This window comes from Limanda limanda, chromosome 18, assembly GCF_963576545.1.
Source record: "Limanda limanda chromosome 18, fLimLim1.1, whole genome shotgun sequence".
Classification (NCBI taxonomy): Eukaryota; Metazoa; Chordata; class Actinopteri; order Pleuronectiformes; family Pleuronectidae; genus Limanda; species Limanda limanda.
This window is the reverse complement of record NC_083653.1, coordinates 12,013,949-12,085,030: the sequence shown is the minus strand read 5'-3', so window position 1 is coordinate 12,085,030 and position 71,082 is coordinate 12,013,949. Positions and strand designations below refer to the sequence as shown.

At 41.7% G+C, this 71,082-nt stretch overlaps 5 protein-coding genes and 1 long non-coding RNA gene across 9 annotated transcripts in view; 4 read left to right on the top strand and 2 right to left on the bottom strand.

Annotated features, from left to right (window-relative positions):
• The window catches only part of ppp1r14c (protein phosphatase 1, regulatory (inhibitor) subunit 14C), an 18,125-nt gene extending 16,742 nt beyond the window's left edge, over nt 1–1,383 (top strand). Inside the window, exon 4 of the mRNA XM_061091905.1 lies at nt 1,127–1,383. Coding sequence (XP_060947888.1) covers nt 1,127–1,201 — 75 coding nt within the window. The 3' untranslated portion in view covers nt 1,202–1,383. The remainder of the gene's footprint in view (nt 1–1,126) is intronic.
• A 9,399-nt stretch (nt 1,384–10,782) lies between these two features.
• Nucleotides 10,783–37,546, top strand: map7b (microtubule-associated protein 7b). 4 transcript variants are annotated; one of them, XM_061091754.1, is made up of 19 exons: nt 10,783–10,859; nt 24,763–24,927; nt 25,058–25,135; nt 25,723–25,886; nt 26,996–27,113; nt 28,026–28,136; nt 28,772–28,867; nt 30,173–30,292; nt 31,630–31,778; nt 32,764–32,903; nt 33,129–33,379; nt 33,485–33,635; nt 33,721–33,889; nt 33,980–34,084; nt 34,174–34,224; nt 34,318–34,351; nt 34,513–34,624; nt 34,825–35,006; nt 35,772–37,546. In XM_061091754.1, exons 1-19 carry the CDS (start codon nt 10,814–10,816, stop codon nt 35,780–35,782), a joined length of 2,253 nt encoding a protein of 750 aa, XP_060947737.1. In that variant the 5' UTR covers nt 10,783–10,813; the 3' UTR covers nt 35,783–37,546. The 4 variants fall into 4 exon arrangements, with proteins under 4 accessions (XP_060947737.1, XP_060947736.1, XP_060947739.1 ...); XM_061091753.1 differs by having other exon boundaries at nt 32,761–32,903; XM_061091755.1 differs by lacking the exon at nt 10,783–10,859 and adding an exon at nt 18,096–18,160 and having other exon boundaries at nt 32,761–32,903.
• Nucleotides 37,547–37,637: 91 nt separating this feature from the next.
• On the bottom strand, nt 37,638–40,199 carry armc1l (armadillo repeat containing 1, like). The gene is made up of 7 exons (XM_061091620.1): nt 40,150–40,199; nt 39,670–39,842; nt 39,224–39,315; nt 38,908–39,091; nt 38,709–38,825; nt 38,338–38,412; nt 37,638–38,223 (listed from the first exon to the last, which is right to left on the bottom strand). The coding sequence occupies exons 2-7, from the start codon at nt 39,820–39,822 to the stop codon at nt 38,029–38,031; spliced, it is 816 nt and encodes a 271-aa protein (XP_060947603.1). The 5' UTR covers nt 39,823–39,842; nt 40,150–40,199; the 3' UTR covers nt 37,638–38,028.
• Nucleotides 40,200–40,347: 148 nt separating this feature from the next.
• mtfr2 (mitochondrial fission regulator 2) lies at nt 40,348–46,489 on the top strand. The gene is made up of 8 exons (XM_061091771.1): nt 40,348–40,481; nt 42,066–42,248; nt 42,383–42,487; nt 42,666–42,790; nt 43,260–43,468; nt 43,566–43,836; nt 44,390–44,573; nt 45,977–46,489. Exons 2-8 carry the CDS (start codon nt 42,177–42,179, stop codon nt 46,028–46,030), a joined length of 1,020 nt encoding a protein of 339 aa, XP_060947754.1. The 5' UTR covers nt 40,348–40,481; nt 42,066–42,176; the 3' UTR covers nt 46,031–46,489.
• A 7,190-nt stretch (nt 46,490–53,679) lies between these two features.
• Nucleotides 53,680–55,843, bottom strand: LOC133024711 (uncharacterized). Its single transcript, XR_009683128.1, has 5 exons — nt 55,674–55,843; nt 54,884–54,979; nt 54,712–54,758; nt 54,537–54,626; nt 53,680–54,283 (listed from the first exon to the last, which is right to left on the bottom strand). It is a non-coding gene; the product is annotated as an uncharacterized LOC133024711 (long non-coding RNA).
• A 13,174-nt stretch (nt 55,844–69,017) lies between these two features.
• Nucleotides 69,018–71,082, top strand: part of LOC133024601 (cAMP-specific 3',5'-cyclic phosphodiesterase 7B-like) — a 10,751-nt gene continuing 8,686 nt past the window's right edge. The window contains exon 1 of the mRNA XM_061091751.1: nt 69,018–69,348. Coding sequence (XP_060947734.1) covers nt 69,018–69,348 — 331 coding nt within the window. The remainder of the gene's footprint in view (nt 69,349–71,082) is intronic.

Below are 71,082 nucleotides of genomic sequence, written 5' to 3'. Positions count from 1 at the left end.
TGTGTGTGTTTGTGTGTGTGTGTCATTAGGTCAGCCTGTTACAGCTATTACAAGGTCAATGTGATATTCAAAGCAACAGTAGTGGACAGCCGCTGATATGTGTCACACACACACACACTGTAATCCCGTGAGTATGGAGCAGCAAAGATGCCATTTTGAACACGCTCCCACAAAAACTCCATCAGCAGCAAAAGAGAAAAAGTGAAAGATAATGGAGGGAAAAGGTGAAGGTGACAAAATGAGAGAGGGATGGGGGGAGGGATGGAAGAAAGAAGCACAGCACATTAGGTGATGAAGAGATAGAAGGCTGTACAAAGAGAAGGGAAGAGAGGGGTATATGACAAGACAGCTGGAGGGAGAAAAGCAGACCAGAGGAAGAGGAGGAGGAGGAGGAGAGGTACACGCGGAGGGGGAGGCATTAGTAATTAGGTCATGAGCAGTGTCACCCCTGATGTAATGACAGAGATTATATTCCAGCATATTCTCCACCACAGTCACACTATCATGGATTTAGACCCAAGATAAGAAATGTCTTGGCCCCACTTCCTCAATTTTATCTCCTAATCCAGTATTTATGTATTTCTCGTTTAGAAGACAACACCATCATGGGTTGAGTTTTTTTCTCAGTGTTCATTCCCCCTCCTTTCAGTATTACCTCTGGCTGTTTTTACATGGATGCAGCAAAACGTGGATATTTGTGAATCAGCTTCAACATCCAGGGCTCCTTCTCTCTCATAATTCCCTGTGGCACTTGCAATTCCAAAAAGTCTAGTTCGGTCGGATCCGAATGAATGAGAGGCTGACAGTCGAATTTTGTATAAATGTATCAGATGTCTGATTTTGAAAAGAATAGTTTAACATTTTAGGAAATACACTTTCCTCAACGGTTATTTAACTGCGAATAAGATGAGGGGAGCTCCCAGGAATGAGTTTTATAGGTTGGGAAGTCTGCCATTTTCCCATTTAACACCCTGAACGGATGCCAAGAGTGTTTCCCCTTTAAAAATAAATTCACATTAATTTTCTGGACTGTGACGGCCTGCGTTATTCTAATTTGTCCCGCCAATTTTGTTTGCGTGCGTGTGCAGCTGTCTATCTCACTCATCCTTCCCTTTCGTCCCTGCAGGTTTTTGTCCGTGAGTTGCTGGGCAGGATAAGGGGAATGAGAAAACTCAGCGCTCCCACAAAGAAGGGCCTATAATCGCCGCCGTGTCGGCCATCAATCAGACGTCAACTACATCATCTCAGCACCACCTGCTTACCCGCACTCCACATGGACTGTCATCACACGAAAAATAAGTTGTCAAAACATTAGCCAATGCAATCATGCACCATAAAATCCATGCATATAGCACCACAAGGTTTATTATAATATTTGACTGTTGAAAGGTACGTTAGCCAAACCGAGGCGACATAGTGTAATCGCATACATAGAGCCGCAGGAAAATGTAAAACCCCGCAACGTGCCAGAACTGCAACTGTGCTTTACCATGAATACCACCTGATATGACCTTACATGTCAGAGCCATGTTAAAACCGCTGCTGTGATTCCAACAGCCATACAGACTTAAGACACCGATAAATCTCAAAAAGGGAGGTGGTTAAAAAAAAAGAAGTTTGTACTGACGTAGGTGTTAAATTAGCTGTAGCACTATGTAAACCCAGTGCTTAATGATTTTGTCTTTTTTACTGAGGTGTTTTGCTGTTACTTCTTTTTTTCAAAAAGTACTGTATGTTGTTCACAAGATTCATATGTGGTCTTCAGTTAGTTTTTTTTTGTCCTTCTTTAAAGTCAACCTCTTTATCCTTCCTCTGTCAGTTCTTGCAAATGTAAGGGAGCTCTGCAGTTTTATTTTAGGCACAAGGCGTGAATACATCAATTCTGTCAGTTTATATTCTGGTAAAGAGTGGCGACAATTGAGCGGAGAGTTTTGCTTTCTACACACTGTTTCTCATGCACTTTCCACCACAGCAAGGCATGATGGGTGTTGCAGTTCTCTCTGCAACACCTATATGATTGGCAGTCTTTCACTTATCACGTTACGCGGTGTTGCTCATTGCTTATCCCTCATCGGAATACATATCAGTTGATTGTATAGGTTTAAGCACAAAGCCCAAACACCAATTGTCATAGCCGGTTTCACTTAACTCTACTAACTAGCCTCTCTAATGGTTGTCGATGTTGCCTTTAAGGACATTCAGGATCAGTTCACCTTTTACTAAGCACTGAACCTTAACTACTGACCACCTAAACGATAAATTTGGTGGAATCAGAACTTGAAGACAACTTGAAACTTTTGACACTTAAACCTGTCGGGTCCTGAAAGGGAAGGTGGTTGTTACATCCTAAATGTTACAGGTCACGGAGGCGTTAGTGTGACACAGCATTTTCACAGAGACTGTTTGTCAAATTTGTTTGGATGTTTCAAAACTTTTCCCCCAAGTTGCAGAAAATGAGTTGTAATCGCTAAATCCCAGGTTTAAAAGTTACTCACTGTTTATTTGCTACTGAATTTCTGTGCACCAACCCACTTCTCAAAAAGCTGTAAGCTCTGGTACAATCATGACTCTGTTATGGGGTTGGGCCCAGTTTCATTTCAGGGCAGTCAATCGTGAACCAACTGGAATGGAGCAGAGCTAAACCTGCCATATGATATATATATATATATATATATATATACAGTATATACCCTCAGCTGCCAAAGACAAAAGCAGGGCAATGTTTGATTTTAACATAACACTTCCAAGCCACCCGTCTTGCATGCTAACAACAGAGAAAAACATTAATGAAGAGTATATATATTATAAACTTGTAATCAAGCAAAAAAATACTTTTTAGACTTAACTACCATATATGACTTTGTAGAACTTTGTGTGTTGAAACAACGTGACTGTCACGTTGGAGAGAATCCAGGAAATTTTAAAATGGTGCTGTTTTTGATGTTCTTCCCATGTTTCAGTTGTAATAAAAGGGGTTTTCACTGTCCGATTGATGCCAGAGAAATGTGTCTGAAATAAATATGTCTGTCTCTATGGATGGAGTGTATTCAGTCGAAAGTATAGCATCCTCTCTCTATTTCCTCTCCTCAGTCTGAGCTGGAATGGATCAGTGTCACCACACTAGCTATGGTGGATTTATTTATAAAAAGTCATGTGTTTTCTGGATCAGTGAATAGCAAGGAGCAGTCGAAGAGGAAGCCATTTCAGGCAGCTGATATGCATCCAGGATTCGTGTCAAAGTCCTCCATAGGATTTTTTCTGTCAAGAAAGGCTGATATTTTATAATTTATGGGATTTCATGTATTTTGGAAGTGTCCATACTAGAAAGCTTTACATTTGCATGTATTTTTAAAGTAGCATGTTGAAGGGAACATTTTGTTGGCCCAAAGGTTTTTATTTCATAAAATAAACATTTTCCTTTTTATACCTTTTATTATTATCATCACAATTATTATTCAGACTAAAATATTCAGTTTTTCTCTTTGTTTTTCTGTACATCCACAATGAGCGTCCTTGTTTTTGAAATGTAATGTGTTGTGTGGTTTGTTTTTGCTGATAATAAAAATGCAGAACGACTCTGTACTGTTTCAACGTATATCCCCTGTGTATTTTGTTTTAAATTTTTAATGGATAAAGGATGAAGTCCTCTGTGTTTAATTAGAGGAAGACATTTTGAGAAAATGGGCTTGTTTGCTTTATTGCCAAGAGTTATATGAGAAGAGCCTTAATACGCTTGATTAGGGCGTGTAAATGCATTTTGGCCAAATTAAGCTAAGCTAAGAGCGAATGGTAGCCCAGCATAACGACTGGATGAAGAGGTTAGCCTTGTCTGTAGCACAACATGAAATGTAAACAGTTCCAGTTTTCATGCTAAGCTAACGCTAAGCTGTTTGCTTGCTGTAACCATATATTCCCAGCACATACCTGAGTTTGGTGCTGATCCTCTCGTCTAATTCTCAGCAAGAAGAAAATAAGTGTATTTTTCCTGTCAAAACCATTTCTCTAAACAAGGCAGAGAAGTGTTTATATTAATTCAAACAAATGCATGTGTGTGGCTGAATGTGTTTCATTATTCAAACGTGTTGGGATTTGTGTGTGTGTGTGTGTGAGAGAGAGTAGTCCTTGGTGTGCATGTGCTCTCACGTTCCTGGGATTCTGCGTAAGGGGCACATTAGCCATGATGGTTGCAAGTGTGTTCCCTCTCAGTACCACACTGTGTGGCAGCGGTTTAGTAGGACACTCCTGTTCACTGAGTGATTCTGTACAGAGCTCATCAGGGTATGACATTATTGCTCAACGTGCGCATGAGTAGCCTTCCTCTGCAGCATGTCTAGCCCCATATGGAACAACCTACTGCCCTACTGTCCACTGTTGCTAGGTAGAAAGTCTTCACTGATCTCTGAGGAAGATTCAACACGGTTGTTTAAGAGGCCATTGTGTGGGCTTTATAAGAAAGAATAGCCATAAAGAAATGTAAGTAATCCTCAATGCAAATTAAAGCTCACATATTTTTTATTTCTGAAGGCAAGCCATGTGGAAGAATATAGGCCAGTTTACAGAGGAGACAGACAGAGAGAGACACACACTCAGTGAATGCACCACTGGTTTCATTCCCGCAGAGAACCTGGTAATGAATGTCTTCTGATTCACTGACACACATACCCAAACAGCATTGTGGATTTCACTGCAGGAAACAGAATTGCACACACACACACACACACACACAAAGTGCTGCTGCTGCCTCGTGTTGGAAGGAATCGAAAAGCCAAAACGGTGCCAGTGCAACCGTGCAGCGTGACAAGGCTGCATGTGCCTTTAAATTCCATGACCCACTTTTCACAGCTGGGGCTGGCTGGCAGGGAGCGCTCGTGCACGCTGCCTTGAATAATTGGGACTGCAAGGTGAATGTGAGGAGAATGGTTGAGGATGGAAGCTGTAGCCCTCCCTCCCCAGCCAGCCAGTGGGCCGGGTTCAGTCAGCTGGCTGCACACCAGCAAGTCTCACACCAGCCCAGTCCCCGAGCTGCTGTCGGTCATGCCTTTTCAGAATATTCAAACTGATGGGAATGGAGGCAGCTGTCTGACAGAAGACAGGGAAGTGTATCAATATGACATTACATTCGATTGGAATGAGTGATAGTGATAGAGCCACTGGAAATGTTCAAGAAATACAATAGCAATACATCACATTTCCTTATGTGATACAGCCCGGCAGATCCTACTGTAAATTTAATGTCTTCCCATCCCCCCCTCTTCATTTTGCCTTTCCCTCTCTTGATCCTACAAGCTCTTCTCCACCCCCCCTACTCTTCATAACTCCCTCTGTGGTCCCCCCCCTTCTCCCTTGTCGGTGAGGAGATCCATCATGCCAGTACTTCAGAGAGCAGGGGGCTGGCAGCTTGAGAATATAAAAAGACAGGCAGGATTCTGTATATGACCAGGGTGGTAGAGATGAGAGATGAGGGTGATACCAACAGCATCCCCCCCCTCTAAGGTTCCCTTCAGCCTGAAGAGAGATCCCATCTTGTCTCCACTGCTGTGGAACCCCAGTGCAGCATCAGACAAATGCTGGGGCGACGTGTCACGGTGCTGTAGCCTGACCATCCATTCACATGACAGGCAATTCAGCCATACAGCATCACTTATTACCCAGAAAGAGAGGAAAAGAGGAATGGAGGAGATGTTTTTTTCCCCTGTCGTCTCCCTGACACAGAGCTGTTTACAAGAGAGCACAGAACCCCCTCCCCAGCATTTCCATCATAAACTTAATAACAGTGACTAGAAACTGATAAAGTGTAATACATGTAGAAGGGGCTGAAGAAGTTAGCCTTTTACTCCTAGCGAGATTATGAGTTTTGGAAACTCGCTGAATATTTTATTGGAACCTTAAGTGCAATCACATGCTTGGGAACAACCTTCTGTCTTCACTTTATAAATACTATATAATGTTCATGCATGTGTTCTGCTGGAATAGGTGTGAGTATGTAAAAGTGTGTGTGTGTGTGTGTGTGTGTGAGTGTGTGTGCGTGTGTGCGTGTGTGTGTGCAGCGCTAACCCACAAATGATCTCGTGGGAAATCTCTTTAATTTCGCTACACTGGGCCCATTCAATTTTTCAGCACTCCAGACATAAATGTTACAACTTTGCTCTTCAAGCATAAAAACATGTAGGCGTGTACATGATCACGCAGACTCTGCTGCCAACGTTGAGACCATTTCTACTACTACTACTATAACTCATATACAGCCACACAGAGATTTCACTATAAACGTGCTGCTGTCTGAGTCAGTTTTACTATAGTGATGGAGGAAATACTCAGATCCTTTACTTAAGTACAAATACAAACACCACAGTAAAAGAATGCTTCATACAGGTAATTTAAGTAAAGCACAGAGGTATCCATACTCAAGTAAGAATGTTCAGGAAACAATAAACAACCTGTGCTCCTTTGTGGGATTATTAAACACAGTAGATGTACATTAATATGAACATATGCTACATATTTTTAGATGTGATTAGTGGTCATTAGGGTCTGTATTGTTTTGTTTTGACATATTTTATGACAGACAGGTTTTAGACAACAATAGCAGGGATGTATGCAGAGCCTATATGTTGTGGATTTAATGGAGTACAGTCCCCCCCTAAGCTTGTTCCAACACAATACATGCCTGGATATCAGGCTGTAAACACTGCTGCTATAAACACTATGCGGACAATACCACTGGAACCACCCGGGGGGATTAATTGCAGGGATTTAGAATTAATAGCACTATTTACTTGAGTCACATAGCCATATGTCGGCTGGCCTGTTTATGTGTGAAGTCATTGTTTTTTAGCTTTGTTGTCTTTGCTGTGATTGGTCCTTTCTGTGCGTACCCAGGGGGCTGAGATTGGTCAGCTGTGAACGTTCTCATACCTAGATACAGCATGCAGCGGTGTGTGTGTGTGTGTGTGTGTGTGTGTGTGTGTGTGTGTGTGTGTGTGTGTGTGTGCTCAAGGCAGGGCAAGTCTATGCTGACAAAATGAGGTGGGGGATTCCTCCTGGGGGATCATTCTATCTACAGGGGGTGAGTACAGATCATTCTCCATTATACCATCTGCGTATAGTGAATTATGTAGAGATCGAGATAATTAAAGAGGCTATTAGCTGCGTGCTACCAAAACAACACAACCAGTGTCTCACATGTGTACAAACAACAACAGACATGTGTAACAGGAGATAAACAGGTTGCATGCAATATTAAAGACTCGATCAATCATTAATCAGACCAATAATTATCTCATTAAAACAAGACTTACATAGTGGATATTTTCTTACAACAAAACAGTGATTGGTTGGCCTCGCTTGTCAAATCGATGACACTTTTGCAGATGTGTCCTCTGTCTGCTCCTTAAAAGCAAGTTTCCATCACTGGAGAGATTATCACCACTCCACTGACATCTGTTTACTTTCACAAGTTGTAGATGCCGTTTGAAATATTGCGATTACAGATACAGACAGATAATGACCTTGAAGACATTTGAATACAAAAGGAAAGTTTGATTTTACATGACAGCCAAGGTTGTTTTTTTCATTTTGTTGCTCATTTTGTCTTGGATGATTATTCATGGATTTATAATAATACCAATAACAACAATAAATTGTATTTAAATAGCATTATCCTGGGGCCCATTTACAGAGATAGGAAAACAAAAAATTAATAAATACATGATTTTTCCCCGCATTGTTGATCCAGCTTGTTAAACCAGCCTGCTTAATCTAGAAACTCGTCTGACCTCCACCATGATGTTCGCCGGCCTCTGCTCTGGCTACAAATTAAACCAAATGAATCAGTGAGCACAAGCGGGTCTCTTGTCCTCAAAATCAATCCTTTCCTCGATCTGCTTACTCCTCTGCAGCCCACCCCCCTCTACACTCTCAGTTGATTATAGTCTTCCATGGGGAGCCGTGAGCGTTAATCAACAGAGGATCAGTATATGTGGAAATGGCTGACATCCATTCCCTTCCAATCTTCTACATTTTAGGTCAAGCAAAGAGTCTTTTTAGTGTTGTCCCTCACTAACTTGATGCCATGCAGTATATTTTCATGGTTAGCATTTATTGATGAGAGGGGAAAATCCTAAGATCTTATTCCCTTGGGAACCAATTACAGACAGTTTGGGGCAGCTTTCATCAAACATATGTGGATACACACAGACACACATGACCCTGAACCTCGCTCCCCCTGGCTTAACCACCACCTACTGACTTAACCCTGTGCTAACCTTCATGGCTAACATTCAAGGCTTCTGACACAAGCAGCAAAAGATAAACAAACACAGACATCGAGCACAAACAGACGTTAAAGAGGAGAAGTGGGGGGGCGGCATTGTCTGGAGGGGGTTTAGTCTGACAAAAAATCATTCCAGTGATGTCCAGGAGTGTGTGGGTGTGTGTCTGTCTTTCAGTATGTGAGTATTACCTACAGGCCAGTATCTCTTCCCTCCAATTCTCCCATCAGAGGAATTGCCAAACAGCTGGTTGCCATGGTGGCAGTTTCCTGTGAACCAATCACCAATCAGTAGACATTTTACTGGGGGTCTTTTGGGGTGGGTGCATGCCTGCACAGTCTGGGAAATAGAAACGATATGATTGGAGATTAGCAAACATTCAACCAGCAACAGTAAATCCTGTCTCAAATATCAATGGGTTAGTTGAAACAACGGTGACGTCTTTTATTTTTGTCTTGCGTCTCTGTCTTGCACGTAATCTCTCTGTTCACTCTGTATTCATCTGCGTATAGTGTTAAACTGAGACATTTGTATTGATTGAAACTATACATTTCCCAAAATTGCATAATACTTAAACAATCAGCTGTCCTGAAATAAGCTGAATCTTTTCATTAAAAATCGTATTGATGTATCATTGCAACATATTGAGAAAAGGCAAAAAGCCCCCATGAAGGTTGAATGGAGTTTTGATGAGTCAAATATTTTCAACGCAAGAAGATGGCTCCCTCTGCTGGTGCTATAACATAACAGCAATACAATCAACATGAACGACTTGAGACTTGTAAATTCAAAAACTTCTTGCAACTATTTATTTCTAGAATAACTTACTATCCAGAGAAAATCACGTCCCTCTAAATTTATACAGAAAAATACCCCCTACTTCTTAAACTTAATAAACTTGAGTGTTGTTATTATATTTCATGAAGGTAAAATTAATGAAATAATAAGAAATGAATACTGGCTGAATTCCCTTTCACTCCTTTAGTTCCAGGTTCCTGATGTTGTACAGTAAATATGATTGAATACAACAGAGCTATATGTAATGTTGTTGTTAGCACCTGTAGTCTGAGAAAAAGATTTGAACTGACATGAGCGACAGCCTGAAGATCTGTATCACGTGCTGCGGTGAAGCTTTCAATGGAAGGTGTGGTGAACACAAGCTATGACTCATCTCAAAACTAGTTTGGTCTGAGGCGTTATCTTTCTCCTTTAGATGTTATTTGCAGCCATCACGATACTGAAGTTGAAAATACAATAACGTCTGTTTTTAGGGCCCGAGCACTGACAGACGATGAGGGCCTATTGACATTTTAAGGATTAATATTATTATTCAGGCAAATTAATTGGATTTTTGAGGGCTTTAACATATTCAAATTCTTACCAAAATTTGCAGAAAATTAGAAAGTGGTGAAAATGTACGTACTCTGGATTTTTATTTATTCATACATTTTTTTGTTTTCAATTAAATTAATTTTTTAATTGTATTTTTCCTCCGTTTAAAATTAAATTAAATTAAATTAATCCTGCGCAGTAGTGGACTGCGCATCTCCTGCGCAGAAGCGAACTGCGCATCTCCTCTGTTTTTCTGAATAAAAAAAAAGTTCTGTTTTTCTGGAATGCTGTTTGGCGTATTAGGCCCACTACGTATAGCTTCGCTTAAAACGGTCATACTCTCCTTCTGTATAAATAACAGGAGGGAACTACAAAAAACTTATACCAGTAACTACATATCAACCTTCCATAATAAAGCCACTGGATAAAATAGCTTACGCTAACAAACAAAATATTTGAATTGTGGACAAAAATTAAGACTATCCTTTATCTATCTGTAGCATATCCCCCGAAAGATGGTCGATATATATATATTTATATTAACTGAATAATACCAACAACAACAATACATTGTATTTAGATAGCACGTTGGGCCCCTTTACAGAGGAAAAACAAATAAAAAAATGTATATATAAAAAGAGATAATAAAAACTATATTTAGTTTTTTTTTTCATTATCTTAATAATTAACTAAAACAAAGAAGGAAAGCTGACGTGTTGATGAGAGACAATTGTATTGAACTGAATGATTTCACCTTATAGTTGTAATTCCCAGTAGATGTCAGCACAATACCTTCTCACAGAGCTGAGACCACGTGATTTCACTTGAACACCTTGCCCTCATGTGAAGTTCATTAAAAAGACACGTATACAAGTAGTAAAAATATCATGACGTGAGCAAAAATGTACATCTTAAGGTTTAAAGAAAAGTTTCAAGTAAAGTTTGTAGTAGAATGAAGCTGGTGCATGGGGACAGATAAAGGCCTGTGTGCGTTTTGTGAGGGTAGAAACAAAAGGTATGCAAAGTTTATTCTGTGACTCTCACATGACGTGGGGTCATGTTAGCATGTTAGCTTGCAGGTTAGCCGGTGTCCTCGCCCCCACCTGCCCGGGGGAGGGTGCTCGGCTCCCGGCTGAGCTGCAGGGATCAGTCCGGCGGCGGCGGCAGGTCGCTCCGGTTCCTCTGATCCCTCTCAGCTGACGTCAGGAGAAATGGCGGACCTGGACGGCAGCGACGCATCTTCTCCCGACTCTCAAGGTGAGTTCTTCTTAAGGAAACTTTGTAAATGCTTTTTAAACAGCACCGAGCTCCGTTTAAACGATGGGGGCTTTTACCGGGACTCCGTGTTGGTTTGTGTCCGTGTTTGAACGGCGGAGTTACCGAGAAACTCCAGTCCCCGGAGCCGGTGTGTCGGTCACGGGAGTGGGATTAACTTTCCTCCGACTCACCCAACCGGTTCGTTCACGTCCATTAAACACGACCTGCGGTGTAAACCAAACATTTGGTGAGTTTAGCTTCGCTGTGGGTGACGGTGGAGGAGAACGAGCTCCTCAGACAAACACCTGTTGCTGACATTTTGAGCTTCTCCTGAAGTGACAGGTGAATGGAAGCAGAACGGGCTCAGGCTGACAGCAGCTAGTTTGGTTAATGGCTTTCCCTTTTTAATCTAATATGTCTGTGTTGTCCTCAACACCAGATGACCTGCGTCACAATCAGCACATTTACAGGGTAAATGACTAATAATGACAACTCATGTAGCTTCACTGACATTGTAAAATAAATGTTAAAGCGAAAGTAAAATGGAGTTTATTTATTTTAGCTTATGTCAGTATTTATCATATTCATCAAATATTAATTTTATTACTGTGACTATTTATTATATTTGTATGTGTGTTGATTATTTAAATACCGATCATTGTTATGGGACAAACCATCAAATAAATATTGCCAGAGGTGTTGGAAAAAATATCATAGAAATAAGAATAGTTCAGTATTTATTTTGCATAGATTGTAATTTGTAACTTCTTAAAATGGGCGCAACATTTATTTTGTACAATTCTCTGTTTTAAAATTTGAAGCATGTTTGCACGTTTCATCTGTGGCCACTCCTCAGTTAGCAGATGTTTTACATCGGCCGTAAACTGTTGATGCTCCCTTCACTTCTACAGCCTGCTTATTTCTGATGTAATGTGTTATGTATCATTTCCATGGTTAATTCTCAAAGCTTAATGGTGGGGGCTTATAAAACACTAAAATGTTGATCAGTGCTGTGGGTGTCCAGATGGCAAAGCCCAAAATAGTTTATTATGTGGTAAATAACCTCACACCCTTGTTGGTATCAGACGCTCTGTCGGAGAATTTAGAAAATTGCAGGTTGGGAAATATGTTTTTGCCAATTACCCTCACATAGTTTCCAGCGCAGTTTCAGTAAAATTGTCACATCAGGTTGCAGCTTCTCTCCAGGGTCACCATTTGTCTCTTTCTACCCCCCCCCCCCCTCCATTATCACCCTCCTTCAGTTTCCCCATGAAAGCCTTGATATCTAGTCTGTACGTCCAATATTTTCCACTGCTGCAAACTCTCAGCATCCATTTTCTATCACATTGTGATTTCAGGCTTCACAATCGTGTCGCTTGCTTCATATCGGTACAATTTACTTTCAGATGAATTATTTATCTCATGTTCCCATGCTGCAGTGAGCTCTACAAGATGCACAATCCACTCACTGCACAACAATCAGTCTGGCTTATGTGGTTTGATCAGCGTATCCTACAGTACATTCTGGGATCGTCCCTCAATGTGCCTGCGCAAAAATGCTTCTCCCACGAGGCAAAACAAGTTTTTATCTCCTTGCCCATCAGCTGACTAATGAATTCCACAACTGGTTTTCTACTAGCAAGTTGTCAGGTGCCAAGTCTATTGCACTTTGATTCTGTCTGACTCCTTTCAATCAGGATGTTTACCTTTTTTATTCTTCTTCAATTTTCCCTTATTTTATTGACAGACAGCTTTTACACATCTATTATTTCACCCTGCCGACATCTGGCCTACAGCCATTTCTTTTCTTCAGCGGAGACACCCTGGAGCTGTTCTCCGTACTGAGCCATCCAGTGCTCTGCTCCTTGTTGCAGCCGTCCTGTCGGTATTCACAGTTGCACTTGCCTTCCCTGCAGCCTTTGTTCACCTGCCACGATGATAATAGTACCCATCCTGGAGGGCTGTTTGGCTGCCCCTCACTCTAGTGGAGAGGTACATCTTTCTTGACTGTACTTGGCTGCTCTGGTGATGTGACTGTGTTAGGTGGACCCCTCTGTTGGGTTATCTTGTCCCCACAAGGTACTGGGACTGAACCCGGTAAAGACCACTATATTGCTCTGACGTTATGTCTTCTACCCATTTTTCAACTGCCCATCTCGTATTTATTTGTCACTTCCCACACACAGTTAACTATATGATACAAAGATGGGTTAATGATTAAAAGTGACCATTAGCCAGTTGGTTGTTATGCGGCCATTCAATCCATCCGGAATTGTATCATAAAAGCAGTCATTGAGAAAGTAATTCCAGGTAACTCGGGGCAGCTATTGATTCAGTGGTTTGTGGACTGAAGGCAAACTAATGCACTATAAAAGTGCTGTGGAAATGTGTTATTTAATTAACATGTAAATAATCACATATAGCCAAGACTGCTGTTTCAATTAGCTTCTCTGCTTATAGTATATATGAGAAAGCTATGTTATTTCTGTTTCATTTTATGTTAAGAAATAAGAAAACGAACCAATAAGAGTACAGTTTAGGTACTAGATCAATAAGCACTATCAGTGTGTTGAGTTGAAGTTATATTTGTCATATGTAAATGAACACAATGAAAAGTGTAGGACAAGACAGACAGGTCAGCTCAGCAATACGACCAATGTCACAGAAAATGTAAAAGAAAAATATTAGGAAATTGAAAAAAAAAAAATACATTTCAATAGGATAGAGCTCAATATAAGTCAAATCAAATGCAATGCTATATAAAGAGTGTGAGGATGCAAAAGGAGTAGTAGTATTGTTCAAATCTTAAAGATGCCAAATGAAATCCACACTAAATCCTGCAACTCAAATACTTTCATTGTTTCTGATGATCACTTGCTAGACCTGACAAAATCACGAATACAGCTGTTTACCTGTAGATTCAGATTTATTATTTCTAAACGTACCTGTGGTCACAATAGTTAATTCGTTCCCATTTATCTGTGTCTCACACACACATCCAATAGGTGTGAGAAGGGCGTGTAGCCCAACCTATCCGGTTAAAGTCTGAGTGTAGGATTACTCTGTCCTGCAGGGACAAAGATCAGATTGCTCTTTGGTGAATACGTGTGTTTTTAAAACACGTGCTCCCTGAGGAGAGGAGGCAGCAAATCTTGTCCTGAGCTTTATATATTAAATATCTCTGATAATTATTATTAGAAACTACTGCTTGTTTGCGAAAGTTCCTTTAAGGCCAGCTCCATGGTGTTCACCTGTCTTGTGTTTGAGCAAAGGTGCCCAACACTTGTTGTGTCTTTAATCATTTTGTCACTCTGATGTTTCGAGACGCAGCCTCTAAGACGCTTTCAGATTTTCAAGCTGTCATGCAGGTTGTTTAATCTCTGTGTGTATTTGCTTTGGTAGGTGTGAGATAAGCGGATGCAAGCACACGCCACTAGCAAAGGTTATTCAGGCTGGTGTTTACATTGTAATTTAACAGGCCTTCAATAATAAGGCCTCAAAAAAGTGTGATTACTTCATCCTTTTTATTTCTCCCTCCTTGCAATGGCGGCTACCTTGTTTATATGTCTTTACCAGGGTCTTTATCTTTAATATTAACTGTAATGTTTTGCACATACTTTAAATGAAAGTAAAACATAAGTCAGAGTACTATAGTAGCAAAGGGCTGCAACTGAAGAGTGATGATTTCCACGATGAATTAAATTGTAAATTATGTCTATGATAAATTGATAAATTATCTGTATGAAGTATAGACTGACATTAGATAAGATAAAACTTTATTGATCCCATGCCTGGGAAACACTTACAGCAGCAGATAGTCAAAATGACAAGAGTGAAAAGCATAAAATACAATAAAAACCCTTTACTTCAGGGGGAATACAACAGGTAGACAGAGGTACTTGAGTGAAGTGCAGTGGCACAGGAAGCTGTGTATTTCTGCATTGTTTATAAAGAAATATTGAAATAAACATATATGAATGCATCTATATCCTGATACAGGTATATAGTCAGACATTAAGACATCTTAAATCTTCTAGTTCGTCCAAGTGAACTGAAATTGCTGCTTCTGCTTCACGCGTGATATATTTGTGTCCCTCTGTCTTAGCAAAGACCAGTCAGACATACACTGGAGGTTTTTTATATTGTATACAGCTTTATATACAGCTGTGGTGGCTCTTTAAGAGAGGGATGGGGTGGGGACATATACCATGTGCTGCTCGATGAACACACCCCTTCTACAGATGATGCTCCAGTTGTGTGTGTGTGTGTGTGTCCTCTCATTAAAGCGTGTGTCCTCTGCTCTCTGGCTTCCACTCTCCCACTGCGTCACTGGCCCATGTGCTGCTGTTGTTAGGGAAACCTGTCACCGGTACCGGCTCAGCTTCCACTGCTGGATTCTCACTGAATATTTCAACAACCCTGCAGCCCTCTGTCTAAAGTCTATGTGTGCGTTTGTGCATTTACTGTACAGCCTGTGGATGTGTGAAGCAATTCTTCGGACAAGTTTGCGTTACAGAAAAGATCGAGCAAGAGAGCGTCGAGCAGGGATTAGAGGGCGGGGGGGCTGCAGCAGCAACAGTAGTGACAGCCGCAGCAGCAGCAGCAGCAGCAGCAGCAGCAGCATCTCCTGAGGAGTGAGGGAGTCAGGAAAGGTACAATCCTTCTAGCTCTCGGCCCGAGCCAGTCCTGTGGATTAAGTCTTCTTTTTTAAGCCAGACTACAGTAGCTCATCCTCAGACTCTGTCGCACTCTCTCTCTCTCAATCTTTCACTCTTTTCACCATGCCTGGCACTGCCATCGCAGGCACTGAGGATATGGCACAGTGAGCATCTCTGTTTGTCTCATTCACACTCCTTTCTTGAGCATCACACTATACTTAATTCTTTGTTCACCATCAGTTTTCGTCATCTACCACATTTTCCACATTTTCATCATCTATTTCTTCCATATCGCCTGCTTTTTGCTCCATCCTCCCCTGTCTCTCTTCCTCTCTGTCTCCTTCCTGCTGTCTCAGACAGGGCTGCAGTGTGCAGCCTGGAAATTTGCTGTTAGCGTCAGCTATTAGCTCGTGGCACTCTGCATCTTCACTGACAGGAAGGCTTTTAGGGGTGACCTCGTCCTCCACCATCCTCTGTGGTCCATCACTGACCTGCAGCCCCCCCTAACCCATCCACCCAACGAGTCCAGGGTGCTATGGGCAGGGGGCTGGGTGAGTTAGCCAGGGGCTCGAGGGTTAGCAACAGGGTGGGTGATGCCAGAGAGTAAAAGAAGAGGACAAGGAGGAGGTACAGGCGGGTGCTCGCAGGGCAAGTGGAAGCTGAGGAAGGGAAGCAGCCGCTCGGCCATCCCAGCACTTTTCACCATCACTGAGGAAGACGAGGGACAGAAGCGGAGAGATGCTTGCAGAAGGAAGAAAAAAGGTATGGAGAGGGAAACTGAAAGATGAATTTGTGAGGTTCGAGTAATTTGTGCTGTTGAATCTATCGGGCTGTGTGAGTGTGTGTTTTGTGTGTGTGTGTGTAAGTGTATTATCTGGGACAGAGAGGCTACTGGGATGCTTCTCTGGAGAGTCTTAGCAGTGGACAATTAAGCCTGATCTGTAATTGTAGAGCATGTGTGTGTTTGTTAACAGCTTTAGTGGATATGTTGAATAGTAAGGAAAGTATTGTATTACATGCTCAATCTGTGTGTGTGTGTGCCTTTTTTTCCGCTTGCTGTTTGTATATGTGTGTGTCTGGTTTGCAGTTGCAGAGGATGTTCAGCCATCCAAAGACAGGTGGCTGACAGGTCTGATGAGAAAGCTGTGTGTGCATGTGAGTGTGTACGTGCGTTCATGTGAAAAACTGCTGACAGGTCAAGATCAGGTCATCACAAGGGCAGCAGATGAGTGAAGGTGCAGTACGCTTCTCACGTGTGTGTGGTTTTAATGCATCAGTAAGGAGATCAGTCAGTCAACTGGAGAGCAAGTGTCTACAGTCACTGCTGGGATAAAAAAAGCACATTCACTTTTAACTCCTCTCTCATCGTCTTCGTTCTTTTGAATGGAACAACAGGAATCGTACTGCTTGTGATTAAGTTTCTCTGTTGTCATTTATCCATTTACTTTTCCTTAATTTATTTAAAACCTTGGAGCTGTGGCATATTTCCAAGGATACCTGGTTTCAGGAACCTGACTGGACAGAACTCTGCTGCTTTGAAAACAGAAAGAAAGAGTTTTTACTGAAGTTTTTTGTTATGTAATTTGTATTTGTCCGTATTCTCTAAATTTGGCCTCAAATCTATTTGGGAAGCAAACTCTAAACTTAGCACAATATTGTTTATCATATCAAAGGTTCATAAACAATTTTTTTCATTAACAGTACAACTTCTTAAAAATATCCCAAAGTTACAAATTTTCAATATAGGATGTCAGCAGTTTCTGTCATTTCAGGCCCTTTTTTGTAAAAACCTGTTCTCAGAAGTGAGTGAAGACACCAGACATTCACACAATGATCTGAACTGAAACTTTGAAGTGTTGTGTGCAGACGGATGTGTCATAAAGTTGCAGCGAACCATCTTGCACCTGTTATCTAAGCCTGTAGGGCTCTGCTGGCCGGAGCTTAGCGTTTAGCTTAGCATTAGCAGCGGCTAATCCTCTCAGGCTGCAGAGGAGGCAGGAGGAGACACACAGCTTGCTTGCCTGCTACCCACTGGCCCGGGCAGCACAGCAGTAATCGCTAACTCTGACCATTTAATCTGACTCCCAATGAATGCAGATAGACTGGGGGTGGGGAGCGTGCACACACGCACACGCACACACACACACACACACACACACACACTAGCATGAGGCGAGGGAGGGCCAGATTAAACAGTCACACTCTCCCTATGTCTCACTCTCTGTCTCTTTTACACACACACACACACACATATACACAAACACAGACACACACGCACACACACACACTGACAAAAGGATGGGGGTTGGATAGACCATAACCTGTCTCACACTAAACCGGCTCCCCATAACCGAAACCGACAACAACTGACCACTGCCTCCTATTCCCTTCGCTGCTTGCCCTTTTACTCTGGAAACAGTTGAGGTGGTCACTTTTTCGGTTTTGGTGGAATTTTGTCTTTTTGCTATTCCTTTCACCACCCACTCCTCACTGCACCATGGACTTTGGATTTGGTCTTATCTCGCGTTGTGTAGGATGTTGTCAGGAAGTAGGAACATTGATTCTCGGAGTGGGACACTAACCGGGGGTTCAGCAGGTCCCATCCTGGGATTGACTCTCTTGGAATCATGAACCAAACTCCAGGTAATGACTTGTGCTGAGACATGGTGGATCAACAGTGATTGAACAGAATGCCGGGTAGACAATGAACTCAGGTGTGCTCCCGTATGTAGGTATCAGGATAGTCTTGCTTTTGCTTTTGCTTTGTCCTCCAGTACACTGGATTGGAAATGACAGTTACCATGAGATTAAAATCCTGACTTTACAAGACCTACATTGTTAACCCAGTAGGGATTTGATCTTAAAGCCGTTGCTGTATTTTCAATCTGTCCTCAGACCAGAGCCAAAAATGAAAAACATATCTTCTTTCTATTGCTTTAGAGTTTGTCTCCTTCTTTGATTCAGATGAGCTCTTTGCTTTTTTGTTGACAGTTTTGGAAATGTGTGCAAACATGGCAAAAAGGTGCTCAGGGTCTTTGGAGGTAATTTTATATTTCATTATTAGGATCTATGTACACTATACCCCAAAATAAATTGGCATTGGTCTGTTTGCAAAGGCTCTTAAACTGTTGTCTAGTGCACATGAGCAAATATATTTGCTTCCATTCAAGGTTTGTTTGTTTAATGACCTCTACAACAGATGGGTCAGTCTGTGAGATGCAGACAAAACTGCACCAGGAATAAAACAAACACATTTAACGGTGGAAACCTCACAGTCACCGGGTGTATTCATAGGTGACAATCCTATGTAAATTATTTTGAATAAGTTCAGAAGGACACCTTGTGCATCTGCACTGATCAACGCTGAATGTATCATTTGTCATATCGCTGCTATATTGCCTGTGAAAACATGATATAGGAACAGATGAGAGGGCAAAAGAAGAAGAGATGATGTAGAAAAATGAAACAAGGCCAGTGACCCCTTTTTGTCTGCTGTGCTAGAACATTTGAAGGATTGTGTGAATTGTATGGAACTGTGGACATAAATACACGGGTACTTCTTTCCTGCTGCATGACGGTGATATGAATTTCAACTGGATTTAAGATCCCTGCAGGTTTCAGGGTTAGTGAAGTATCCTCCGATCTGCATTTGTTTTTTCTTTTATTCATTTCTCTGTTGCGTGACCCCATAGCTTAACCATTGCAGTCCAGATGTGCAACCAGCCTCATCTGAGTTGCAGGATGCTCTTTGATTGCCTATATGCAGAGTCATCTCCCAGTAACTGCTGTGTCTGGGATATGCAAAGCTAAAACAGGCTCTATGTTCATAGACTTGTTTTTAAGTGTAGTGCAGCATGTGAAGAACTAAGCTGGGATGGCTGTTGTGTTATTAATGAATTGTGATGTCTGGGAATTTTCATCTTTATTGTGATGTAGTATGTGCACAGGATTGAGTACACTATGTTTATGCAAATATCCTTGCAACTGCATTGCCTTTAAGTAGACCCATATTTATGCTGTTTGATTGTTTACGCTGACACACATAAGTTGGCATATCGTTGCACCGGTGTGTGGGATTTGTAACGGCGACCAGTGCTCTGGAATCAGAGGCAATACTTGTAACACAACAGTGTCGTCTGTGACACCATCACCATCATTCCCTTTAACACAAACATCGATCCGACTTTGTTACCATCTCCCTTGCTGGCGTCAAGATAGAACAACAATGTCTGTCCCATTCTGTGTTTGGGACTGTTACGTCTCTGAGTTGGGAAAGAGACGTAACAGTCCCACCTTGAATACGCTGTGTAATAAGCCAAGTCTTTTCTACTCTTCTGCACAATCTGCCCTTAAGATAAAGAAATAATGATTATGTAAAACTTTTCTAAAACAACTACATGCTAGTCACAGAACGCATGATACACACAAGGCATCAGACCTGACACGGCAGCATTTGACATCCTATAACTCACAAATAATGCTTTATCTCAGAGTTCAGCATGCGTCAAATATGGAAATATTTCGAAAAGTAAACATCTGGCTGTTATAAAGTGACAAATATGGGTAATGTGAATAGGGGTCACTTTTTATATTAGACTGCACCTACTGCACTGTACTTACACATAATACAAACACCTGTTTATTATAGTTTTCTCTCGATGTATCACATTACTGCTTCCAACTCCAAGTTCACTACAAGAATCTTTACAGACAGTTACTGTGGAAGTGGCTATTTAAAATGTTTTGATCAATCATTAAACATTTCACTGTTTTTTTTCTTCCTCTCCATCACTCATTACTTCTCTCCTTCTTGTTCTCCTCTGCTTCTTTGTGCTTTTGTGTCTGGATTTTTTTAAAGGAAGGAAAAAGTTTCTTCTTTGTGTGTTTTGAGTTTCTCTTTTCATTGAGGTGCTTGAGTTCAAGCAGTGGAATTAAATGAAGTGGTTCTGCTCTCAGCCGGTCGTCCCTGGCTTATTGTGTAGTTTCCCTCTCAGCCTGTCAGAGCGTCTTCTACATCACTTTTCAGAAGTTAAGTGGCATGAAATGAGCTCCCTATTTTGTCTTTTTAATTAATGTCCATTTGACTCTCATTCAGAGTTAATTTAATTTATACTGTTATAGTACTTGATTGAAAGCCCATTCACAAATTCCAACTTCAGATTTTTGGCTGCAGGACATTATCTGAATCCTCTATCATGAGCTAATCTTTTGTTTGAGAATGATTTCAGCTGAAGGAATAGACAGGCTAGACATTATTGTAACCTGGCCCAGCTGAACCATGCCTGTTTTAACAATAGCCATTATGAAACCTGTTCCAAGGCCGGTGCACCTGAGGCTGGATAGTTTTGTTAATACTTGATTAAACTCCTCTGTGGCTGTCCCACAGTCTGTGACATGCAATACCTCTGCAGCTATGACCTCACGTCTTTGTCCAGCGTGTCCTTTGTGACATCTGAATGTGTTTGGGTGGAGGCAGCACTGACAGTTTGGATTATTTTCTGTAAACTTCACAAACCACGAATTAAAATTATCGTTCCTTTCTCACAAAATCTCCATTAAGGAACAAGCTTCACATGCAACAATGAAGGCAATGAAATACATTGAAATCCAGGGATAAGCTAGGAAGTAGATCTTCAGTTATCAAATCATTTCTTTAAAAGTGTTTGGTCCATCATAGACTTTTATCTGTTCCGAGTGAATTCTGTTTTTTTAGATAGTATACACTGATACAATATACATCATCTGCCATATATTTTGTGGGTCCACTTCATGCCACCATAACACTTCTGACCTGGAAATACACAGACTCAATCAGACATGTGAAGGTTTCCTGTTCCACCAAGACAGCAGCATCAGATTCTTTAAGTCAGGTCAATTTGCAGGTTGGGAGATTCCATTCATTTGACCCGAGATTTACCAGCAAAACATTGCCCAAAGCATCAAACTTCCTCCAACAGCCTCCCCTCTTCCCATAAAAGATCATGATGCCATCTCTTCCTCAGGTAAACAATGCGCACACACCTAACCATCCATGTGAGGTAAAAGGAAATGGGTTTCATCAGACCAAACAATCCTCTTCCATTGCTCCATGGGTCAGTTCTGACACTGCATCCTTGCAGCTTTCTATAGCTGTTTTCAGCAATGTGTGTTGCACTTGCTCCTCCGATGACGAGGATCTAGCCTTTGCCCTCCAGGTTAATCACTGAGCCAATTAATCGGCCGTCCTTCCTTGTACTACTGTTGGTAGTCGCTGGAAACTGCGTATTAGGAACACTGCACAAGACCTGTCATAATGGAGAAGTTCTGACACAAGCTGACTCTCATCATCAAAGTCCTTCAGATTCTTATGCGTGCCCATTTTTCTTGCTTCCAAAACATCAACTTCCAGATGTGACTGTTTACTTGCTGTTAAATACGCCCCACACCAAGTGTCATCATACTCTGATAATTACTCCTGCTCACTAAAAAAGACGCCATGTAGAAACAGAGTGACAGAAAAATGTAGATGAGGGTTTGTGCCTGCTGCTATTTCAGGTAAAGTCGATCTGTTTCAGTTTGTCAGTTTAGTCTAGGTCAGAGGAACTGGTTTAATTTGGTCTTCAACATTCTAGGACACATTGGTCTCAGTGGAGACTCGATTCCCTCTCTCTCCTCACTGTAAAAAGAGCATCTAGTACTCATCCCTGTGTATCATGTATGTTGCTGCATGCTTGATTTATTTAGCTGTCACAAAATTCTCTTTAATATTTGCCACCATAATACTTTCGTCCCCGGGTCCTTGAATAGTCAAGCCAGCCATGCACAAAGGCTTGTGCATGTTTTCATTTTGGCACATTTCAGACAGGCGCATCTGTTTCTGCATCAAGCCCAAAGTTAAGCTGCATGTGCGTCTGTGTCCAGGAGGCTGACCTGAAAGTGCTGAGTCACCCTGAGCCTGATGGTGCCATAAATCAATAGCTTTAGCTCTGAGCTGAGTGGAAACAAGGCAACACACCGGGAGCACTTGAGAATACGTGATATATAGTTTCACTACATGTAGTTTCCTGTCAGAATAAACTGCAGAGCTTGGAAATATAGAAAAAACGGCATTCAGACCTCCTTTCTACGGCTCTATCATTTGTCAAGCGCAGCTTCTCTTTTCATTGCGTACTGTTTTCATGCCTACACACTACGACAGTCGAGGCATTATGTGTTTGTCTGACTGTCCTATTCTTGTGAATACAGGTAAACCATTTGGCAAAGACATTCACTTGGACTCAACAGTGAACTCATTAGATTTTGGTGGTCAAAGTCAGGGCTCGTGACTGCGACTGATCTGGTCGCATATGCGACTGGAATTTTGGCCGTGCGACTTGATTTGAAATCACGGTCGCACGCGTGCGCCTATAAATATAAGCAAAAATTTCAGGTGTGCGCCTAGATAATGGGCTGCAGAACCAAGTCATAAGCTGGTATGAGCGCTAGAAATAATAAGATCCACGCCCCGCTGGCGAAAACTAGTCCCCTGACAGAAACAAGCGATCAAATAAACTACTCTGACACAAGCGATAGAATGATAGTTGCTGTCACTCGTTCGCTTACACAGAACCCGGAAGCACTATCGCTGGCAGCGCTAGCAGCGCACCGATCCATAATTCCCATGACGTAATGCATCCTGGAGTCAGCTGATCATGATTCGCGAATCAAGGAGCAGATAGGATAAGCAACAAGCACAGTTAGTAAGCGTGTGTATGATTGGCCATAAGTTTTCGTGAACCTGTCAGGGACAAGATGAAGCGCACAATATCGGATTTTTTCACCAAGGCCTCTCGAGAACGTTCGGAGCCACCGAACAGACAAGAAACCTCTGACAAGCCTGCATGTACGCCCGATAGCGATAGCGATGTGGAAGACCCGCCCACGGTCACGGCCGATGCGTCGCCAGCCTCCCCGGGCCCAGCGGAGCACGTGGAGGAACCTGTACCAAGCACGTCGACAGCCAGCGAGCCACCGAAAAAGAAGACCAAGACATACTCTTTTCAAAGTGCTTGGCTCACCCATAAAGACTTCCGGGACTGGCTAAGAATCACTACACAAGACGGCAAAACTATTATGCACTGCGCATACTGCAGGGAGTGCGGGCCCGGTACTGATTATATTTATAGCTATTAATGTCAAAATCAATCCTGATCTGTGAGTGTCACCATGGTTTCTTAATGTTATATTATTCTTGTTATTTATTTTTCAACAGTTGACTGCAGGTACAAGAGCAGTCTGAGTAATAAAGAATTTGGTTAAAACAAATGGTGTGATTTGTCCTACTTCCCCTACCATCTAAACCACCTAAAATACCGTGCAATTATTTTCCACCTATCAATGTAGGCCTTTATCTAAGCAAGGTCATGCCTTACCTTTTATAATCTGTTCAAACATGTTATTCCAGGTTGTTAACATTGATCAATAGTAGTATTACTTGGTTTGGCCAACGTTTTATAGTGGTGCGCCTAGATTTTTGCTGGTGCTCCCAATTTTTCTGGGTTAGGAGCACAGTGCTCCTAAGCCAAAAAGTTAGTCTGGAGCCCTGAAAGGTCAAAGTTCAAGGTCACTTACGTTCTTGTGAATGTAATATATATAACAGCCAGTGGGAATTTCATTATATTTTTCACAATCGTTTACTTGGACTCAAAGATAACAATTATAGAATATCAAAGACCAAGGTCACCCTGACGTCACATTACATTGATGAAGAAATAAAATTATTTATTGGGAGATTAAGTGTGTGCAGATTTACTCTTTTGTAAACCTTGTATTCAAAACCTTTTTGTGTTGCACCTGTATACATTTTGCCTGGATATGCACATATCGACTTCCTCAACTCTCAAGTCTAGATCACTGAATATACAAATATCTAGCCTAAATGACATAGAGAAACAGGGATTTTTGTTTGTAGTCTGATTAAAACAAAACAGACATGTAGTTGGAGAGAGATTTTTCAAACTGATTTCTTTGTTCTCTCAATATGTAAGGTACACTATGGATACTGTGTAATGTGCTGGAGAATGGGCTTGTTTAAATGCTCTGTGTGTGCTGAGCAGTATATGCGATGCATTCAAGCCAACGTGTGATGTTGTACATGCTTAATCATTTTGTGGAGCAACTCCTTTTGTAATTAGATTTTAGGACACAGTTTGTTTGTGCACACTGTCCTGTGGAAATGCTGCTGAATTACCTCAAGTGACACTTGTCTATGTTCTCTTTCTCTCTAGCGTCTTACTCCCAGTATAGATCAGAGGATGGCACAGTGTCATCAACCAACCGCCGGGGCTCCTCAGGCTCCGGGCAGACCTACACTCCCACCCCTATCCCCGCTCCAACCCCAAGTCACACAACCACTGGCAACAGCCCCAGTAACAATGCTGCTGCTAAAATGGGTAAGCCATGCTGGTATACAGGGAAATATTTCTGTCATGTAAAAATAAGACATGATCCAGGATTGTCTGTCTTCACCAGTCTTTGTACGCTGTTGTTTGTGCTGCTGTTTAATTGTTGTTTGTGCTGCAGACTCGTTACTCTTCAACAGGATTGACGAGAGACAGAAGTTGGCCCGCGAGCGCCGGGAGGAGCGTGAGAAACAGAATGGTGTGTGTAGGGGGTTTTAAATGTTTAAATTCTTTTTTTTGTCTTTCCTGTAAACTTTCACGACTGAACTTGGAAACTTGGTTGTTGACGATGGTCAAAATGCTTGTTCTCTGGTTGTTACATAAAATCTTGGCTAAAGCACACTCCCCCTGTTGCCATGGCACCCATGTTAGATAATGAGGCAGGACATTGGGTAACTTTGAGGGACTTTTTTTTTTTAAAAGTGTGTTCTTTGATGTGTAAGTGAAGTGAACAACATACTGCAGTTTTCTGGAATCATGGCCAGTTTGTCTGTTTTTAGTGTGTTTGTGTACAGTGGTCATTCCTCTGGCCCCAGCTGAGGGGCCGGGGGATTTGCTTTGTGTTGAGAGCTAAAGCCGAGTCACATGATCTACAGCTGACCCATCACACTGCTGCTGTAAGCCTCTGTGTGTGTGTTCATCTGGCATGTATGTGCGTGTGTGTGCGCACGTGATTGTGTGCACTAGTATGATTTCCTTCAGTTTTTATGATGTGAGCATATGTGATAATGATTTAATGCATGTACATTAAATCATTATCTACTGTGTGGGGGTGTCACGCCTCAGCTATCAAGAAGGCGGAGTGGCAGGCACGTGAGGAGCGAGCCCGGCTGCAGTATGAGAAGCACCTGGAGGAGAGGAAGCGAAGGCTCGAGGAGCAGCGGGTGAAGGAGATGAACAGACGGGTTTCCGTTGCTGAGCATCGACGGCAGAAACTGGAAGAGGACATGGTACTGACACACGTCATGTACACACCTGTGCATCAACGCCTCATAGAAACACACACACACACCACCGAATATGACATAGTGTCATGCATCAAATTCTACTAATATATCCTCAAGAATAATCCCCTAGATATCTTTTTTTAGTAAAACCTTTACTTGATCTGTGCCCCTTCCTTCTTTACTCAGTTGGAGTTTGAACTCTCCTGCTATATCCTGTCTGCACCCCTATTTCCTGTTTTTACTCGCACACCAGGTCATAGACTAGAGTTTCCCAATGTTTATGTTGTGTTATCACCTGTAGTGTTGTGAAATTATGTTTTAAAGCTTTAGCATGGGTTGGATTTTGATAGTCAAGCTATAAAATACAAATATTTTCAAAGGCTAAAAGTCCTGGATGGAGGTGAGGTGAGCAAAGCATGTGGCAAATCTCATGGCTAAAACAAGCCATTAAAACACGTTTCCAGTGAGAAGTTGGGACATATTGAATTTACATTATTTAATATATAAGAGAGTAATTTTTGTTATGAAATGAATTGCAGGCTTTTTCTTCAGTAGTCTAACTTTACAGTGAGTTGTATTCAGGCTCTAATTAGGTCATTGACTTAATGAACCCTGGGACATTGATGAGTCAGAAATGCATGATTCTGAGGAAGTGCAAGTCGACAACTTTACAGAGTTTGAAAAAATCTTTAAAAGATCAAGTCCCTGTGGTCAAGTGATCGATCATGTGATCACAGTCTCTGTCGGCCTCAGTGTTTTACGAAATAAAGGCAAAATGTGATCAAATTCTTTCAAAAAACTCTTTACCCTTAATCTTGATAAGCTTTTGCACTTGCGTAACTAAATTCTTACATTTATGAATGAAGATTGGGGAGGCAAATATCGAAGTAAAAAATTACAGATAATTATATTAGCAGATATATGTATTACAAAAATGTGGCTACGAATGATGTCGTTATAAACCTCAGTGACAAAGAAATGTAATTGGATTAGTTAGATGTTCACACAAAACAAATCTCATCCAAGTTGACTAAACATGTCCATTCAGACCAGAATTGTTCCAGTGTTTTGTTTTTTTAATGCTGATAATGTAATTTATCTTCTGATTGAAGGTTCGTAATGAGGCAGTGATGCGTCGGACGCTGGAGAGGAGCCAGAGAACCAAGCCGAAGCCCACCCGCTGGTCGTGGGGAGGGGCCCTGAGCACAAACACTCCCAGCACACCGGCCGGTACTTAAACACATCACACACTAACACGCATGACCTGCACAGACCCACATCCCTCTCCCACAGTCATTAGAGTTTCTTGGACTCGTGTGGTGTGAGAATTTCAGCTCTTTCGTGCTTTAATGAACACTGTTGATATCTCATCTCCCTGATGTCTGGCTGCGTGCCTCTTGTGTAAATATGACTGCCTGCCTCTGCGTGTCAGTATTGTTCTGCCATGTTTATATTTTAACTTTTCAGATCCACTGCGCTCTGTTGTTACTGCTGACTCACACCCTGCTCCACCTCTCTGTCTCTCCCTCCCTCTCTCTGTCTCTACCTTATTCTCAACCTCTGCCTGCCTCACTTTCTCCCCCTTTCTCTCGGATCTCTCTCCTCTCCGCTCTTTGTCTCTCTGCCATTGTCCTCCCACCTCCTGGTCCAGGTTTTGTCGAGTCGGCTTTCCTCTATCCACTCGACCTTGCTGGACTGGAGCACATGCAGAGTGCTTTCAGTCTCTACCACAGATACGGAATGACCTCCCAATGTGAATATTAAAGCACTGTCGGTTAGCTGGCTAGTGTTAGGTGGCTACTTTTCAGCACAGTGGCATTAGTGTCAATGTAGGCCAATATGAATAGCGCGATTAGTGTGTGTTTTATTTTTCGTGTAGCAGACCAGTTTGTCTTGAAGTTTTCAAAAACACATCTTCATTCAATCAAACCATTTAGTCTCATTTTAGATTTAAAAAACCCCATTGAGCACTAATTCATGTTATATTTAATATCCCTATTAGTGACATATTTGTAGTTTTTTCACATCTAATCCGACTGAACTAGAACTCTTAGACTAGAGTGAAACTGTGTCCAGCTCTCTTTCTCCTCTGTCTTGAAGTCCTTCATTAATTTGATATCATTATGCTGCTCCTTTGTTTAGATGGTGACAGGCGGTCAGTGTCCACAATGAATTTATCCAAACATGCAGACCCTGTGATCACCAAGCGCCTCTCTTACTCCTCCGCCACACTCCTGCACTCACCAGACCGAGGTAATGAAAACTCCTGTGTTATTCATCACATTATCCACACGTGATTATCTGCCTTTGACTGCATCTAGTGCCATTGTTTGTGTCTGTTGTACGCTAGACTCTTAATTTATCGTCTTGTAACCACTTATTACTGTTTTCTTCTGGTTACTCTTATTGCTTTCTTGCCAAGAATTAGGTGACAAGATCAGTGTCTGTATGATATGAAGGTATATTCCGTGGATAACTAGCTTAGCTTAACATAAAGACCAGAAAAGAACTAGCCTGGCTATGTCCAAAAGTAACAATTTGGCCTAGCACCACAACTTAACAGGTTATGTCTTGTTAAGTTTAAATATCTCCAGAACACCTTGAGAGAGTTTCTTCAAATTTTTGTGCGAACATTCACGACTGCCATGTGCTTTTATTGATTAGACAGATGAAATATAACATGTTAATAATTTAACTTTAGAGGTTCTGGTAGGTGGGATTTGTTACTGTTGGACAGAGTCAAGCAAAAGCTTTACTCTGGTCATCAGCTTATCAACTGTAGCTTCGTATTAAACATTAATTTAAAAATGTCTTTCTCTTAAGTATGTATGTATTAGAAGTGACATTCAAACCGTTTGTATCCTTTGATGTTCGTATGTTGCTGACAGGTTTACAGATGAGAACAGCCTCCTCCCCTGTCATTAACAAAGCTCAGTCCAAACTCCGCCTACATCAAGGAAAGACCAACCTGCACAGAGACACAGGTGTTTTCTGGGAAATAATTTGCAGCGCGGTCCCTCATTTTGGAGGCATCGGACTATGTCACAATGCAAAAAGATCATGGGTTGGAAACACAAGGAATTCCAAAAATAAATAAACAATGAGTCCTCTGCCTAATCTCTCGGTGAAATCAAGAAAACATGGATCATAATGAAATAATGAAACAGTCCTGGGCCATTTAATGGAAAACGCTTTGTCTGAATAACCTTGAGTTTGACGTCCTGCTCTTACGAAAGGATGTGATCTGAGATTATATTTAATGTCCAAACTCGGCTAGCAGAATGTACTGTATGTGTTTGCACTTATGGGTTTCATCAGAGGGATCAAGAATCCCCCCCCCCCCCCCCCTTCTAGCGTGACCCCCTTTCTCTAATCCTCTGTTGGATAATCTTTTTGTTTTTGTGGGAACGATTTTCATCCCAGCTGAAAAGATCGGCACCCACATTTCCAGGGACGTGTAGATAAAGACACCTCAGAGTCACACTCTGACAGACCCTGGGAGAAACTTGCTCAGTTACTGAGTGGTGCATGGTAGACCCCATTCAGACCTGGTATTAACATAAGTCTTGAGTGATCAGATCAGAAGTGCTCAGTGTTAAGTTCCGATCACAGATTCCAATATTTGGAGGTGGTCTGGGACACGTGGCCACATTCTTTTTGCTGTGTGAACACAAATGTGTCCTGGGTCACATATGAAGGACCAAAATCCAATTCCTTTGTACAGTTTCCAGCCCAGTTGTATCTTTGCTCATTGTGAAACCTGCATCCTTGTTCTCTGCTATATTATCAGCGCCAGCAATGCTCTATGTTTTACCTGATAAACTCTCCTTTGACTCTTCTAAGTGGAAAATCTGGTTAAATTCTTATTTGCATCCTTGCCACTCAGATACCAAGCACTCTGCATGGCCAAATATAAGTTATTTGCATCAAAGCTTTCAGTGCTTTTTGAATCATTTGCAGTGAAAATGCAGACGCAACTTGTCCTGTTTATTTTGAATGCTCTCCTTTGTGTTTGCTCTTGGTTGGGGCTCCACTTCAGGCTCTTAGCTTCCGCTCCTAATTCACAATGTGGTGCATGCAGGTGTAGGTGTAGCATAACAGCCTGTTTAAGCGCTTGCCTTCACTGCTGTGCAATGCGAGGGAAGACGCTGCAGCTACACTAATAAGTCATCATTTATAATCTGCCGTGACTGATTTCTCAGTGTAATCAGTGGGCAGTTAATAGCTTTAGTTGTCGTCAAACCTCAAACATTACGTGTGTGTTTTTTTTTGTGTGTGTGTGTATTCAGGCCTCCGCCGTCTTCCATTGACGCCGTGGGAAAGCAATGTGGTCAACCGCCTGCAGCAGCCGACACACTCCTACCTGGCCCGCAGTCGCAGTGCCATGAGTCTTTCTGGAGATCAAGCAGGTAACACACACACACACACACGTACGCATACCTCACAAAACACCCCTCCTCCTGGCTCGTGTCGTGTGCAGAGGACGTTCATGAACACACACAAAACTTTAAAGCTCTGCTCAAAGTATTTATGCTGTTTAATCAGATTTGGAGGGTCTTAAAGCATAATACCGTCTGAAACTTTCTTCACCAGCTTGTGTCAGGCACTCAAAGCTCACACACACACACACACACACACAGGGGTAAGTAATCAAATGAGCTATTTAGGAAGTATTCCACTCTTGATATCAATCTGTATTTCCTGTGTGTGTCACTGTGAGGACATTTTGGATGGCGCATCTTCAGAGTTGTATTAGAGCGTTCATATTTGGTTTTAAGGTTAGGTTTGACTTGGGCTAACACCCAGGCGTTACTGGATGTGCGACACGTGTATATCGCGGGACGTCTTGGTTTTCATTTCGGCGCCCATGTTATTAGGTCAGAGCACTCGCACTGCTGTAGAAGCTGTAAGCCAGGCTGATCTTCTAGAGAGTCTCAACTATTTTCTCTGTGTGCCGCACACAGTTCATTGCAAAATGTGAAAGTGATCAGTCACCTCAGTTTCAATACAAAATATGACAACAATATAATTATTTGAAACACATCCTGTACCCGTTTCAAGTAGCAAGAACACTCTACACATGGACCCTTTGGGTCCTGGTTGAACTCTTATTTCTGCCTCTCCCACTGACCCAGAGGCAACACAATTACACTCTTATCTTGTTTGTTTTTTTTCTCCACTGCACACATTTAAACAGTCTGTATGTCTGCAGCATGTGAAGGTGCAGCTGCTGCATGTGTTTGGCTGTTTGCTCAGTTCTGTGTGTGGTGTTGAGTTTAATGTCATTCAGTCAGAAAAAGATACTATTAACAAAGTCAACGTCTCACAGCAGGAAATGCTTTGCCTCCAGGTGCAATCCCCCAAAACGTATTCTGCTTTACAAGTTGTTGTATTTCACTGTCTCAATGTCTAATCAGATTTTTCAGCCCTTATAAATCCTTCTCTTAAAGCCTGTTCTTCCAGTCGGGAGCACTGATGTCTTCTTTCTCTTCTTCTGTTTTCTCCACCACTTCTTCATTCCTCTCACACCTGTGCTCGTCTTCCCAACACCTCCTCTGCTTCTCTCTGTTCATTCATCCGACATCCTTCTCCCTCCTTCCTCTCCTTCCTGCTATTTTACTGCCATTTATCAAACCCTTACCGATGTTTCACGACTCCTCGCACCATCCCGATCCTTTACTGTCCTCAAAACCCCAAACTCCCACCCTGTACGTCACCATAGCCATGCCTGTGTGTCCTCGCTCAGTGTCTTGCCAGCCCGGTGGCGCCATGTCCTTCAAGGCCCTGCAGGCGCAGCCGCTGCCTCACTGCCGCAGCCAGGAGAGGAGCCTCAGCAGGGAGACGGCCTCGTCCTCCTCCACCACCCCACGCCGGAGGACAACCGGAACCACACAGGTAGGTCATGTCATTAACTTCCACAAATAGAGCCCAACAGCCTGGTTCCGGAAGTAAAAATCCCTTTTATTTATATGTACGTACAAGACACGAACTACAATATATTGAAACACTATATCAACAGCAAGGTTAAATAGTAGAAGAAATTCATGAAACTGTGATATATGTTACAGTTGATACTTGGTGACTAAAAGAGATGTTTTTGTGATAATACAACTTTTTTTTTTCTTCATTGCTGATATTAAATATTTATATATATCCCTGTTATCCTTTTCTTTTTGATATTGTGCTCAAGCACAGAAGTCATGCACTACATTTTTCTCCACATCTTTATTTTATGATGATGTTCCAGATCAGTCAGACACAATATATCAGAGTATCTGTTGAACGCACACTCACACACACGTACACAGACACACTTGGATAAACGCCACTGCATCCACGGTCCATCTGTCTGCTGCGGTCTCACAGCTTATGCCATTAAGGTCTTAGAAGGAGGGCCTCTTCTGCACTGTTTATCCCACACACTGACCTACAGACACACCAGACACAATCCAGTCATATGTATTTTTGATTTTTATCTTAATTCAACTATTGATGTCCACACAGTGCTAATGTTTGGTTCCCTTTACATCAAACTTCCATCATAAAAAATAAAGAATGGCTATAACAACCTGATGATGATCCACCATCTGAATAAGTTGATTTTTTAATGGTTGTAAGATATTTTTCTGGGCTCGGGCTCGGTGATTCACGGCTGAAGAAAGGTTTTCGGAGTCTAATCCTTTAACTAATCATCTTCTGCTGCTGTCACTGGGGCACCTGGGCCTCAGCACCGTCTGTACCACCTGATTACTTTGAGTGTGTGTTGCTAATGACATTTTATTTGAAGTGCTATTTCAGTGGCGTTATGGTCGTGGCTTACCAGGCTCCTGATTGAGTGAAAAATAATGATTTGTTTCCTATTCATCTTGTGCACTAGCAGCGAAAGCACTGTGACCACGTCAGGAAGTCCTGGAGCAACCTGTCACTCCCACTGGTCCCCATTGTGATGGTCCCCCCCAGCAAACGCTCCTCTTCTACAGGCAAAAAGATCAGTAAAACGACAGCACCTTCTCCTGGCAGGTAAGAGAACTGTTTTTATAACTGCTTACAGCACAAGGGCCATAATCAGTTTTGTGACAGATCGTATTCGTAGCTTATTTAGAGCAGGAAGAAGGTGTAACTCCTTGATCAGGCTCAACACAGGATAGCTGGCAGTATGTGAAAATTGGGGATTCTCTGACTAATGTCCAATATTCACCCATGGTTATCAGTGTGCAGACAATTACAGTTTTTCTTCCTGCACAGGCCTCCACAGAACCCAGCAGGTCGTCCTCCGACCCCCAAGCTGCTTAAGTCCCCAGGGACAGAAGACCCCGGTAACATCCGGCCTTTCATAATCTCACACGACAGACCCCACTCCTCGACACCAAAAAGAGCCCAACCCGAAGAAGAGGAGCAAGAACAGGTCCTCAGCCCTCCTCAGCGGCGACCTCAGCCGCTGGGTCAGAACAGGACCTCGAATGAGCAGACGCCAACGGCACCAACAGTTTCCAGCGGTCCGTCTCTACTATTCAGCCACTTTCACATCCACATCATCATGCTGCATGGATGGTTAACGTTTTGAAATATACACTGATCAATTCCTAATTTATGTCTTCTAGAGAGCATAAGCAGTCCTCCAGGACAAAGACTTTCAGCAGGCACCACAGATCCAGAGGAGGCGAGTCGTATCCTGGCTGAGAACCGACGGCTGGCCCGCGGGCAGAGGGAGAGAGACGAAGAGCAGCGCAAGCTCCAGGAGGAGCAAGCCAGGTACAGTATGTCTATGATCTCTAGCCAGTGGAGGACTGTAGCTGTGTGTATGTGCATCCTTGACTTTGTATAATTTCTGTTACAGGTTAGCAAAGGAGGAGATGGCGCGCCGAAAAGCGGAGGAGCGGGTAAAGAGAGAGGAGGAGTCTCAGCGGCAGGCAGAGGAGAGGAGAATGAAGGAGGAGGAAGAGAGGAAGGCAGATGAAGAGAGGCTTGAGAAAGAGAGAGAAGAGGCAGATAAACTCCAGAAACAGGTCAGAGAAAAGGTACAAGTGAAGTTACGACACCCCAAAGAAATCTGTTGATCCTACGACATGTTTTTGTGTTGTTTTTTGTTGTGTTAGAAAGAGGAAGAGGAGTCTCGACAGAGAGAGGAGGCAGAGCGAGTGAGGCAGGAGAGAGATAAACACTTTCAGAAAGAGGAGGCTGAACGCCTGGAGAGAAAAAAGGTGATGCAGGTTCTCACACACACACACGCACAGTTTTCATAATATTCCTCCTGTACAATGTAAAAGCTCTTTGTTGTTCTCATCCCCAGCGCCTGGAGGAGATTATGAAGAGAACGAGACGTTCAGATGCACCAGAGAAGGTAAAGGTTTGAAGAACTGTGGCATCTCACAAACTGTGGAGAATCTTTGGTGTTGTTGAGCGTCCATTCTCTTTTTCTCTTGCCCACCTCTAGAAAGTTATTCCGAGCAGGAATGGAGACAGTGCAGGTCAGTGAAAACAGTTTTTTCCATAATCAAACCTATGCATATTTATTTTTTATAATTCAGAAACATTTTAAATAAATAGTTCCATCCACGCTGGAGTAACATCTGTAGTTGTTGCCATGATGGTGTGTCTGACTGCTGTGTTGTTTGTCTTTCCTCATCAGCCTCTCCTGCTCCGTCAGCAGTGATGACATCACCGACACACAACAGCAACGGTCAACAAGCTGAGCCCAACCCAAACCCCAGCACCGCAGCACTGAGCCATCCTGACCAGAGGTTGTACGCCAGCATCATGACAAATATAATTCATAATAAAATCTTGTCTTACTGTTATCTAGGATTAATATGGAGCAGCATGATTTCCTCCCAGGCCGGCTGGACCACTTACTACGAGTCTCTACTGTCTGCAACAAAAAAAACTTTAAAAACAAGTGCACTATTTTATCCTGTTTTCCATCCTTGTTTCTGTTTCTCAGGGAGAACGGAGATTTCGAGGAGGTGATCATACTGCCTTCCCATTCCAGGTTGTCTCCTCCTGAGGGAGAGGAGCAGCAGCAGCAGCTGGAGGAGGAGAGAGCTCCTGTCATAGCCTTCAGGGAGAACGGTCTCCTAAAGCCTCTGAGTGGAATAGAGGAAATATCAGCCCAGCAAGGACCAGGTCAACAAACATCCTCTTTCTGCTTTGCTTTCTGGTCCTTTTCTTCGTCTCCCATCTGTTTGTCAGTCACTGTTGTCTACTCTCGCTTTGATAACGTTAGTACTTGTGTTGGTGTTGATCCAGCACCTGAGAATAGTTGCAGAGCTGCTGCTCATCCTGTGAAAACTCTAAAGGCAAAATTTTGCTCAACTTTAGATACTTCAACGTATGAAGCTTTGTGTCCGTACTCTACGTTCATTTTGTTTTCAAAGCTTACGGAAACAGACGAAGAACAGTACCACAGGAAATCGTAGTGGGGCACTCTAGCGAAAAGCTCAAGCGAGACAAATTAGACACGCGGAAGAGATTTCACTTTTCTAGGAGAGACTCATGCGTCTCTATGATCTTACTTCCCTCGGCCTCTTCCTCAAGAGTCAAATTATCAAATCCCAATCTCCTGTTGTCTGAACCTCGACTCTATGCTGCTCTCTAGTGGAGGATGCCATGATGCATAACAACAATGCCATTGTATACAAACCCTTGAAGTGTGTGGGAAGCGACAGTAAAATGTTTAGATGGACGTATATCTAGTGGAAGCTTACGACTCCAAATTGAAGCTAAAAAAAAACATACATTACGAAACAGATAGAAAGCTACTGTCTCACTTACTAGCTTTCTGTCTGTTTCCTAATGTAGATTAGCTTAGACACTTTTGAATTTGAAGTTTTCATGAGTGACCCAGCACACAGCAACTGATGTGTTTTTACCCATTTCTTTGGTTTTCAGATGTTGCCTGAATCCACCGTGAGGCCGAGAGGATTCCGCACCCAGAGAGAGAGACGGGCAGGGAGGTGGTCAGAGTCAGAGTTGGAGAAACAACAGGTCTGCCGGACTGAATCCAAAGGAAGCACTTGCAGCACCTGGAGGTTTGACTTTCTCACCCTGGCCCAGCAGAGCACGCATCCCAAAGATGGCGTCTCCCAAAGATCTACCCTAAAAATTAAAAAAAGCATCTCCAGAGAAAAGTTCACTTTTAACCTCAACAAGACTCTCTGGGGGAACAGTCTTTCTTTCTCTTACCACGGTTAGACTCGACCATAATATTTGTTCTGTGTGCAGCCCTAACTACCCGAGTGCCCTGAAGCAAGGGAGGGCATTGAGCGTTTCATCTGAGTGTGTGTGTGTGTATGTGAGAGAGTAAGAGACGGTTATAGTGATATAAATGAGATCAGTTGTGATACTTGAATTTGTTTGTGTAGAACATACTGTAATCAGATTGACTGAATCAGCAGTGAAGTTGTACCTGGACCTCACACAGCAGGATCAGAGCAAGAGCTGGGATGACATCAGTGCATGATGTTGCATTGAGACGACAGTAAAGGTTTGTTTCATGTAAAATATATTTTGCTGTGTGTATAGTGTTTAAAATTAGAGGTTATTATTGGGGCAGCGTTGGAGTATCATGGAGTTTAAGTTAAATTATGAAATCACTGAGGATTAATGTGTAAACTACCGATTTCTTTTGTTTAGTTTTAATTGCTGTACAGATAAAAATGTGATTCTCTGTTTCGCGCTCCTATCTTTGCTTTCTGTTCAAATTTAGAGAAAAAGAAATCTGCTCTGACGTCAAGTCCTGCCCCTTTTTTCTTTTCACCCGTTTACCCTGTCAAAGCCTAGTCCTCCCTCTAGTCGCACTGTCCAACCGCGGCAGGTGAGCAGCAATATTGTTTCCGAGTTTGCGCTTTATTCTGAACGGGCGAGGAAAACAATGTACTGCTGATGTTAATTTTGAGATAATCATTAATTTGATCTTTTTATTTTTTATGATGAAATGCTGCTAATTCTTGACGTTCCTTTGCCTTACCGCATTATAGGAAGAATGAGGTGCTTGTCTATACTCGGAACTGAAATTCTAAATATGCATTCCCGGTTTGAGCTTTTGACATTCTGCCCACAAACTCTACAGTAGCTTCCTTTACTTGATTTATGTTGAAGTCTTAGAGATCATGATGAAATGTTATGTCAGAGCTGTAATGTCAAATAACTGGGTCTTTAATACAGCTTTTCACTGAGGAATGATTAAAGAGGGTGGGTTCTCGTAAAACGCTGTTAACTAACGTGATCTTTGTTTCCATCTTTTTCATTTAACTTCTCGGTTTTTGGTTTTCAAACCTTTGCACTTCATTCCCGCTGTTCTTGCAGTACGACCAAACTGGAAGGAAACTTTAGAGATTATCCACATCTTTAGCTGACGTTATGGTTTCAGCCTGTGGTACATAGCATGTCGTTATCGCCATAGAAACTTGACTTGACTTGCAAAGAAACTGCTTTAACACAAGCAACATCTCCTCTTAGGTATAATATACATATACTGTATATCATATAAATTGTGTATATAAAGTTGATCTATTTTACTAAGACTGACCATGAGGTTTTGGAAACTAACAAGTCCTTTACTTCAGAGGCTGTGGGATAAGATCTTTGAACCACTGTAAAACTGAAATCTTTGTACAACTGTTCAGCTGTGGCAGGAAAATAAAACTTTTTGAATTGATTACCGATTTACTGATGTGCTCTTGCAATTATTTTTCGTTTTTTCAAGCAAAGGCAGAACAGCAGAAAAATGAAAACACAGTAATATTTGGTATTTACTTTTTCAACTACTACAGACAATTCAAAAAAACTTTTTTCAACACAAAGAGAAACTAGGAAAGTTTTGAAGTAAACATGGAAAGATAAGGAAAATATTTACACAATGACAAAAGTGGATAGAAAACAGCATTGAAGTCCTGAGACATTTGTTCAAGTGTGAGGGCCTCCATTCAATTCAAAGCAGAGCAGTTCTAGATTCTAAAAATCTGAAGTGCTTTGGAGCAAGTTGATATTTTAAGTTAGTCACAGGGATCGATGGCAATTCAAAGTTCGGACTGTGAAAACAGTCAGAATGCAGTCCTGTGGCGTGCTCACATCCATTTATGTCCACTCATGTCACATACACAGCAGCAGGGGGCAGTCTTTGAGCTCAACTCTGACAATCTCACTTTCACCAGTAGAAGGTTTTTGTGAGGAAGCCGGCAGCAGCGTTGAGCCAACTCCCGCTGGAATCTTCCTTTGCCGTAGTGCGGGAGATTGCTCGGTCGACTTCCTTCTCTGGGCTCTCCTCTTCCTCCGGGAGGTAATCTGGTATTGCCGAGTTTTGCTCGACCTTCACTCCAGAGGAGCTCAGAGGAATCAAAACCTGAATAAACCATTAATAAAAAGGAGATAAAATGTATGTTTTAAAAGTTATGTGAATGTGAACTTTACACCACAATAGAAATTTTCCAACGGATACTTAAAAATATGTACCCACCTCTTCTCCTGCTTCATTCTTCACCACTTGTTGGGCAGACAGAACCTTTGTGGCAGCGATGGCTGAGGCCAGACTCTGTAAACGAAGTGGGATCAGGGAAGCTAGTTTCACGGATTATTGGAATAATCTGAATCAACTTGTTTTCCCATGTATTTGTGAGCATACTAGGAATTTGACTCCGGTGTTAACTATGCTCAGAGTACTCCACAGATAGATATACAGTAAAAGCACAAAAAAGAGGGAACTATACAAGACGGTAGTGCAGCAGGACAATCAAACAAGATGCACCATTCTCTTCTACCTGATTTGTGTACTAAATACTTAAAGGGGAAATGTTTCCAAAGTAAACACGAACAGTAAATGTGTGTTACCTCAGTAGGCAGGTCGGAGCGGATCCGGACAGTGCACCTCTTGGAGGCCATCTGGAACGTGAAGCTGATCACTCCTCTGACCTTCAGAAGAGCCTGTTCACACAAGCCCCGCTGGTCCTGGGTGACAGAGGGAGAAGCATTTAGTTCGGGTTAGGCCGGACCTAAAAGCAACAGTGTGACTGTCATCCAGTCTACTCACAGTGCTGTCCAGTCCCTCAATGTGCAAAGTGACAGACTTGGCCTTCTTGTTGGAGGAGTTGAGGAAGAATTGGGATTTCTGTCTCTTCTCCCTCTCTGGTGTCCTGGGTGCAGCATTAGCAGGTGTACGCAGGATGTTGAACACCTCCTGGGCCAAGGCTGTGATATCAACAGACAGAGCCTCCCTATATGAGAAACATAATCGATCATGTCAGACATGACAACAAATGTAGAATTACAAAGTTAAAATAAAACATTAATTATGTACAGTAAAATGAAATATTCCGGAGAGGGTATGAAAAACATGATCCCCTCACCTTTCCATGAGATTCTCCAAGCTCACCATCATACCCAGTTCATTCTTCATGGTGGGGATGTTGGGAGGCAAATCAGCCAAGTAACGCAGGGTCTGAAAATGCAAAGAACATTGATTAACATATACATTAACAAGAACATTTAGCAGTTAAATCTGTTTTGACCAAGTAAGTGAAAAGTCCCCAACTTACAAACTCACCAATATCTTTTCAACTCTTATTCTTCCTCTCTTTGTTTTATGTCATTGTTTTTGTATGGTGTTTCAGTAAAGCAGGGAATATTAGCCTGCCATGTATTTACTTGCAAGTTAGATTCTATACGTTATCATCCCTGGAGGATTGTGATGATTTGATAATTGAGGAATGACAGATCAGTCGTTCTTCTTTTATCAACCACCTTCTGATCCTTGGACGTTTGTAAACACACTGATGAGATTCTACTCGCTCACCTGCAGAGTAGCGAGCAGGACGTCGGGGTTCTGGTGGTCGAGGAAGAGAACCAGCCCGGGGAGACAGCCCTGGTCCTGGACGATCACCTCCCGGTTCTGCGGCTCCGAGGCCAGGTCCCGGAGCTGACTCACCACTGACAGAGCGTCCATCATGTCTGCTGACCGAACCGGACCTGAGGGCGGAGGCGAGACGCTTTATCAACAGGGAACCAAAAAGTTACTTAACTCCAAGGGACCCGGAAGTTTTGCCGGAAGGAGCTCGTTTGTCAAAGTTAGCTTGAAGTTAGCCTGTTTGCTAATGCTAGCGCTGTGGCTAGCTAAGGGGAGCTAAGTACTTTTGCCACGCTAGGATAAATAGATTTCTGACGCATTGTTTGGACTTTAAACTAATAAATTACTTTAAATAAAACCATTAACACTGATATTAAAGTAATAAGTGTCACAAAGCACCATAAAAGCGACATAACTGGTTTTACTTACTCAGAACGAGGAACCGCTCGTGGGACAAAAGTACAAATTTGGGGCTGGAGTTTACGCGACACGTGATTGGTCGACGGACCGTTGGCGACGCTGCAAGGTTGCGCGCTCCTATTGGCTCTTCCTGCTGATTCGGTATCGACAGCCAATCAGAGAAGGCGTTGCTGCTTCTGCTTTATTTGACTTTGCAGAAGTCCTGGCTCTTGAGCGTGTGAGCTGTGAGGCTGTTCTCGGCGTGTTCGTGTTTATCTGCAGCTTCGAGAGTGTGTGGATCGGTATGAAGAGAGATTTTGATCCATGTAGTGATCGGGTTTCAATAAGGAAACAAGTTCACGGTGAGTGCACATGTGGTTCTGCTCAGCACGCATGTTCTGCGGCTGCGTGTTTCCTCTGCGGATGTATACAGTCTATATGTGTTACCTGCATTGTGTTGAACCGAGGGAGGGGGGGGGCATTATTGTTTCTGTGTGTGTGTGTGAGGGAAAGAGAGAGTGTGAGCGTGTGTATACCATCTATTGTGCTGATCCAATGGGATTTTATCAGCCGAGTCAGCATCCAGTGTGTGTGTGTGTGTGTGTGTGTGTGTGTGTGTGTGTGTGTGTGTGTGTGTGTGTGTGTGTGTGTGTGTGTGTGTGTGTGTGTGTGTGTGTGTGTGTGTGTGTGTGTGTGTGTGTGTGTGTGTGTGTGTGTGTGTGTGTGTGTGTGTGTGTGTGTGTGTGTGTGTGTGTGTGTGTGTGTGTGTGTGTGTGTGTGTGTGTGTGTGTGTGTGTGTGTGTGTGTGTGTGTGTGTGTGTGTGTGTCTCTGTCTCTGTCTCTGTCTCTGTCTCTGTCTCTGTCTCTGTCTCTGTCTCTGTCTCTGTCTCTGTCTCTGTCTCTGTGTCTCTCTCTGTGTCTCTCTCTGTGTCTCTCTCTGTGTCTCTCTCTGTGTGTGTGAGATCACTTTTAGCTGAATGAAACACCTCGAGCCCTACACTGTCACTCTATGAGTGTTTTCTGTGCTTGCAGATGTGACCGTTGTTTTTAAATTCACATATTTGACTGTGAAATAAAAACATATATATTTTAGTGAAGGCGAGAGAGAGAGAGCTGGAGGGACGAGGAAAACTTATGTCCAACAATAATACAATTAAGAATTCAGGTACAGGCACTAAAGCTGGTTTATTTCAATGGGTTTGAAGCATTGCAATACACCAACGCGTTATTGGGCTAATGCCTTCACTGGTGTGAGTCCATTTCAAGTAAAAATGCTATTGTCTTTTTTTCGTAAATTTTTCGTAAATCTAGTATCTGGGGATTTTAGATTATAATGAACAAAGGTAATATCCACTGAAAATCTTTGATAATGTTACCTTGAGCTCTGGGAAAATCTAAGGATGATTTCTTGTGGTACCTGGTCACAGTTTCAGAGGTGCCTGCCACATTGTGTACAATAAACACACAGCATAGCACCCCCCCTCCCTCCCTCCCTCCCCCTCACACTGCAGCTACGATCTCTCTGTGCCTGCACTCGCACTCTCAACACCATCGGTGTCTGAGTCGGGTAGTTTGCTCTTCCTCCCCGCGGGCCTCCTCTCTCCTGCAGGCAGAGAGACCGAGTCGCTGAAGAAGAAGAAGAAAACTATAAACTGCAGTGTCCAATGCAGTGTCAGTGAGGAAGGGGCTCCACAAACAGCCATCATGCACAGGCACAAATGTGGCCCTTGGAAATTTTAACCCACACACTCTTAATCAGTCAAAGTCTTGCTGACATCGAATTTCTGGCAATAGTGTAATTGTGGAATAAGGCTGGGTTTAGAGGTTGTCTTAATGTGGATGTCCATGAAAAAATTTCGATTATTTGATTACTGTTAAAGTTTAGGTCCACCTTTCAGGACCTTTGTTCTCTTCTATAGTTCATTGTGTTGCATCTTGTGTTCCAGGTGCCAAGTATGTGACTCTGTGACATCCTCCCTGTGTTGGCCTCTCACCAAGTCCGTCAGCAGAAAGAGGAGCTCTGCAGTTGTCAGCCTGTGCAGGGAAAAGTCCTTCCAATGTCTTTAGTGGAGGATATTCTGGATGTGCTGCGCGTCGTGCTGGAGTACTTTGGCGTGGAACCAGACATGGTGAGTGCTGCCACTGCATCCCTGAGATCCTTTTATGTGGCCAAAAAAAATCTGTAGAATTTACTCCCTAAAAGTTGTTGCTTTTTTGTATTTGAATCCATTTATTGTTTTGTCTTTTGTCATCTGGTCTGTAGCTGGTCCCAGTGTGGGACAGTCAGCAGTGCGGTCAGTATCGCAGCATTGTGCGGATGATTGGGACAAATCTCCCGCTGACACCAACACCACGTGTTCACTTTCAGGTACTGTACAACTTTCTAACTGGGTGATGTATTAAACCAATAAAACTATAAAATAAAATTAACTACTTTTCTACTAAGCAGCTGTCGAGCTATGTGCCTGGTTCATAACTTGTGTGAATATCTACAATTGTTTGGAGCTGTCAGCATCTTAGTGTGCAATGTCCATGTTTTGCCTCAGGTCCCTTTGCTCGGCTATAACCCCAATGGATATGTTGACGTCCCCTTGGAAACGCCTGCCATCCCTTCATTCGCTGACGTCATGTGGGTGTTTGAGGATGAAGGGGAAAGTTGTGCCAAGACCAGGTAAACACATAAAAAAACATGGACAGTTTTTCCCTTCACGCTCCTGCTCCTCAATCACATGTTACATTAATAAGGAGAAAAAGGGGTTTCTGTGTTAGCATTGGCCCTGCAAGTTCTAAGAAGGTTTTAAACACTCGGTGGCGTTTTGAGCCATCTTCAACTCATAAATGTACATATTGTTTTTCAAGATTTGGTATAAAATATTATATTAAAACCAGCAATTAAGTGTTTCATTAAAGAACAATCATATGATTTAGATTACAGATCAAAAAATACTTTTAAGATGCAGCATGTCTTTAATATGCTGCAAATACTAGCTTCTGTGTCTATTTATGATTCATTTAGATTGGTATGCAGACTCTTTTTTTCTCCTGCATGATTAATTAATGAGTGTCTGTGTACTTCAGGGAAAAACTGTATTTTCTGAATCTGCTCAGCAAGTGTAAAGCGGTGAAATGTCCATGTGCAGGAACCATCTACCTCCGAAGCAGCGAAGCACTGTAAATCAAGATATGGTGAGACACCCGGGACCGGCCACAAGGCAAACCCAGAGAGGAGGCCGAGCTGTGAGACAGAGCGCTGATCCAGTGGCCCTGAAGAAGATCACGGCACTGGAGAGCGAGCTGCTTCAGCTACGAGCTCAGATAGCCATGATCGTTACCGCCGCTCCAGCCTCAGGTGCTCAGTCTTTGATCCTTGGACCTCAACTCATCACGATTATTCTCAGTAGGTCAAGCATGTGCAATGTTGTTTTCAACCTTTCAACATGTTTTAGGTCTGACCGAGTGCCGGAACGCCCCGGGTACACCTCAGATGTGTGCTCAGCCGACTCTCACCTCCACACCTCGCACTGCTGCTCCTCCACCACCTCCTCCTCCCCCTCCCTGCCCTGGCACCTCCACTGAGACCCTCTCTATGGTAGACCTGATCCGCCAACGAAGGAATAACGAGAAAGCCCCTGGCAGGGGGGTGGAAGTTAAAGGGCTCCCCTCCATGCTGGATGTTCTCAAGGACATAAGCCAAGTGACATTGCGCACGGTGGAAAGGTAAGCAACAGAATATGTAGGCATGTCATTGATTTTATTGTGTTATTTTATTTTGTGTTGCGGGTTTTCCCTCCATCCGTCCCAATCTAGTGAACATAAGATCTCAAGAATGCCATGAGGGAATTTCTTCAATTTTGTGAAAAAATCTTCAATTGGACTCAAAGATAAATCAATTTTGGTGGTCAAAGGTCGAGGTCACAGTGAACTCATGCTCTTGTTAACATGATGTATCAGAAACATCCATAGAGATAAGATAAAACAAGAGGTTCCTTTACTGGTCCCACAATAGGGGAAATTTGCTTTGTTGCAGCAGCAAAGAGGACCTTAACAAAAATAAGCATCAATAAAAATAATAAAGAATTAAACCTAAAATATAAACAAGTATATATAGAAATAAATATATATATATATATATATATATACATTCACAGAGCAAAATATATACAGTTTTATCAGATTGCGCATTAGGCATTGAATTGCAAAGTATCTTCTTTTTATAATTTAATTTGGTGACTGTAACTATAATTTGTCTTTTTTCTTCATTTCCCTCCAGGTCACCAGGGGGCACACCAGTCAGGAGGAGACGCAGTAAGGGAGGGGGGGCACTGCTCAATGACCCAGCAGCTCTTATCGCAGAAGCGCTAAAGAGAAAGTTCGCCCAGTATCGCCATAACAACTCGTCCGACAAAGAGAATTCCCTGGAACTCTCACCTTTCGGCAGCCCGGACTCACCTAAGGTATTCGTCCACAGACACACCTTTGTTTGTATCAGGTTTATGTCATTTTAGATAGTTATTAAACACTAATGTTTGATTGATGCTAAAGTGGAAGTGACACATCAGGATTGACAGCTGAGACTGGCTTGTAATTTGCCGAGAATGTGTATCGGCACAGTCATTAGTTTGGCTCCATCCCCGATCACAGAAACTCTAGCTCCAATCCAAAACAACAGCACAGGATCATTCATATCCCGGATAATTTTGCTTAATTTCTGGATGTTTGGACTAGGGATGGGCATAATCAATCGACGATCGATTAATTGATCATTAAGAATTTAGTCGATGACATTATTTTGTCATCGACGAAATTCTGTTGCGTTCACTGCCAACACTGCGAAGCTATACGTCTCCATGAGCGCATGAGGAGTCCACTGCTCTTCTTCAAGTAGGAGGTTGGAATATCCGAGTTGCCTGAACGCAGCACATGACGATGTAAGCAGCTGTAGGAAGCAGCCCGGAGTTATACTCTACAATCCCCGCTGAAAGACCAGCAGCTAGCCGCTGAGAGCTAGATGGATTTGACGGTTCTCGACATCTCAGTCCGGCAGTTGTTACGTCCTCAATCCCAGGACCCCTCACCCAGACCCGGGTCTCTCCGGGTTCCCTTCCCCGTAGACTGAGGGTCCGCGTGTGGACATGAGGCCGAGCTCCGCAGCTAGCCCCCGGAGCTAGCGGAGGCTAGCTTCAAAGCTAGCCCCTTCGGACCCGGACAAAGCTGGGTCTGGTTGAGGGGTTCCGGGATTGAGGACGTGACAACCACCGGACTGAGAGGTCGAGAACCGCAAAATCCAGCTAGCTCTCAGCGGCTAGCTGCTGCTCTTTCAGCGGGGCTTGTAGAGTATAGCTCCGGGCTGCTTCCTACAGCTGCTAACATCGTCATGTGCTGCGTTCAGGCAACTCGGATATTCCAACCTCCTACTTGAAGAAGAGCAGTGGACTCCTCATGCGCTCATGGAGACGTACAGCTTCGCAGTGTTGGCAGTGAACGCAACAGAATTTCGTCGATTGACAAAATAATGTCATCGACGAAATTCTTAATGATCAATTAATCGATCGTCGATTGATTATGCCCATCCCTAGTCCAAACATCCAGAAATTAAGCCAAATTATCCAGTCTATAAATAGTGAATTTTAACATAAAATGATTAATCGAAAATTCGTCATTAACTCTCCTGACGATCGATTAAGACAATTTAATCGAATGCCCATCCCTAGTTTGGACATATGGGACAAGTGTCGTTCATCTTTATTTACAGTTTATGGTCCATATAGGTTCTTCATCACAGGGGACTTTTTAAATGTTGTGGCAAACATCGGGCGTGTGAGTTTAAACGGCTGCTAACCTGACACTTCTGTTCCAGGTCCCTCAACACGCCAGACGCAGTCAGGGACGACGCCACCTGATGTCCCATTAAATGATCCCCTCTGAACCCGAAAGGTCAAACGTAAGACAGCCCATCAGCCAATCACAGCTGCCTCCGATTTTTTTCGTGTGTTATTTTTTCTCCGTCTTGGGACAGTATTTGTCTCACAATGGACCAAACGCTTGATGCTGGCTTGTTTTTCCTTGTTGGGAGGTTTGAATGTATGACTTTGTTAAGGTTAATGCTGTAAGCAAGAGTAACAGTGTTGTTTTGTCTTATCTGTGAATTCCATTCATATGTTTCCAGTGTTTTTTTATACTGGTATGTTTGTGTGCAGAGCTTCTTTTTAAAGGAGATAATGTATTTAAAGGAGACATATTTTGCTCCCAAATAGAGTTGTTACTTGAAAAGGTTCACATGCTGGAATGCTCAGAAAACACATTACTTTCCTCATACTGTCCATCGCTGCTGCTCCTCTTTTCAGCCTCTGTCTGAAACGCTTGCTTTTAACTCCTGTCTCTTTTAGAACCCCCCCCCCCCCAGTAAGCCCAGGCTGCTCCGATTGGCCTGATGGCCCACTCTGTTGTGATTGGTTAACAGTTTCCATTGTGTGTAGGAAACGACTATGCTTGACCTGTCTTTGTTCGGGGGCACAGGCCGTTTACGTGCACAAAAAAACCTACACACTATGGAAAGGATAACATGTCTCCTTTAAACAGTTATACACTGTAGCTTGTAGCTATCTGCCCTCTAGAATCTCAAATCGCTTTATGAGGCTTAATCTCAACCCTGTGAAATAAACAACATTGTGTTTTAAGCTTCATGTAGCTTAACTCTATGCAACTGCAGTTTCAGGTATTTTTGTTTTGTAAAAATGTTCAAGTGCACTATGTTTTTTTGTTGTGCTTCCTGATGTGTGTCCAAATCCCTGTAAATCTTATAATTGTATTGTTTGAATTGATGCTCAAACTGCTGCAGAACATTGTGCACATGACAACGTATTTTAACATTGTTGCGTTCAGGGCCGTTGTGCATGTGTGAGTTGGTGTTGTCCAGGCACGATAATACGAGGAAGAGTAAATCTATTTGAATTATTATCAGACGCTGTTGCTAGAGTACACAAGCCTGTCTCTGCCGAGAAATCACACAGGAGCAGAAACCAGAAGGAATCATAACATGGATTAATTATCATGTAAGTTTGTAACTTACAGATGATGTTGATGTTTGAATAAATTTAGCTTAAATAATGATTACAAAATATTGTCATAATATATATCATAATGAAGATTATTCTTCTCTGGGGCACCAGTGTTCTCTCGCAGGGGGCCCCAACCCACCATATATATTAACAGCCTTGACTTGCATAAGATTCTGTTGTTCCAGTTTTGGTACATGAATGTCTGTGTGTTCAGCTATGTAATAAATTTTCTAACAAATCCAGGCCTCCTTCATGAATCTGGGATTTTTCCAGACTCAGGACTTGTACATGACATAGACACAGACACAAACCATATTGGAGAAAATTCCTATATGAAGTGTAATTTGACTTTTTGGTTTGGTCCATGACCCATCCACTCACATGGAGGAGGCAGGATTCAACAGCTGTGAATTGAGAATATGTACAGACATAAAAAACAGTGACAAACGCTGTTGTACGCCTAAAATTAAACAAATGTTTCTCGTCCAAAACAGGGACGGCTCCTAGAAAAATATGTTTTCAGATTATAAATTTAACCATAAACTACTCAGGACATAACAACAAAATACATATTGAAAATTAAACAAACGGACCAAAATGTTTAAATTTTTTTTTAATGAGCCACCAAGTGACCAAAAGCATGTTAAGACATGATGTAGGGGTATAAAGGTTTCTGGTCACAGTTATGTGTCCGTTAGTATGTATTAGGTTTTGTTTTACAGCTTGATTTTTAGACCTGTTATATCATCCGTACTAAACATCAAATATTGTTAAATGTTGATAAGTAATGGCTTCAATAATAACTTTTATGCTAGTGTGCATTCAAATACACAACGTTGATGTCTGTTTGTTCCATAGTTATTCGTCCTCATCGACCTCGTCCTCAAGACAACTGTGGAAACTGGAACAAAAAAGTTTATAGTGACGTAATACCATTGTGTCTTAATTGTATAGAATAACCATGTTCAGCAGTTATACAGTACCTAGTCTTAGATAATTAGGAACTAGAATCACCATACATAAACAGTCAAATTTGTAAAGATGTGTAAATATCTAAATTAAATTCATCATCAACCAACAAATGGACATTTTTACTGATGCTAAACAATTGTAAATATGTTCAATAGAATTTGATTTCTTATATACCTGGTGTCTGAATAAATGCTGATCTCAGGAGGATCCTCCAATGGCACAATGTAATCCTCATCTGCGTCTAAGTGGAAAACTCTGACAGAACTACAGAAAAAGTAAAATAACAAATTAGAAAGTTCCCATGTTGCATATGCAAAGAGTTGTGCACCTAAAAAATAAGTTACATTAACCTGGCAGGGCCTTGTCCATCACCACTGGCCGTCTCATGTGCAGCATCCTGGCCAAGCAACGAGAGAAGCAACAATTCTAACTTTTGTACATAAAAATGCATTCATTGCATGAACTCCGATTTTTTGTTTCTTATGTACGTGACCTTAAACTGCGATTTGTTCATCACCTGATCCGAAGAAATGGGAAATGTTTGATTGTCATAAATGACGCCGCCAGGACATCCATCTGCATTGTCCACACACTCGATCGAGATCGGCAAATCCTTTCAAATTAACCAGAAATGAAATATATCATCAAATGGCCCGAGTGGCGTTTCTACATTAGGGGCAGGTGGGGCACTGCCCCATCAGATGGCGCTGTTGTGCAGAAAGCTAATTACATATGTACTTTGTGGCAAAACATTTTATTTTTTATTTTATATGCAAAGTAGCGTGAATGTGTGTGTGAATAAACTTGACTCACAAGCATTATAGTCTTGTTTTCGAGTAATTTGATTCGTGTGTGTTTCTGTCTGTGTGCTTGCTCTGTGAAATGCTTCTCACTTGCCGTCCGTCTCTGGACGGCGCAAGCTTAAGATCTGTTGCCATGGAAACACCAATGAGCGTGAACCACACAGGCCAAAGTTAACATTGGGATATTGGGCACTTTCAGATGTTCAAAGCCAAATCTGCCTAGCAACTCGACTTGAATAATGCGAAACGCGACTCCAGCGCCTAAGCCTGTTGCCTGCTCTGCTTCACCTGAGCTAACAGGCTAACAGGCTATCCCCCGTCAGTGAACACGACCCAAGTCTGTGGAGAGGTTTCACTCACATATCGAATGATTAGAGGATTAGGATGAATAATACGTTTTGAAGTTCTGCTTGTTCTCCTGACAGAGAAGCTAAAGACGTCTGCGCTCCCGTTTCTGTGGTAAGTCAAATTTAGTATTGTATTTATTTGTTAGTAGTAGGGTTGCAAAATTCCAGGAATATTCAAAGTTGGAAACTTTCCATGGGAATTAACGGGAATAAACTGGAAATGTTGTGGGTAATTTATACCAACTGTATTTACCTTGTCATATACAGACATAAATATAAACACTTTGTTTTGTCATAGGCTGATTTGAGCCCTGAGGAAACTTTGGGCACTTGACTATATGCTTCTGCATCGTTGTGTCATTCTTAACATAGGTCTTTGCACAGTATTTGCAAATGTACACAGCCTTTCCTTCTACATTGGATGGGCTGAAATGTCTCCACACATGAGATAGTGCACGTGGCATTGTTCTGTAGAATAAGATGAGAAAAAAGATTGTAAAAAAACACTAATGCAATGCCAGAGATATAAATAGTTAGCCAAACAATTGGAATAGTCTGTAAAAATATTTTACAATTGATGGATAAATTAATGGAAATAGGCTAGATGAACAGATGAACAATCCTCAATCAGCATGCTGATATATTTTCCCCAGTAATATCATGGAAACTTACCTGACTCGTCCTGCATACTACAGCAGGCCTCAATAGCCCTGCTGTAGAGTGCAGGATGCTGGGAGTTATCTGTGCATGTGATGGAAGAATGCTCAGTGGATGGTTGAAACTCAACGTGTAGCGTGTGCTGCATTCCATACATCTTTAAAATAGAGTTTTGAATGATGTTTTTATTGCTCAGCGTTTAATTTGCGTATTTTAGTTTTTTTTTTTCAAAATTCCCGAGCTTAACTTCCCATGGAAAGGTTCCGGAAATTTATCGTAAATTTACCGGAAACTTTCCGCCCCTTTGCAACCCTAGTTAGCAGGGATGAGCAGGTATCGGTGTCTCTGTACCTGGCTGGTTAGCTTAGCTCCGCTAGCCCACAGGCATGATAGCAGCAGTAATAGCAATGCTAACGGGACTGTACGGAGTTATTGACCCGACATGAACCGACATGATGCAGCCCATAGTATATATTACTGGTCTATATAGGCCTACTGCTTATAATAATCAGCTACCTCTTTTTTTTCCGAGGGCTTAGGCCGCACTGTTGCTACATGCTAACAATGCTAAACAAACAAACGAGCACAGTCAAAGCAAGTCAACCACTTCCAAATTCAAGTATTTATACAACGTACGCATACGTTGTGTCATGCAGATATTTTAAATACCTGTACATGTTTGTACATTTTAGCTCTGAAAAGATCGACTTACTACAGCGCACGTCGCCATTGTCTTTTTCTTCTTCCGACCGTATACAGTAGCCTACGTCACATACGCGTCAGACCATTCATCCGTTATACTATATACTATACCAGTACACGCGCAGTAATGTTGAGCAAATCAAAATCTATTTCACTAATTGCATGAAACCCTTTGCTTTGCCAGGTTTATTTCTGACAATTTTTTTTTATTTGTGTTTCGAGACCATATTTGTTTTTTCGTTTACAAAGATTTTCTTTAATTACCCTTCATAAACTAAAACCCAACAAAATACAAAAAGGTACCTCTGTTCCCCCATAACCCTTGTCAACTTTTTAACACATTTCCAGCCACGTGTTCCCTGTATGCTAACAATACATGAATCTAAATTTACAAATTCAGCTCACACATATGTTTATTTCCTCCAGAGCCCTTAGAATTAAATCATACCTTGTTAAGATTCTTCGATAGCATGAGAATTGTTCTTCTTTTCACGTTGATAGGACCGTGAGAAATAAGATTTACATATCATCCATCTCTGTTGGCTGGGTAGAGCAGCTCCAGTATGTGGTCTTCTCATCATCTTTCTGATCAGTGAAACGAAAAGTTCACTGCTTAACCTGTGATATATATATCTATATAAGCCCACTGTAGACCACTGCCTTTCTTTTTACATAACAGGATATATATTATAAAGTACAGAAGCACAACGTTCGCAGTTGCCTGCTGTTTCCCACATCCTGTAGAGTAAGATATGCTGAGGTATCAGAGTAACAATGGAAACAAGAAACATAAAATGAGAGTTAAAACAGGTTTAATAGCAGACAACCCAGAATATTATTGTAAATCTTTCAAACACAAGTTAGGGTAAATTACATTGTACTTTTTGTGTCTACTTCAAATCTTTATTGACCAATATAGAACAGTGAAATGTGTTGTGTAGTGATTTATTTCCTTTTATCTTTTAACTGCTACTACTTCTACTTCATGTCCTGACCTTATATTTAGAGCCTCAACTTTAACCTCTTTTAACCTCCAGCAGGTGTCAGCATTTCCCAAAAATAAAACGTATACTCATTGGGTCAGTTGACTGCATTATTGTGACTCCATGGTATACATTTATACTTATTTTTCTTATTTTTACCATTAATTGTTTCAGTCACCTCAGGGAAAGAGTGAGCAGTTTATTGTTTGTCATGGTCACACAGTTACAGGAGATAAATACATGAAAACTGAGCATGATGCAAAAAGTACATAATGTCTACGCTAATAATGTGACATTATATTATTTATTTTGCATTAGCAGAATCATTCTATGCAACAGGCTTGTGGTGCATCTTCACACAAAGATACAGACAGGAAGAAACACACATCTATTGTCGCACTCATACTGGAAAGTTCCTCTCTCTCTGTTTTCAAAATAGCTTCAGGTCTTGTTTTCATGGATTCTACAAGATATCAGAAACTTTTTTCTATCAGTTTATGCTCTGTGTTGACATGATTCCATCACGTCATTTCTGCTCTTGCCTGTTCTATCACATCCCGCAGGTGTTCTGTTGGGTTCAGACCTGGTGACTGGAGGCCCCTGAAGTTCACTGAACTCATGGCTGTGAAACCAGGCTGCGACATTCAAACAGGGGCCAAGAGTGACAGATGTGTCCCACTTTCGTTTAAATGGCATCTCTGTCCACAAGTTCAACCTTAAAAAATGTTTGTACCTACGTTCATCCAGAAGATGGTGCCCTTGAATATCTAAACCATCAATTATTCTATATGCAAAGTGTTTTTTATTCACAAACAGGTTTCTAACTTCCTTTCTTGAAATGTTACCCTTCAACCATCAACTTAAACTAGTATTTAAATGCTTCTCAATTTATTAGACAACCAAAACACTATTGAGCTGAATTATATCAACAACGCTCTTTCTAATGCGATTCATGACTTTGGTTTAAGAGCTATATTGAAGATATATTACTTACTTACTTACATACTAACTTATAAGAATAGAATAATAGAAATAACACATACAGTGTAAACAGAACATATACATTAGCCACTGAATTGCACCAGTAGAAATAAGCAGATACTCTAAATGTACTTTTGAGTTGACACCAGGGTTTTAAAGTTTATATCTTCACTCTAAGATTGACGCGGTCCAATTTAAAAAATAATTTAATTATAAGAGTAATTTGTATCCAGCGCTGATTGGTCCCGCCCGTTGCAGGTCCCGCCCCTGTGATGCTACAACTATTATTATCAGACGCTGTTGCTAGAGTACACAAGCCTGTCTCTGCCGAGAAATCACACAGGAGCAGAAACCAGAAAGAATCATAACATGGATTAATTATATTGTAAGTTTCTAACTTACAGATGATGTTGATGTTTGAATCAATTTAGCTTAAATAATGATTACAAAATATTGTCATAATATATATATCATAATGAAGATTATTCTCCTCTGGGGCACCAGTGTTCTCTCGCAGGGAGCCACAACCCACCATATATATATATAAACAGCCTTGACTTGCATAAGATTCTGTTGTTCCAGTTTTGGTACATGAATGTCTGTGTGTTCAGTTATGTAATACATTTTCTAACAAATCCAGGCCTCCTTCATGAATCTGGGACTTGTACATGACATAGACACAGACACAAACCATATTTGAGAAAAATTGTATTTAAAGTGTAATTTGACTTTTTAGTTTGATCCATGTCACATCCACTCACTTGGAGGAGGCAGGATTTTTTTTTTTACCTGCTTTGCAGACCCAAATGGAAAAACAGCTGTGAAAAGAAAATCCTACATTTATAATCAACATTTTTTAAAGAAACTATAACTGAGGATATGTACAGACATAAAAGACAGTGACAAACTCTGTCGTACACCTACAATTAAACAAATGTTTCTGTCCAAAACAGAAGGACGGTTCCTAGAAAAATATGATTTCAGATTATACATTTAACAATAAACTACTCAGGACATATTAACAAAATACATATTGAAAATAAAACAAACGGGACCGAAATATTCAACTGTTTATTTTAAATAGCGAGAGACCAAAATCATATTCATACATGATGTAGGGATATAGAGTTTTCTAGTGCGTTTGACACTTCGATATATTCCAGTGTGGATTTCTTGTTCGACATTTCAAGTTCAACGTGTTTGCTGTTCACTGAGAGTCCTGACAGGTCAGAGAAGACATCCGGAGCTTAGACGGTCATGTGAGGATTTACATCAGTTCTCTATCGTGTCATTGGAATAAAGCAGCTGTCCTGTTTTCTTTATATTTACGTGGGTCTGCCCAGGTGCAAGTATGGCCTATCATCCTTTTAAATACATCCGGGTCATTTCACTTAGTTGGAAACATTCCTACGCAAACTGGACTGTTCAACTTCACCCCTGGTCACAGTTACATTTCCTTTAGTATGTATTTGTTGTTGCAGCTTAGTTTTACAGGGTAATTTTTGGACCTGTTATATCCGTATTAAATCTCAAATATGTATATATGTTGAGTTAACGGCTTAAACAATTACTTTAATGCTATAGTGTCCATTCAAATGAACAACATTGATGTTGATGTCTGTTTTTTCCATAGTTATTCGTCCTCATCGACCTCGTCAAGACTGTGGAAAATGGAACAAAAAGTTTATAGTGACGTAATACCATTGTGTCTCAATTGTATAGAATAATCATGTTCAGCAGTTGTACAGTACTTAGTCTTAGATAATTAGGAATTAGAATCACCATACACAAGCAGTAAAACTTGTATAAATGTGTAAATATCAAAATTAAATTCATCATCAACAAACAAATAGAAATTTTTACTGATGCTAAACAATTGTAAATATGTTCAATAGAATTTTATTTCTTATTTACCTGGTGTCTGAATCAGTGCCGATCTCAGGAGGATCCTCCAACATCACGATGTAGTCCTCGTAACAGTCTAATTGGAAAACTGTCACAGAACTACAGAAAAAGTAAAATTACAAATTAGAAAGTTCCCATGTTGAATATGCAGAGAGTTGTGCACCTGAAAATAAGTTGCATTAACCTGTCAGGGCCTTGTCCGTCACCACTGGCCGTCTCATGTGCAGCATCCTGGCCAAGCAACGAGAGAAACCACAATTCTAACTATTGTACATAAAAATGCATTCATTGCATGAACTCCATGATTTTTTGTTTCCTTATGTACGTGACGTTTTAAACGGCTCTTTGTTCATCACCTGATCCGAAGAAATGGGAAATGTTTGATCGGCATAAATGACGACGCCAGGACATCCAGCTGCATTGTCCACACACTCGATCGAGATCGGCAAATCCTTTAAAATTAACCAGAAATTAAATATATCATCAAATGGCCCCATTACGATACCAAACTTGAAGGTTTGGGATTCATCATTGCTACATGCTAACAATGCTAATCAAACAAACGGGCACAGTCAGAGCAAGTCAACCCACTTCCAAATACAAGTATGTCTACAAGTATTTATACAACGTCCGAATACTTGGTGTCATACAGGTATTTTAAATACCTGTACATGTTTGTTAGTTTAAGCGCTGAAAATATCGACTTACAGACTCAGCGGACGTCGCCATTTGCTTTTTATTCTTCCGCCCAGATACAATACGTCACAATCGCGTCAGACCATTATCTCATTATACTATGTACTATACCAGTACACGCCCAGTAATGTTGAGCAAATCAAAATTATCTATTTCAATAATTACATGAAACTCTTTGCTTTGCCAGGTTTATTTCTGACATTTGTTTTTTATTTGTGTTTAGAGACCATATTTGTTTTTTCGTTTACAAAGATTTTCTTTAATTACTCTTTATAAACTAAAACCCAACAAAAAACAAAAAGGTACCTCTGTTCCCCCATAACCCTTGTCAACTTTTTAGCACATTCCAGCCACGTGTTCCCTGTATGCTGACAACAGGTGAATCTACATTTACAAATTCAGCACAGACATATGTTAATTTCCTCCAGAGTCCTTAGAATTAAATCATACCTTGTTAAAATTCTTCAGCAGGATGAGAATTGTTCTTCTTTTTCACGTTGATTCACATCCGACCATAAGAAATAAGATACATATCATCCATCCCTGTTGGCTGGGTAGAGCAGCTCCAGTATGTGGTCTTCTCATCATCTTTCTGTTTCAGTGAAACGAGAAGTTCACTGCTTTACCTGTGATGCAGAACAAGAACAAAACCTGACCTCTTTTGTGGCTTTTGAAAGATGCAGATGAACAAGTGTTTCCGTTCTCACAGGAAACATAGCTCTTCAATAATGGTGCATCCCGCCCACAAAGCCACAGGAGGCTTTCTGCTGATGGTTGTGTTCACTTTACATTTATTTTTTATGGACGTATTTTATCATCACTTTTTGCATTGTATAGTAACTTCATGCTGTGCTTCTGTTGAAGATAATTATCATGAAGTAATGTGGTCATGAACAGAAGGAGATTTTTGATTAAGCACTGCTGTCATTGGTTATAAACATAATTTCACCTGAAGATTTTTGGTAAGGATAAAAAATGGAAATAATCAAAATTGATGAGAATTTCTCTGTAATAACTTATGGCTACAGTAGGTTAATGCAATATTGCTTCAGACTATTTATGACTTATACTATTAGTAGCATATTTGTAAAAATTGCACACAAAAAAAGATTTCTATGTGAAAGCAATTGATTGCCCAGTCAATGGTTATCTTCTATGTGAATGTAACTATTTTTCTACAGAAAATATGACATATATAAACCAAACCTATAGCTCAAATCTTACCTCTGTGCCTAGACCGGTGCCATCTTAACAAACTTAACCTTCTTATTCATATTTTATAGTTACTATGGCTTTAAGATATTATGGTTAAGTTCTTGTATTTCCATTTAGGAAGCACAGCACAAGAGAGGGTTACATTTCTTTCAGTATACTTTATTAAACATGTACATAGTGGATGGATGTATAAGAAAGGTTTGTCTCTATATAAGCCCTATGTAGACCACTTTCTTTCATTTTACATAACAGGACATATATTATAAAGTACAGAAGCACAGAACGTTCGCAGTTGCCTGCTGTTACCCACATCCTGTGGAATAAGATATGCTGAGGTATAAGAGTAACAAAGGAAACAAGAAACATAAAATGAGAGTTAAAACAGGTTTAACAGCAGACAACACAGAATATTATTGTAAATCTTCCAAACACAAGTTAGGGTAAATTATATTGCACTTTTTGTTTCTTCTTAAAAAAAATAGAATTAGCTTAATGGCACTGCATATTAAAATATGCAGAGTTTCAATCACCAGATATTCAAATCGTTATTGACCAATATAGAACAGTGAAATGTGTTGTTTAGTGATTTATTTCCTTTTATTTTCCTTTTATCTTTTAACTACTACTACTTCTACTTGATGTCCTGACCTTATATTTAGAGCCTCAACTTTAACCTCTTTTGACCTCCAGCAGGTGTCAGCATTTCCCATAAATAAAACATATACTCATTGGGTCAGTTGACTGCATGTTTGTGACTCCGTGGTATAACTTTATACTTCTTTTTCTTTTTTTTTACCATTAATTGTTTCGGTTACCTCAGGGAAAGAGTGAGCAGTTTATTGTTCCTCATGGTCACACAGTTACAGGAGATTAATACATGAAAACTGAGCATGATGCAAAAATTACATAATGTTTACGTTGATAATGTGACATTATATTATTTATTTTGCATTAGCAGAATCATTCTTTGCAACAGGCTTGTGGTGCATCTTCACACAAAGATACAGACAGGAAGACACACACATCTATTGTCACACTCATACTGGAAAGTTCCTCTCTCTGCTTTCAAAATAGCTTCAGGTCTTGTTGTCATGGATTCTACAAGATGTCAGAAACTTTTTTCTTTCAATTTATGCTCCGCATTGACATGATTCCATCACATTATTTCTGCTCTTGCCTGTTCTATCACATCCCACAGGTGTTCTGTTGGGTTCAGACCTGGTGACTGGAGGCCCCTGAAGTTCACTGAACTCTAGCTGTGAAACCAGGCTGCGACATTCAAACAGGGGCCAAGAGTGACAGATGTGTCCCACTTTCGTTTAAATGCAAACTCTGTCCACAAGTTCAACCTTAAAAAATGTTTGAGCCTACGTTCATCCAGAAGATGGTGCCCTTGAATATCTAAACCATCAATTATTCTACAGCTTTCTAACTTCCTTCCTTAAAATGTTACCCTTCTACTTAAACTAGTATCTAAATGCTTCTTAATTTATTAGACAACAAAAATACTAATGAGCTGAATTATATCAACAGCGCTCTTCCTAATGTTGTGGCCCTGACATTATAGAAAACTATAGATTTACCCACTGCAGTATCTATTGGAGTCTTTGAAAACAATTCAAACCCATATTAACTTTCTTTTATTGCATATATTTGCTGTGTATTACTACTTCCTGGTGTTATTTAATCGATGTGAAGCGATTTATGACTTTGGTCTAAGAGCTATATTGAAGACATTTCACTTACTTACTTACATACTTACTTATAAGAATATAAGAAAAGAAATAATACATACAGTGTAAACAGAACATATACATTAGCCACTGAATTGCACCAGTAGAAATAAGCAGATACTCTAAATGTACTTTTGAGTTGACACCAGGGTCTTTAAGTTTATGTCTTCACTCTAAGTTTGACACGGTCCAACTTAAAAACTCATTTAATTATAAAATTAATTTGTATCCAGCGCTGATTGGTCCCGCCCGTCGTTGGTCCCGCCCCTGTGATGCTACAACCAGCCCCTCCCCTCTCCTCTCGCTGCGGCTCACACAGCAGCACGCAGGACAGGTAAGGTCACACACAACCGGAGCAGGAAACAGTTTGATTTATTTTTTAATAATATTAATAATCATATTCAAATAAACAGGTGTCAGACACGGTCACATTTACATCCCGCTGCACGAGCTCCGGTCCCGCGTCACCGTGACGTGACAGGACGCCTCCTTCCGCCGCAGCCACGATGGTTAAATGTCCTGTTTGACAGTCGAGGTATGTAAACAGACACACACACACACACACACACACACACACACACACACACACACACACACACACACACACACACACACACACACACACACACACACACACACACACACACACACACACACACACCTCACTTCTACCTTAGTGAGATATGTATTGCTATATTACATTTCCTAACCTTAACCATCCAAATTTAATGCCTAACCCTAGTTTTAACCCTAAAAAGTCTTAACTCTCAAATAGCCCAAAAAAGAGGACCGGTCAAAATGTCCTCACTTTCCTATAATTTCCCAACTCTGTAAAGTGGTCCTCACAAAGATATAAGTATAGTAACACACACACTCTCCATTACTTCAGAGTGCATCACATTTCCATGAGACCTTAACCTTCTTCCCTAAACCTAGCCTCAACCTAAACCCTAATTCTAACCCAACGTTAATCTAACCCTTAAACCTGAACCTCAGCCTGACCTTAACCTTAAGACATGTCTTCATCACCTCAGAACGGAAGGATTTATGCAATGGGGACTTGCCTTTTTGTCCCCATAAGGAAGACAAGTCCACATAGTGTGACTGAATACAGATTTAGGTCCCCACAACTTGAGTAATCCAGACTTCACACAAACATTTCATTACACTCCAATAATAATCCTGGATTGTCTTTGGTGTCCATAGCAGAGTTTATTGTGTATATCATAGAATATAGAAATATATGTCGGACTCCCATAAGGGTCAAATGTTGTGATTCATTGTGACCTTGGGGTCAAATGGTTACGATCTAGTTTTTGTGTGTACTTGTTCATACACTGTATTCCACAAGCAGCTGTGTTAGGCACAGTATAGGCCTTGCTATTGTGTGCATTATTGCAACGTGTCATTTCAGGGTATTGTCGGATTTAGAGCAGTAGACCTACAGCCTGGGTACTGTAGACCTCATAAACTAAGGACAGGTGTGTGTGTGCAGTGTTGGGGAGTAACGGAATACATGTAACGGCGTTACGTATTTAGAATACAAATTATGAGTAACTGTATTCCGTTACAGTTACAAATTAAATAGATGGTATTCAGAATACAGTTACATTGTTGAAATCACTGGATTACATGACGGTACTTGTCGAGTTTATTCACTCTCTCGTAAATCCACCGGCGGCAAAGCCCCCAGGAAGCAGCTGGAGACCAGGGCTGCCGTAAGAGCGCCCGGGCCCCCGGCGGCGTGAAGGAGCCTCACCGCTACCCGCTCGGGACCGTTACAGGCCCGGGACCGAGAGAGTTCCGTCGCTACCAGATCTACGGAGCTGCTGATCCGCAAGCTGCCCTTCCAGCACCTGGTGAGAGAAGACCGACCTGCGCTTCCAGAGCTCCGCTGTCATGGCTCTGCAGGAGGCCAGCGAGGCACGCCGGGTTCACACCGGACGCTGAAGCGCCGTGAAGCGCTGATAATATCACCCGTTGACCCAGTAGCATATGGTCACTTGTTTCTCCAACATTAACTGCAACAGCGTCGCAATTTAATTTCATCCATCTTCAAGAGCTTCTCCGCTGTTTGCTCCGTTCAATGTCGGGTGTCGAGGGTAAATTACGTATTCTCCGCCCCCCCCTCTCTTTTTATCTTTATGACTGCTTGTGTGTCTGTAGTGGATGGGCAGAGGGGGGCATTTAATAATGTGATCGGTAAAATTGGTAAAATTAAAACTCCAGGACAACAGAAGGGGAATACAAACTATGGGATGCATACTTTATCATTTATATCATATAATATGTCATCAATATCGTTTAAAATAATTTTTCAGTGTGTTTCATGGAGCGATAAGCTCGCGTCAAGCGCAAAAAAAAATAGACTCGACGCCGAAACGATCGCTGCATGGCGCGAGGCAGCCTTGGCGCAGGGGGGGGGGGGGTTCAGCCTCCGGTGGGACCGGCACAGAGGTGGGAGAGGATGGGAGCCGGACATCCAGCTGCCCCGCCGCATCTTGCGGAGAGAGAGTTTAAACTGCTGCTGCTCCACTGACTATAACAACGCCGCAATCATACACTTAAAAAATGCAAATCAAACCGGAAGTATTCCAAGTATTCAGAATACGTTACTCAGATTAGTTAATGTAATGGAATACGTTACAGATTACATTTTTGGGCATGTATTCTGTATTCTGTAACGGAATACGTTTTGAAAGTATCCTTCCCAACACTGTGTGTGTGTGAGTGCGTGCGTGCATGTGGTGGTGTGTCGTGGTGTGTGTGTGTGTGTGTTTGTATGTTGAGGTAGCTATGGACTGCATATGACTGTATGTGTTTTAGAAACAGGTCTGAATGCTAAATAAGATACTTTTCTATTGTAGAAACAAGTTTAAAAGTACAGTAGCAGTCCTACATCTCTAGGTAGGACTGCTACTGTACCTTTAAACTGATGAGCATATTGGAGCATGACAGTCTTAGTCCTGAGTTTAGAAGAAGTAGTCTGTAAGAAAAAGGGTTTATTCCTCAACTTGGAAACAGTTTGACAAAAACAATAAACCAACAAGATGTCTCATGGACTTCGGCAGATATAGTTTGTTTGGTTGTCATGGAGATCATGCAATTGTCATCACTTATATATTAATATATAATATGCAGTTTTAACTATTCATTTGAATCTATATTTATATATTTTAAAAGAGGACTTATTATATAATTGTATACAACTGTGTATCCCTTACTATTTATGTTCCATAGATGTTTATTAGGTTGGAACCAACTGATCAAATGATTACCTGAAATCGATTTAAATGATTGAAGGATCATGAAAACAGCTGCAGATTAATTTTCTGAAGATCAACTTAAAGATTCTCTGACAAATTCTTTCACCTCTGAATAGAAACGTTAAAGACTCTATTTGTGACTCCAGGCTGATCGGGACTTCTGCAGCCTCACCCCGACCCCCTGCACAGTAACATGAGCGGTGACAGACAGATATTTTCCATCGACAGCTTCTTCTGAGTCAGCAGCAGTAATACCTCGCCCATCTCCGTCTGATGACTTCAAACTGGTAGAGCTGCCTCTGTGCCCTGATCTGAGCTCCGTTCTGAAGCTAATTACGATCCACAGCGGCACGGTGCGGTTCAGACAGACTCAGCTCGCTACATTTTCCAATTGGGGTCATCTATTTATAATGGCTAGTAATGGCTATAATAGTTATGATGGCTCACTGTCTGTGTGCGGAGAGGACAAGGGTAGGGGTTGACTGAGTGCACCAGGCAGTGTTGGTTTAAGCAAACATGAGACACACACGTACACATTTGACAGAAAGCAGGTACCTTAGCTGACCTGATGTTATCTGGTTTTACAAAGTATTCATCGTTTCCTCTCTGGAGGAACAAAGTCCTTAACACGCACCTTGAGTAGGAGGATTTCCATCTGAATTGGCCCACTGCTGTTTACTGGCGGGCAGGAAATGGGCGGATGGAGACAAACCAGAGGCCAGGATGACTGATCGCTCATCCAGCCCACATGGATCTCGCATGTTTACAGGACGCCCTCGGCATTTTGTCTTTCCATGATCTGCAGCTCCCAGCTTGCATCGTTATTCACCTCATCTGTTTACTTCTGGCTAACCGCTGTCAAAACTGTTTAGATTGAGCAGGTCTATTCACCCTCTCCTGGAGGCTCAGCAGCGATGGGGAAACTTTATTATTTCTATTCTATATTTTTATATTTACTTTATATTTATATTGCATGTTTAATTTTTACTTGAACTGATTTTTTGTTTTTTTAACTATCCTCTTAGCAACACAGAAAATGTTGGACTAATAAAGGATTATCGGTTCTTATCTTAAAGACAGATACATAAAAGCCTTGTCAAAGCAAGGTCTCGAGAACATATGAGCCATATATGTCTCTCCAGCTAGTAGAGACTGGTCATTGAGAGCGTTGGCTGTGTGCAGGTACACCGGCCAATCATTTCATTCTGTCAAAATGAAATAATTGGTTGTGTTTATTATCGTCCTGCGATGGCCACAGACAGAGTTTATTTAAAACTATCTACTGATGGTTTGTGAACAGGGTATCAACTAATAAGATTGAACATGTTTAAGAAATAATTTGTCAAACCTACCTTTAAGTTTCATAGGATTAGGTTATTGTGTTTTGAACAATTCTGGGAATATGTCTCTTTTATTGACAAAAACACCAAACAGATGATTTCAACGTGACACAAACACCTTTGATAGAAAATGACGACAAAAAAGGCCACTGAGCATGAGGACCAGCCATGTGTAATAACGTGCAAATTGTCGCTATTTTATGCCAGTTTTGCTGCTGTTAGCCAACGCACAAACATGTCGCTGAATCCACCTACTCGCTCATTCACTAGGACAATGAACCGTCTTTAAACAGATTCCTGTCATACTGTTCCAAATCCATGATTCAGTTTGGGATATTAGTATTAATTACACCCAGTGAGCATGTGACACAATAAATTACACTCACCCAGTCTCAGTATTCATGTCTTTTTGAGCTTTATACCCACAATCAATAATCTGAATGAATATCTCATATTTTAAACGTTTAGTTAAAGTCTGAGGGCTTGTGGGAAATCAGTGCAGGCTGTCACATCGATGCAAAAGAGTTCACGAAGAGGGTCACCATGACTTTTAGCACAGTTTCTATTTATTGGCCAGGTTCATTAATGCTCTTTTATAGCTGTGTGTGTGTCTGTGGGTGTATTTTCGGGCGTCGTAATATTAATCTCTTTCTCTCTCTCTCCCTCTTTCTCTCTGCCACAGAGGTGTGAAGCTGTCACTTTTAAAAGGTCGGAGGAGAATGCCATTCAAGTTCCCATGCTGGGTAAGAAGAACACTAACTGACCTGAATACCTCGGTGCAGAGGGTTGTTCATATATGAAGTCGGCCGGTGGAGAAGGTTTCCAAATATTTTTCGGTAAGTCAGCTTCAAGCTTCCTCTGACCTTTGACCAGGAATACGTATTCCAGCCGTCTCTCTACACACTGTCCAGTTGAATGACTTAAGATTTACAACTTTGTAAAAGTGCAACTGGTTCAGAAGCCTGGAAGGGTTGCTTTTGTTCCCAGTCATGTTTTTGGAAGCATTGTTTGGACTAGAGTCAGTAAAATGTAACGGTTTATCATAGCTACAGTTTCAGACCTTGAAATGTAGCCAAAGCCAGGGACGCTGGAAGTCAGTCAGAGCTGGAGGTGAGACACTCGTTATCGATGTCACATTTGTGCATCAGGAAAATACACTGAATGTTAGGGCTGGAGCCTGGGCTAAAAAACAATATATAAGAATACTCCCTCCCTTCACATGTAGGATGAACGCTTGTCTTTGCTCTACTTGTCTGTGGTGCCTCGTCTGCTGCCTTGCTCTGAGGGAAAGCTAACAGGTGAGCCCACAGATTGAATGTTATGAAGATGACAAGCAGCCTTATGAGGGTAACTTTGCAGCCTAAGGTGCAGAACCCAAAGGACTTCCATGAGCAGCTTCTCAGATGCTTTGTTGATGTGATTGTCTGCTCAGGACGGCTTTGCTTGCTAGCTTCCTCCATTTTCGTGGCAAAAACAGTATAATTTTTGACTAACTCTACTAACAGCTGAAGAGGGCATGTAATAGGTCGACCTGACAGTGATTGCCCTCTGCTGCATCATGAGGTCTAATGTTCTTCTACAATCCATATTTTGAAATCAAACAGGTCAATGCAGGTCAAATATGAATGATCAAATTTCAATATAAAAAGTGACAGCCCTTCTGAATATTTAAAAATTAAATCAATTGTTAAAACTTTCAAATAAAACAATATAACTACTGCTGTGTTACTCACAAAATGTAATTCTTGAATTTTTAAAAAAACTTTTATTGATATCTAAAAAAGCTAAAATAGGTATTCAATCCAATTTTAAGCTACAAATCACAACATAATGATGTCAAGACCTTAAAATGTAAAGAGAAACCCAACAATTCCCACAATATGATCTGTTCATTCCTTGGCCGAACCCATATTTCTCTTCTCATTTTAATGCCAAACTTGGTTTGAAATGTGAAGCGTAGAAATCATCAGTGTGGAAAAAGGAAATTAAGAATAATTCTACAGACGTGTTCACATGCCGCACAAACACAAATGAGCAGAAATGTGGACACTAACACAAACGACACAAACACTTGCCAATTTTTTTCTTTAGACAGACGGTTTCATTCAGTGGCTGACCCACTTCTCCACTGCAACCTGCCAGAAAACGTGACCAGTTGCATCGATAATGAGAATCAGAAGTAAGAGTGTTGCTCGCTCACACACACACATAGACAGACACGCACGCACACAAAGCAGACAAAATTCACACCTGCCTGCCAATTTGGGGACACTACTTGTGTCTCAAGTAGGTGGAAAAGCCGATTTATAAGTGCTTAAGGCTAGAATAGAGGAAATGAATGCTGTTTACTGTGGTTAACAACAGTTTGTTAATTCTAAATTTGATTGAGCTCTGAATATTCAGCTCTCTTACTTTTTAGCTTTTCCTTGTTCACATTGAGCGTCTGAGGTTTGGTTGGGTGTCGTTTAGATTTAATGTGGGTGCTTCAACCCTCAGTCCAAAAAAAGAACCACGCAAATCATCACATGTATTATTGTGATGATTTAAATCATAAAGTAGTAAAACAAGTGTATAAAAACAATGGAAACAAATGTGGAGCCAGAAGTTTACTGGCTGACCTCCAAGTGCACTTGTCAAGATGCCCACTGACCTCATGGACCCTCGAATTCCTTTCTTTCTTTCTTTCTCTCTCTCTCTCTCTCTCTCTCTCTCTCTCTCTCTCTCTCTCTCTCTCTCTCTCTCTCTCTCTCTCTCTCTCTCTCTCTCTCTCTCTCTCTCTCCCTCTCCCTCTCCTTCCCTCATTCTGGGACATAATCACTGTTTCCACGGGTCTCATGCTTTCTTTTCACACATTCACACAGTTATAAATCTTTGTTTTCTGCTCTTAGTCTCTTCATTCGTTCGCTTCATTCACATGTACTCATTAAATAAAGTCACTATTTCAGTCCTGGGAGAACTCAATCACCCCCAATCACCCACTGACTTGATCAGTTATTATTAGGCGCCAACAATTCCCCATTTGCAGTCATACTTATTGATAGGGCTGAAAAAAGGAATTGTATTATTAGAATCAGGATTTAGCATCAGGACTGAAGATATGAAGTAACAGTCCATAGAGATACAAATCATACAATTTTGGGGCAGATGGGGCTCTCGCATGCTCCCAGGGTAGTGTGGGCCCCCCCGCTGATGGATGCTTGAGTCCTCCTGCAGTGGACCAGGTTTGGATTAGGGTTGGTACAAACATTCAAACTTGGTCTAATTGAGTCACTGATTGGATTTGGGTGGTTTAGGTTTAGGTCACAAAATGTGATTTGGGCCTGTTGAATGTGAAATCTCATGTGAATTTCTTCATATTTTAATCAGTTGTCAGTTGGAGTCAAAGATTAATTGATACGATTTTGATGGTCAAAGGTCAAAGTGACCTCAAATGAGTCAGAAAAAACAAAATTCATTGAAATTGAGGCAAACAACCTTAGTATTTAATTATACCAGCAAATGTTTACTCCTTAATAATGGTATCAGAACTGGCTCATATTGGTCATGGTCTAATAAGAAAGAAAAGGGGTTTGTTCTCTACTGAGTGCAAAGCCCATTAATCACCAATAGAAATGTTTTTTAATGTCCTGTATATAATGTAAATTAACATATATCTGTGTATGTTGGTGAACGTAGCCCAGGGTAGTTTTCAGTCATCATAAGACTCTTACAACTGTCTCTGGTCAGCAAGTCTGAAAACATCAGGTTCTTGCTGTTGATTTATCAAGAGTCATTTGTGTCTCATGATGTCACTACACCCGACAGGAAAATATTTTACACTAAACACCAGCTGCTGATCACAGCCACAACAAAGCAGCTGTACACTGAGTACATATCCACGGTGCATTTTCACACGGCTGTACATTTCCTCACTGTCCGCCTCCCACAGTTTCCCACAGCTTCTATCTTTTATCTAAACGCTCTTTGTCTTGTGATTTCTCACCGTCGTCTTCTTGTGTCTGATATGTGACATTCAAGGCTGTATGTGAGTGTGATTGTGTGTGTGTGTGTGTGTCTGTGTGTGTGTGTGTGTTTACATGAAATCTGCATTAAGTGTGTGTGGGTACTTTTGTCAGCATGTGACTATTCCTCTGGGGAAACATTTCAGGGGGAAAATAATGTGATGGTTACATCCTCTTTGATTACACATAGATCTGCTTCTCCTCGCTGAAATGGAGTAATATAATTAATGTCTGGTTTTCGGCAGCCACAGGAAAGCCTTTGAGTCACCCGCATTTTGAGGACGAAAGAAAAAGTGGTTTCACTCCCAAAAGAATGTTAAGACCTGTGCAGTCGCTGTGTGTCTCCGGATGGAGGTCATTTCATATCCAGATAACCTTCCCGACACCGATCCCATTAACTGGACTTTGCGTATTTGCAGATATCGAGTACCGATCCGATATAACTTGTATAATGTATTTTAACAGGTGCATACTGCATGGAAGTGATTTCTACAATTGTTGTATGGCTTTGCTCAGGTTAAACCCTTTGAAAAACAAATGCATAATGAATTACATAGAATGAATGTCACAGCATACAGCACATGTCACTGTTTTACTTGTGGGACTTTCCAGTGTGAAAAGTTGCAGAACTGCTGTGAAAACAGTACTTGCCAGCGGCAGTTCAATGCAATTACTGTTTTGGCGTGGCAGGCAGCTTGGCGAGCTCACGATGTTCCACGATGTGCGCTGTGAAGACCGCTACCAGTAGAAATGAAGCTGCCAGCCAGACATAAAATGATCAATGGAGCAAAAGCACATGTTGTGTGTCTGAATCCTCCGAGAAATATTTAATAGATAATAGTACAATTAGTTCCTGAAAAAATGTTGTGCTGAACCGTCAAACGTAGCGCACATCGTGTTCCACGTGAAACAGCCTGAAGAAGTGAAATCGGAGAAAAGAAAATTCCAGCTCTTATCGGGGTGAAACCTATATCTTTTAAAGACGTGGCGTCAGATTGGTAATTAGATTTGTGTACCTGTCGATACTTGGCCCGGCGTTTTCACCAACATAAAAGACTGTACCTGGTACCGGTATGGGAACACCTCCAGAGAAAAATCATAGACATCTTTACTTACTACTACTTACTTACTACTTGCTTCTTTGATATTTCTTCTTCACATCCCTTTGTTCTGCTTGTATCCTCTGAAATACTCATTGTGTTTAAGCCCAAGGCTGCTTAGTTAGTCACCAGAACAAATACATCAAAACAATCTGCTTCTATTCCAGTGAGGCTTTAATGAAGACTGACTCAAACTGAGCACCTCGTTTTACCTTCAAGGACAACATTATTGTGTTCTCTCAGATTGGGCTTGTTTTTATCATAGGTCAAATAAAAAAACTGCATCTGAATAATACAATGAGCATTTATGGTTCAAAAGACAAATTAAGTCATATGAAGACCTCACCTTGGACTCTGTTGCATTCTGATTGACATCTTTCTCTATTTGAACAGTAACTCATGGTGTGTGTGTGTGTGTGTGTGTGCGTGTGCGTGTGCGTGTGTGTGTGTTCACCTCACACAGCCCCGTTCCCGCTGATCTGACCGTGAGACAGAGGATGCGTCTGTGAACCCAAAAGCCCCTTAAACACTCAAATGCTCTCAGTCTGTTGTTGGTTGGGGTAGCAAGCGACACAGTGAAAGAGAGAGAGAGAGAGAGAGAGAGAGAGAGAGAGAGAGAGAGAGAGAGTGAGTAAGAGAGAGAGTGTGTGTTGGTGAGCTCAGAGCAGGGATGGGGGGAGGAGGGGCTCTCAGACTCCACAACAACGAGAGTGAGGCTGTTGAGGGGAGAGAGAATGCGGCAGAAGGAGCGAGCAGACTGTCAGTGGCCAACTCTGGGAGACAGGGATACAGACGGATTCACTCCTCTTCTTCTCTGGCTCTTCCCCTCTCTGTGTGTTTGGTTTCATTGCTTCTATCACTCTGAACACCTTTGCTCTCAATCGCTCTCTGCCTCTCTTCCTCCAGCTGCTGATTCCCTCTCTCCCTGCAGTCTTTATTCCTCTGTCCTACATCCAGACTTGCTGCTCTCTCCTCTCCCTCCTCTTTCTAACCTCTGACTACCTGACAGTGAGCTTCCACTTCTGTCATCTCTCCTCCTCATCCTGTTTATCTTTCCCTCCATTCTCCTTTTTCTCTCTTTTTATTTTTCAATCTCTTTGCACTTGTCAGTGATCCATCTGACTTTGTGTGCCGTGAGGATGCCAGTGTTAGAGGGGCTCTGGGGCCCAGATCTCAGGATGCGAGACTCTGGTCATGGCGTTGGGGTCGATGTCGGGGTCTGTCCGGACGAAGACCCCGGCTCGCCAGTGTGGGGTCCTCTCAGGACACCCCCGGTCACCTGCGGAGGCCTGTCGCTGGCCCTGGAGCTGCCCGCTCTCATACGGCAGCTCAGGGCGGCCTGGAGGGCACGCAGGGGAGGCCCCCGGGGGTCCGAGAGAAGCCAGGCCAGCTCTTGGGTGGAGGCAGATAAGGAGGAGGAGACCGAGGAGTTGAAGCAGGATGTAGAAGACAGGAGCGCAAATCTGGAAGGTAACTGACCCATAATTCATGTCGAGTACACAAACATGTACAGTAAACCTTATGAGAGTAATTTAATTTAATGTGTCGTGTTTGTTGTTTATTTCACTTTGACTTAACAGCTTTGTTTTCTGCATGAAAACACATTTATGGCAGGAAGCAGAGAGTGTGTGTGTGTGTGTGTGTGTGTGTATGCGTGCGCAGTTTTACGCTGTGTTTTTGGGAACATTTTGTGCCGAATTTGTTGTTCAGTTGTCTCTTGAAAGATTAGGAAAAGTGTGTCTGACCTTGCATTGTTGTGATCTTTGCTTTTGCCTTTGGATATGTGACTTTTTTTCAGGAGTCAGAATTGACAAATCTGTGTGTTTGTGACAGATTATCTTTGACCAGTGCACCTCCGGTCGCACGTGCAGGTGTTGGTTTTAAGCGATGGCGGTCGAGACGACGCAGCCCTGAGGAGATCAGACGGCTGGGTCAGGGTAGATGGTGAGATGAGGGAGGATTTGGGCCGTAAAGCCAGAGTGTGTCCGTTAAAATAAAGCTGTGTAACCATCTGCTGAGCCGCAGCTGCACTCTTGACACTGACGTGACGCCATCAGTCGACCCCCTGTCCGTCTGTGGGCTAGAGATGCTTTGTTGAAAAATACTGTCTCATATCATTATCACTGTTAATATCAAAATGACACAAGGACTGACTATCAACCGTTTTTTGATCATCTCATTTAGTGATTTGAGTATTTGAGTTTCATAAACACGTAACCAGCTGATCCCCCCCCCCCCCCCTAAAAAACAGAAACAAGGTACAGGGAAATTCTTTGCTGTGCCATTGAAGAGATGATTCATTCTGTCGGGAATTACCTTTGTGCATGTACTGAGTCATCAGGTGGAAAATGGACATCGTATGCTGATGTCACTGCCTGTGACCTTCCCCTTGAATCGTGATGATCTCATTCCTTTGACGACTCTTCACAGAAGGTGACAGTCTGTCTGCTCGATATTTGATTTCACCCTTAAGATCAGAGAGACACTTTGTCTGCGGTGATAGTGACTCATTCTGACGTGTTACAAAGACTGAAAAGATCTAAATTATTATCCTATATTTTTTTATACAAAAGGGGGGTTTATCGATCATAACAAAGCAATGGAGTAGGGAGCTCTTTAAGGTCGGCAATTTCATTTGATTAAATAATTTATTCAAACAATTTTTGAAGCTAACAAGCCAAACTATTTTTTTACTATTTTCTGGTAATTTGATCAAGCAAACTAGAAGGATAGTCAGTAGCGTGTAGAGCTAATACCTTCCCCAAGGCCGAACAGTTCCCTAATGAAACCATATTTTAGTTTATTCTATACCTTATTATATATTTCACCTTAACTGATCCAAAACACTTTTAGAAAGTCTGTGAACAAAGTATTGAAGACCAGACCAACACACATGGAGGCCAATGTTTTTAAACATCTGACCGTCCGTCACTTGGATAACAGCGGATTTTAATGCAAACACACGGAGAGTGAGTTAACTGTGTCTGGAGGTTCCTGGCAGCTCGATGCACTGTATTTTTTCATATATCCAGATAAAGCAGCAGCTGCAGGCAGCAGAAAACACCCTCTGCCTCTGTGAGTTTAAAACGTGTTTGTATTGAAGTGTTGGCGCTACATATGGCAGCGGCGTGTCTGACCGTCTCTTTCTGAGAAGGAAAACAGCCCGAAAGCCCGATTTGTGCCGTAAACACCCAAAGATTCAGT

What these genes read in the sequence shown, in the direction of transcription:
- map7b (XM_061091753.1), top strand. Translation starts at nt 10,814, where the DNA reads ATGGCGGACCTGGACGGCAGCGACGCATCTTCTCCCGACTCTCAAG. An exon ending in TCTTTCTGGAGATCAAGCAG is followed by an intron (nt 30,293 to 31,629) that starts GTAACACACACA and finishes GTCCTCGCTCAG; the next exon opens with TGTCTTGCCAGCCCGGTGGC. An exon ending in CTCCAGGAGGAGCAAGCCAG is followed by an intron (nt 33,636 to 33,720) that starts GTACAGTATGTC and finishes TTTCTGTTACAG; the next exon opens with GTTAGCAAAGGAGGAGATGG.
- armc1l (XM_061091620.1), bottom strand. Translation starts at nt 39,822, where the DNA reads ATGATGGACGCTCTGTCAGTGGTGAGTCAGCTCCGGGACCTGGCCTCG. An exon ending in GCTCCGACCTGCCTACTGAG is followed by an intron (nt 38,413 to 38,708) that starts GTAACACACATT and finishes CTTCGTTTACAG; the next exon opens with AGTCTGGCCTCAGCCATCGC. An exon ending in AGAATGAAGCAGGAGAAGAG is followed by an intron (nt 38,224 to 38,337) that starts GTGGGTACATAT and finishes TGGTTTATTCAG; the next exon opens with GTTTTGATTCCTCTGAGCTC.
- mtfr2 (XM_061091771.1), top strand. Translation starts at nt 42,177, where the DNA reads ATGTCTTTAGTGGAGGATATTCTGGATGTGCTGCGCGTCGTGCTGGAG. An exon ending in CACCACGTGTTCACTTTCAG is followed by an intron (nt 42,488 to 42,665) that starts GTACTGTACAAC and finishes GTTTTGCCTCAG; the next exon opens with GTCCCTTTGCTCGGCTATAA. An exon ending in GAAAGTTGTGCCAAGACCAG is followed by an intron (nt 42,791 to 43,259) that starts GTAAACACATAA and finishes GTCCATGTGCAG; the next exon opens with GAACCATCTACCTCCGAAGC.